The sequence below is a fragment of the Triticum aestivum genome, chromosome 3B (assembly GCF_018294505.1).
Source record: "Triticum aestivum cultivar Chinese Spring chromosome 3B, IWGSC CS RefSeq v2.1, whole genome shotgun sequence".
Lineage (NCBI taxonomy): Eukaryota > Viridiplantae > Streptophyta > Magnoliopsida > Poales > Poaceae > Triticum > Triticum aestivum.
This window is the reverse complement of record NC_057801.1, coordinates 156,547,684-156,613,440: the sequence shown is the minus strand read 5'-3', so window position 1 is coordinate 156,613,440 and position 65,757 is coordinate 156,547,684. Positions and strand designations below refer to the sequence as shown.

At 46.3% G+C, this 65,757-nt stretch overlaps 4 protein-coding genes across 6 annotated transcripts; 2 read left to right on the top strand and 2 right to left on the bottom strand.

Moving 5' to 3' along the window:
• Window positions 1-33,076: 33,076 nt before the first annotated feature.
• LOC123069131 (mitochondrial import inner membrane translocase subunit TIM14-3) lies at window positions 33,077-36,931 on the top strand. The gene is made up of 3 exons (XM_044491901.1): window positions 33,077-33,354; window positions 34,147-34,325; window positions 36,518-36,931. The coding sequence occupies exons 1-3, from the start codon at window positions 33,352-33,354 to the stop codon at window positions 36,672-36,674; spliced, it is 339 nt and encodes a 112-aa protein (XP_044347836.1). The 5' UTR covers window positions 33,077-33,351; the 3' UTR covers window positions 36,675-36,931.
• Window positions 36,932-36,989: 58 nt separating this feature from the next.
• LOC123069130 (probable glucuronosyltransferase Os01g0157700) lies at window positions 36,990-38,587 on the bottom strand. Its single transcript, XM_044491899.1, has 2 exons — window positions 37,595-38,587; window positions 36,990-37,479 (listed from the first exon to the last, which is right to left on the bottom strand). Exons 1-2 carry the CDS (start codon window positions 38,503-38,505, stop codon window positions 36,990-36,992), a joined length of 1,401 nt encoding a protein of 466 aa, XP_044347834.1. The 5' UTR covers window positions 38,506-38,587.
• Window positions 38,588-50,707: 12,120 nt separating this feature from the next.
• Window positions 50,708-61,799, bottom strand: LOC123069129 (pumilio homolog 24). 3 transcript variants are annotated; one of them, XR_006432284.1, is made up of 10 exons: window positions 61,287-61,789; window positions 61,157-61,198; window positions 60,917-60,978; window positions 60,635-60,838; window positions 60,297-60,368; window positions 59,927-59,976; window positions 59,300-59,414; window positions 52,723-52,794; window positions 51,850-52,042; window positions 50,708-51,207 (listed from the first exon to the last, which is right to left on the bottom strand). XR_006432284.1 is itself a non-coding variant. In XM_044491898.1 (8 exons), the coding sequence occupies exons 1-8, from the start codon at window positions 61,392-61,394 to the stop codon at window positions 59,384-59,386; spliced, it is 465 nt and encodes a 154-aa protein (XP_044347833.1). In that variant the 5' UTR covers window positions 61,395-61,791; the 3' UTR covers window positions 59,300-59,383. The 3 variants fall into 3 exon arrangements, 2 of the variants coding, with proteins under 2 accessions (XP_044347833.1, XP_044347832.1); XM_044491898.1 differs by lacking the exons at window positions 50,708-51,207; window positions 51,850-52,042; window positions 52,723-52,794 and having other exon boundaries at window positions 60,635-60,674; window positions 60,779-60,838; window positions 61,287-61,791; XM_044491897.1 differs by lacking the exons at window positions 50,708-51,207; window positions 51,850-52,042; window positions 52,723-52,794; window positions 59,300-59,414 and adding an exon at window positions 59,432-59,834 and having other exon boundaries at window positions 60,635-60,674; window positions 60,779-60,838; window positions 61,287-61,799.
• On the top strand, window positions 52,801-53,753 carry LOC123067416 (uncharacterized). Its single transcript, XM_044490218.1, has 3 exons — window positions 52,801-53,055; window positions 53,134-53,346; window positions 53,416-53,753. Exons 1-3 carry the CDS (start codon window positions 53,013-53,015, stop codon window positions 53,751-53,753), a joined length of 594 nt encoding a protein of 197 aa, XP_044346153.1. The 5' UTR covers window positions 52,801-53,012.
• Window positions 61,800-65,757: the final 3,958 nt, after the last annotated feature.

The following is a 65,757-nucleotide window of genomic DNA, read 5'->3' as shown; positions in this document are numbered from 1 at the left end:
GGGGGGAGGATTTTCGCGTGGTGGGCGGGGGGAGTTTGGCGCATGGTCGGTTTCTCCAAGTGCAGTACCACGTGTCAGTGAAGAGGCAAGCTGAAGCGTGTTCCGTTTGCCTGAGCCGTGTGCAGGACCGAACATGTGTGGGGTGCAATGCGACCGTGACAGGAGTGCTGTGAGTGTACCGCCTTTTTCCTTTTAAATTAGGTGCTTCGCCCCCTCAAAAAAATGTTGCTTCGCGCGATCCATCGATACTACTACTAGTAATCCGGTAATCCCGACTAAAACGGCGCGGCCGGGTCTTTTCCCGCGCGATATGCTAGGAGGTTGGCTTAGTTGGGTTTTTTAGGACGAGTAATGCTACACCTACGTAATCCCAGTTACGTAATTAACGTAATGTGAAACGTTTGAGCTGTTGATTGTAGATTGGGGGAGGGAGGGGCCCACCACCATGAAAATCAGGGGAGGAGAGAGAGGAAATTTATGTTAACCCTTTCATAGGTTCCCGAAGATGTAGAAAGATGTGAAATGCGTGAATGTGTAGTGGACATACTATTGGAGTGCCTAAGGCCCTTCCTAGCGCTCCAAGGTGTACAGGTGCTAAGGACGCCACATAGGTAAAAAAATGATGTGGCAAAACAATTAAAGAGGAGAGAGAGCATTATGCGAACCTATGTAAAAAGACTGCCAACCAATACATGAGTGAGTTTAATTATTAAACAATTTCATGAGGGAAGCTTAGCTCCCAAAGCTAAGCATCTATGCATTGTGGAGACTAGTTGCTAAGATTTTAAATGCACTTAGCACCACATCTAAGCACTCATGCATTGGAAGAGGCCTAAGATAATTTGTGTATGTATAGACCCTATGTGTTTATTTTACTTTGCATGTTAGATTTGTCTCGGTTCAATAAAAAGCAGAGTTGGTGATGATGGTGTGCCTGTCATCCTACAATATAGGCCGTCCGATCTATATCTAATGGATAGGAAGCAAACTATGACAATTTACCCGCACTCCTCTCCACATTTGCAGATAAGGCTTTCCCTCGTTCATCCTTTTCTCCCACAAGATCTTGATCTTCCGTGCAACGCATGGGCATCTTGCTAGTACTCCTACAATATGTATACTATTGTGAAAGTTCATATACACCGGCCGAGATTAATGCAAACACGGCAGATTTTCATTACATTTCGAACTTTTATAGGACAGAAAAATAAAAGAAACCCGACCCTAAACATATTCTACAGCGGCGACCGACGTCCTCCATCTATGATCTCTATGTACGAGGGCGGGGTTCAAGACCTGTGAAGTGAAGGTGCGGTCTCCGGCGAGGAAGAGTAGAACATGGGATACAGACCAGCCAGTTGGCACACCATGCCCTGTCGCCTCCCATGTCCTACTCATCCTCGGAGGAGTCCCCGACCTCGGCGGTGCCGGACGTTGGATGGCGGCAAGTAGGACGCGTGGCTGATGTGCTCCCGTCGTCGGCCGCCAGCATGGCCACCGCTTGTGCGGTCGCGTCCGTGTCCGGCTACACCGCTATTGCATCGCGAGAGGCGACTTGAGCGAGGGCGGCGACCTCGAGCTTCATCCCCAAAGACAAGCTCTCTCGCAGAGCGTTCGCACTTGCGGTCATGGCGGATGTGGTGCCAGGTAGGAGGACGATGCGCTATGGTGTGGAGGTTAGTTGGGCGTTGCCGCTTTAAGTAGCGCATTCTGGTGAGGCCAAGCGTTCGGGTGTGTCATTAAGTCGCCGGAGTTGGTTCCTCAGGCATCGAGCCTCTTGACAACGACATATGAACGGACGGCATGAATGTGGGCAGCTGGCGCCGGCTGGGAACGCACCGCGCGACAGCGCGAGGGACGAGGGTTTTGGTGTGCCAGGGTAGTCAGTTGCGGTCGTGGCAATGTTGGAGATGCCCTTTGCTCACATGCGATCCCCGCATGTCATTGAAAAAGCAAGACGACCCGGCATGGTTTCAGGTCCAGAGGATGCAGTTGGCCGCGCTACACCACTCCGCGGACGCGTCACGGCGCCCCGTGCATCCTCGATGAGCCAGGTGTTGGGGTGTGTTTGGATTGTGGCCAAAGTGCACCTTACCAAAATTTTGGTCATGACCCAAAGATTGGTCTTTGTTTGGATGGTTGCCATTTTTTTGGCATGCCAATGAACTCTAGCCAACTCTAGTTCATTTTTCTTGCCAATGTCGGCCAAATCATGGGCAACCAATACCTCAACCAAAATTTTGGTCATGACCCAAAGATTGGTCTTTGTTTGGATGGTTGCCATTTTTTCGCATGCTAGTGAACTCTAGCCAACTCTAGTTCATTTTTCTTGCCAATGTCAGCCAAATCATGGGCAACCAATACCTCAACCAAAATTTTGGCTACCCAATGCTTTAATGGGGCAACCTTGGGCACAAACCAAACATACCGTTGGTCATGCCACAGCACTAACACCACCCTCGGCACACTGAAACCGACCATGTCTAGCGATGATATGAGTGTGTCGCTCACTGCGGTCGTCGTGTCTAGAGGCGATGCTGGAGCTGCGCCCCGTTGTTGGCCCCAACGACCCACATGAACGGTTGTCGGTGGCGAGGAGGTCATGGGCCAGCTCCTCCATTGGACTAGTCTGCACTACTCGTCCCGACGGGTGTGCCCCACATGTCGGTTTCCCTGTTTTCCTGGCCATATTCGAGCGTTAGTGCTCCGCGTTGTGCATTACTCCTTTCACTATGTAGGCCAAGCGAGACAACTTATTGTTTATTTGAGCCGTTCAAGTATAATCATGTGGCGTTTGCTTATTTCTCATTCCTCTCCAACCCTCTTCTCCATCGATCATGTCGCCCTCCAGTTGAGTCCATCCTCTCGCATGCCTCATTTGAACATTCCGTCGAGTATCATTCACATGTACCCACCCTAGTCCTCTTTCAATAGATCTCCGGACCCCGAGATGAAATTGAGAGGGAACGAGTGGGGGCACGTGATACCCAAGGCGGATTCAAAATTTTGAACAGGTGATCATAACATCGGCAAATCATATATAAAGGGTATTCAATGTTCGTTTCATTTTTGAACGTACAATATACTCCCTCCTATCCTTTCTAGTTTACATATAGGTTTTATGTGTAGTCAAAGTATCTCTACTTTGATCAAGAAGGTATCAACATTCAACAACGCCCAATCAATATTGTTAGATTCGTACGTACTCCTAGATTTGTACTCGAGATGGTTTCCAATTTGACTATTGACAAGATTAATAGTACATGAAATGTATAATGTGAAAATTATATCATTGGAAACTCCTTTCACATACGAATTTGACCGTATGCTTTGTGTAAGTTGCATGTCATATATTATTACTCTAACATTTGGTCAAAGTTAGCCTCAAAAAACGCATTAGGCCCTGTATAGTAAATGGAAGGAGGGAGTAGTAGTGGAAGTGGATCCTCTGACGTAAGTATCCCTGCCTTACCCTCCCTTTCGGTCACTTACTGGTGGACCCCATGCTTGCTAGGCCCCGCATGTCACTTACTCAACGGGTTCGGCCATGTCAGGGGATCCTCATCCATAGTATACTCCCTCTGTTTTTATTTACTCCGCATAAAACGGAGGGAGTGGTATTACAATAAATGACATGGGCGGGGGAGGGGGAGGGACGTCGGTTTTCTCTCAACTACGGTCCCACAAGCGAGCGAAAATGCAAGACAAAGTGCGTTCCATTCGGTGAGCGACGTGGAGGGTCCAGCATGCCGGGTTGCAACGCGAACGCGACAAGAGCGATGTACAGTCAAAACCGATTGACCGCTCATCATCGGAACCACTATTCACACTAGAACCTTCGCTGCTCGGCCTATGCCAGCCACTGCCCTAAAACCACACCAAATCTCCAGCCCATTCCCCCACCTTTCGATCCCCTAGACCGCATCAAGCATCCCCTAGTTCGCCGGAAAGCCATGGTGCGCCGCAAGATCACTTACTACAAGATGCTGACGCCGGAGCGCTGCGCAGAAATCGTGGCGGCGGTCGGTGCCATAGACCTCCGTTCCCAAGCTCGCTTTGCGACGGGTCAATCCCCGAGTTCTCTGGAGCCAAGCTACGAGGAGGAGGAAGCCGATCCAATGTTCATGGCGGAGGTTGCGGGGCAGAAGGCCCCTGATGGGTATGAGACGATGGATGTCGACATGACGCCGTGCGTCTGAGTCCCCCATGGTGCAGGCGGACCAGCGGTTCAACATGGCGATACTAAAGGAGGACCGGGAGGCAGAGGCTCAACTCGACGCGGAGCACGCGCATGCCGCTGCCATCGAGGCTCTCCTATAGGCGGAACCGGATGTCGTGCATGTGAACCAGGCGACGGGATCAACTTGAGGCGGAGAGCGTGGATGCCGCTGCCATCGAGGCCCTCCTGCAGGCGGAACCGGACGTCCTGGACTTGAACCGGGCGGCAGAGGCTCGACTCGATGCAGAGCGCGCGGATGCCGCTCTCATCGACGCCCTCCTGCAGGCGGAATCTGGACTTGAACCGGGCGGCGGAGGCTCGACTCGACGCGGAGCGCGCGGATGCCGCTGCCATCGAGGCCCTCCTGCAGGCAGAACCGGACATCCTCGACTTGAACCGGGTTGTGCTCTCGTCCATGCAGAGCACCCACATGCTACGCTTGAACGAGTAGCTGGAGGCCGAGGAAAACCACGGTGCAGAGACACACATCGGCAGCTACGGCTGGTTCACGCCGGCAGCCAAAGACGACGAGGCTGTCTCTTTCCGCGAGCAGTGATAGTTTTTCTTTATGTTGTTGTTTTTATGGATCTTTTGCTGTGTAAAAACATATATTTGTTATGCAAGTCGCCTGACTTGGGTCAGTCTACCATTTCAGGTGGTTGGATGAATATCGTACGTCTCCTAACCCTTCTTTCCTTCTTCCTCACCTCTTCTTCTTCCCCAACAGACCACGGCACAGGCCGTACGGATACTCCCCAACATGCGGTTGGATAAACATACTCTATGAATGAAAATTATGTGTCAGCGATAGGATGGCTGAGTTTGGTTTGTTCACATGCGACAGCACGTGTCAGTGAGGGTGCGTTCCCTTGGTTGGGTTTGCGGCGTGCAGGAGCGACTGTGTGAGGATGCGGTGCAACCGCGGCGTGCAGGAGCGACCGTGTGAGGGTGCGGTGCGACCGCGACAGCCGTGCGCAAGTGTACCTCCTTTTCATTTTGAAAACTTTAGGCAAGCTTGGCAAAAACGTGTGGTGAAGTTTGGCAATGCAAGGCCTAGACCCAAACAGGATAAGTACGTACGTACTAGGAGTACTAGTGTTAAAAAAGAAAGGCGGGGTTTTCCTTCGCGGGATTTAATCGATACAAATCCTTGTTTCACGTGTCAATTAATGCGTATTTTTTTCTCCAAAGACCAAAGAGCTAACCATCTCACTCCTCGTCGCTTGATTAATGCAGCGCCATGGAAACCAACCTTCTCACTTCCGCATGCATGCAGGGGATATTAATGTCCTTGGTTGCTAACCCCATCAATTTTGCCTCGATTAGTGTTAGTGGCCCTTTGCAAATTGTAATTTTGATATATTGGCCTTGTGTACAAAAAAATGGAGGTAGTAACTATATTTGACTTCCTTCCGCATTGCGGTGACGTCGACGATATCTTTTTCTTTTTTGTGGTTTGGCGAAGTGCGTTCGACGGAGAACACCATTGAGGGAGACCACGGTAAGTCGTTCGCAAGTGCCGCCTGCAAGCCGAGACAACCGCCTTATTTGCATCCAGGAAGTCCGTTGAACCAAAGGACTAGTACTACTAGGAGTACTAGTGCGGTGAGATGGTTTATCGAAGAAGATGATGGAGAAGCGGAGTCAGCGAAGAGTGAAATGATGGTTGCTTCATCCGTGCTTTTGTGATTTGACGCCTCACTGCTTTGTGATTTGTGATAGAAGGGACAGGGGAGTAGACTCTGTGCTCTATATTGTACTACATGCGTCCAAGCATGGGAGAAAGAGGAGAGATGTTGCATTTTTCTATCCTTCAATCAATCAATCAATCAGGGAGCTTCGGCTCCATCTTTTTGGCTTTGGCAACACTGTCCACAATGGTTCCCATGATGCCAAAAGCTATTTTCACATTTGGCTACACATTGTGGATGCCCTTAACCATACCACTTGGTTTTGCTCCTATGTGCTATCTATACAAATCTCAATTATATTGATCTATAAAATTATAGAATCAAGATTAGTAAAAACGAGGTGATTTTGTCGCGCGGATGGCGGGGGAGGTTTCTTATTTTCGGAGGACGTTGTCCTGGCGGTTTGCTAACATGCGGTCACAAGTGTCAGTGATTTACCAAGCCGATCCGCGTCCCACATGAGCCAGAACAACAGCAGAAGCAACACGTGGTTAAGTTGAAGAAGATGAGGGAGAAGCGGATTCAGCAACGAGTGAAATGATGGTTGCTTCGTCCCTCCAACTTCTTTTTTAGCATTATTACTTCGTCCCTCCAACTTAACTGCATCAAAGGTGCAACTTTGTGATTTGATGGCTCATTGCTCATTACTACCGGCGCCATGACTGGGGTGCTTCACCCCGGCTGCTCTGCACTGTATTCCGGTATGGCACGTGGACCCGGTAGCTTGATGCCCCACATGTCGGCAAAAGGGACTAGAAGATTTATGAAAGCGAGCGCTCCACTCTTTCGACAGAGGAGTACATGACATGTGTCCCAGTGAACTGTCACTTGTACTGTATATAGTACTATAGTTTTGCTGTTTCACACGATCCATCAATACAAACCCGATTAAATAGGAAAGGGCGGGATTTTTCCCGCGCGGTTAGATGATACTGGCCATACATTTCAAAGGCAATTTTAATGTATGCAAACTGAATAATTATAAGTAACAATATGATATATAGTAAAACTAAAAACACATATGATTTATTGTGTTAGAGTGTAGTAGTAGTGTTGTAACATGCGAGAACATGTAGAGATGTAGTTTTGGAGGGCATATAGAGAGAAAAGTGTAATACGGTCACCGAACTTCAGAATAAGATGATTACGGTCACTATATACGTTTTGCGGTGATTATACGGTCACTTGCTCATGGTTCAACATCGGATTGCACTCTGTTGACCAGCCAAATAGTCTGTGTGGCGCCATGTTGACTAGTTAAATTGACCACGTTCCTTGTGGGTCCCACTTGTCAGTTCGCATAGGGAAAAGGTCAGATAAACACAAATTTATGCAGGCGCGACAAGGCTCCAACCCGTGCGCGGGAATCACCTGGTTGTGTATGTGTCTGTTAGGGCCTGATGTGTGCGCATGCACGTGTAGGTTGAGCACTTGAGTGCGAGAGTGTGTGTTGGTCGTGTGGTGTACTGGTGTGTGCATGCATGCGTGCGTGTGTGTGTGAGAGAGTGTTGCGTGCGTGCGTGGCTGCGTGTGTATGTGCGAGTGTTGCGTGCGTGTGTGAGTGCATGTGTTTGTGTGAGTGTTGCGTGGATGCAGTTCGTGTGCATGCGTGCGTGTGTGTATAATCACCACACCAGCTCCTGTGTGTTAAAACAGATGGCTCATCATACCAATACAAGGCCACCTTGTCCGTTGTGCCCGCGGTCATGACTTCGAACCACCGTCCAAATATATTTTTGTCGTTTGTTTTCATTCTTACTAGCAAGATGCCCGTGCGTTGCACGTAACATCAAGATGCATTTGTATGACTTCTTTATCTTGTGAGAGAAAAGGATGAACGAGGGAAGGCCTTATTTGCAAATGTGGAGAGGTGTGTGGGTACCTTTTTGCAAAATTGCCATCGTTTCTTTCCTATCCGTCAGATATAAATCGGACGGCCTATATTGCAGGATGGCAGGCACACCATCATCACCAACTCTGTTTTTTATAAGAGTGTATATAATTTTATGTATTTTATAAGAGTGAAGATGTAGAGTAGATACAAGTCGACAGGTGGGCACGATGGTAGTGAGATAATGTGATGCAACACTAGAGGTGCCCCGTGGAGCGTTTAACTCGTCAACTAGTCATGTCATGAGCAAATACAGAGTTGTACGGTGAGCCCGTGACTGTATAATAACCACTAAACATAAATGGTGACCATAATGAGTGGATTCTGAAGTCCAATATACGTATCATGCTTTCGCTTCAAATACAATGATCGTCATTGCATATATCGCGAGAGAAAGATGAAACATGTGTGAATTTTCTGGGGGCTTACTTTTAGAGGACCTGGAGATTGTTTTGTGTGCATACGTGAAAGGGGGGTATGCGATGGAGAGAGAGATGCTCTTCGTTTCTCTTTATTATGACTAACTTTGTATATAGTATAAAAATATACAAATTCACAGTGTGGAATAAATATCATTGTGGGCACCATGCAATGCAAATTAGCGTTCATACTCCTCCATATAACTTTATAATGTTGTATATATGTAGAAACTCTAAAATAATTTTTTGGCCACACTTCATTCAAAAGGAATGTTGTATGCGAAATAAACGTGAAGAGAGGGCTTTTTAGATCAATGGGGTACGTGATGTAACATGTGTGAATGTGTAGTTGGTGCATTTGGCGGGGCCTAGAGAGGTATGTGTGTGTATTATGTATTCGAGAGAGGCATGGATAGAGGGGCCGATGGGGGGCGTGGGAGAGATAGCACGAGAAATGAGAGTGGTCTAGAGAGAGAGACGAATATGACGTCACGACGAGAAATTCCATTCCCTTGAGTGTGTATATGCAAGGGGGGAGGGAATAGAGGCACCAGGAGAAATTTTCTGTGTGTGTGGTGTTTGTGTTGGTATGTGTGGGTGTGAGAAGATAATGAGACGTGGGGGCAGAGGGTGTGTCACCGTGTGAGGTCCGGTGGGTCGAGGTGAGGCCCTTCGTTCGGTTTCGTCCTGCACCACATTGGTCGGCCCGTGACGCATTTAGGAAGACCCATGGATGACTAGTCGTACAAGACAAAGATATCAGAATTGTGAAGGACTCTGTGTCCACTGACAAAGCCGGCTAGGATTTGTAACCCTAGGTTCTCAGACTAAGGTAACCCCTTTATCTCTGATATTACTATTCATCCAACCTAACTTTAAGCGGCATCCTACAGAATGCTCTGCTAGAATCATACTCGTCAATTAGGAAGAGAGGTGTGAGACCATGCGTGAGAGACAGGCCTAAAGATAATGTGCGTACATGAGACACATAGGCAGGTCCATGTATATAGAAAGGGTCGATGGGAATTGTGTGTGTGTATGTTTGCGAGAGGAAGAGTGCTTGTGATAAAGATTAGTGAAAATAGTTGTAAATGGTTATGAGAGGGAGGGAGGGTTATATCTATAGCATGTGTGCGAGAAAGACACCTCGGGAGAGAGTGTGTGAGCATGTGTGAGAGACCACCGATGGAGAGTGAAACTACACGTAAAAGACTGTTGTACACATTGATTAAAGATATAAATTGTATCCAAATATTAGGATGGGATCATGGTATTTGCAATTCGCGTAAGGAGCGGTCATTGATCCATCAGACATCTAGATTCTATCGAATTTGAGCATGTCTATGTTATCATTCGACACAATTGATCCACACAGTTAGTGTTTTGAACTCCAGACAATGCATCGCTTTAGCAATCGAATATAAACGTGAGTATAGTTCATGTTGTGTGTGTAAAGCACATTATACATACGAAAGTTACACAATGAACATTATAAATAGCTACCTATGAACTAGCATACATTTGAATTCAACTTAAGGTGGTCTAAAAAAATCGAATTCAACATGAAGTCCATTCAATTATTTGAATTTGATATCATGGCATTTGTAAACCATACCTAAATTATGGGGGCACCAATATTTTCTCTTATTTTGTACATAATAGCATATGTAGTCGTGTACAAAATAGATTCAAATTTAGCTCCTCCATTCCAAAATAATCGTAGTTATAGGATTTTCAAGTGTCAAAATTTCAAAAAGAAGCGGATAATTTAATGAGGTTTTCAAACATACAAGGTCAAATATAACATTGTCTATTTAGGTCAATCCTCATAGTTCAAGAGTACTCTAAACGTGAATGCTTGTGTTTCAAAATTTCGAACGAAGCGCCAAAAGAGCCTCTACTCGCCCGAAACCGCGTGAGACCAATGTTTGGTAGTACAAGGAAATTACTTATCTAATAACTCTGACCCGTGAAACCTACCGGCCCGACGTCCAAAGGTCTGAACTGGGGTAGGTTTGTAGCTTCATCTAGATGCCACACAACCGCCTCCAAAAAACATTCATACACAATGGCCGCCTAAGCATACATGCGTGCGGCCGAAATCGCTCCCGCCCACTATTTGGGACACCTGGGATTACCATCCTACCCCCGACCCGCAGTAGGTCCGAAATTTAAGAGGGGGGCAAAGTTTGTACTTTCCCCAAATTTCAAACAAGCGCGTCCCATCTTCTGTTCAAAAAAGCCAAAAACAAGCGCGTCCCAGACCGAAACATGGTTCCCCCCACCCGTATGATTCCCCATTCGTACTCCGTGGGCGCCAAAACTACCTATCCACCAGCCGCAAAACCCCGGCGTCCTCTGTCCGCCACCTCATCCCACCCATCAACCGCCGCCCTCCTCCATCATGCCGGAGCCGATACCCCGACGTCGTCGTCCACCGCAACCTCAACCGCAACGCCCTCCACGGCTAGTTGTTGAAGCCGAGCCCGCGCCATCCGTACTCGAGCCAGTTCAACCACGCCATCCTGTGCCTCACCGCTGCCGCTCCAACTTCGCCGCCCTCCACCGCACCGGAGTTGTTCCTGCTACGCCGTCCTTCGCCGCCTCGGATCTGCTTCCCCTCCGCCGACATACGGCCACGGCAACACAGTCAACAATTTGGCCATGGGTTCGTCCAAGCCTGCACCCTCTAGAACATCGGTTTCCCCGGTAAAGAGAAGAAGATCGTTGCGACATGTGGAGGTGACCACACCGGCAACCGAAAAAGGTACTCCTCTTCCCTTATTCATGCAAATCTTACGTCTCTGCTTGCACGGTATTCATCCCACAGAAGACACTAGTTGACCGCTTCTTCTTGATACTAGATGTTCCTAGTAACTCGCGATGCACAAGGTTTCTCCTCATATAATATTTCACCTTAGCTAGAGGTCTGTTACCCCCCTGAATTTCAATTTCTGGCGAGTTGATTCCTAATTAATGGAAGCAGTCCCCAGCGTAACAGGCGCTAGTACGCCTATTACGCCGGGGAAGCAGCGCCTTGGTGTTTATCTTAGGTACGTGTGCGGCCTAGATCTATTGGCGCCCGATCTGGAGGTCGGCCGGGATTAAAGGGATGGCCTGGGGGCGCTGCCAAGCACGGCGGTGGTGTGAGGTCGATGGTAGGGCGGGGCGGCGGAGGCAGGGCTCTGGGCCGGTGGTCGCTGGCGGTTCGAGAAAGATCGTCAACAGTGACTGGCGGGAGGTAGACGAAGGCCATCTGTCCGTTCCTTATAGATCGGACAGTTCATTAAAAAATCGACTGACCTATTTATTTTCAGTCGACTGTTATCTTAGATATGACCACATGTGGTGGTGTGCTAGAGGAGTACCTGCATTTCCTGTGCTCATATATTACAAAATCATATGGAGTAGAATCTAATTTTGTTTGTCATGCAATGTTGTAGAGCTATCATATATCTCCTGTCATTTATTTTTCAGCCACCTACTTTCAGCTACTTTTATAGTGCACTAGTTCTGCACACACTTCACCCATACTCTCACTATTGTGTTTTTATGCAAGGGTATTTCAGAGTCTGCCGAAAGAGAAGCAGCAAAGAAAAGAGAGAAGTCATGCCAGCTTTCTTCGCGGGTATGCACGACATGTTATAGTGCTATAAAGGGTGCAGTGTCAGCAGATGGAGACGGTAAATGTAGCTCTGGAGTTGATGACCTCGCTCGCAATGAACCACCATCCCAGGTGCTTGCTTTAACTTTGCGGTGTCATATGTGGTTTCATATTCCATATGGTGTCTATCTTGTATTCGAAAGGCCGAAGTCGGTCTGATAAGGAAAGATATTTTTTTACATGAACCACCATCCCATGAGCACCAGAAGACAAATAGCTAGTCAGGGCACTGGCCGAGCCAGTGACAAGCCCAGAAGATAGGCATCACCTGGAAGCCAACTAAAAAGCTGCGATAGTGGCGAAGCAGCCCGCCTCCCACCAGGCTCTCAGGTCCTAGATGATCATGCTCACCACTCCAGCCGGATGTCTAGCTTGTATTGCTTCCAATTTGGTTAAATTGCATCTGCTTAGCTTACACATTATACCTTTGAATATGACATTCCTTTCTGTTTTTGGTACATACTAGTACATCTGTGTATTGACCATGTTCTTACATCAAACTAATGTTCTTGTGTATCCCTCATCAATCACTTATGACGAGGCAGGCAGGCAAGGGGAATACTCCTCATTTAAAGAATGCAGCGTCAGCCTCCCGACATGATTCTCAAGAAACAGAAATGCTAGATGAAGATAGTGAATGTAGCTCTGTAGTTGATTACAACATTTCCCCTACACTAGCATCGCAGGTGCTTACTCTAACTTGGCAGCATAATATGTGGTTGCATGTTGCATATGGTGTCTAGATTGTAATTCTTCCAATCTGGTTAAACTGCATGTGCTAGTCTGCTTAGCTTATACATTATACCTGTTAATGTGACATGCCTTCCTGTATTTAGTACATAGTACATCTCACTATTAAGCATGTCCTTACATAAAACTATTGTTTTTTTGTATCCCGCATCAATCAATATGACGAGACACCTTTAGTATATGCAGTGGGATATTAGTTGCATCTTTCATATGATTTATAGCATGCGCTGCTTCTAATTTGTTGAAATTCCATTTATGATGGGACGCTTTTAACTTGGCAGAGTCATATTGGTTGCATCTTTCATGTGGTGTCTAGCTTGCATTGCTTCTTATTTGCTGGAATGGTTTCTGCTTAGTTTACACAAACAGTTGTGAACATGCCATACCGTCCTGTTTTTCGTACATACTCCATCCTGGTATCATGTGTTTGCCTTACATCAAAGTATTGATTGTCAGTATCATGCATGAATTAGTTCTGAAGAGAGAATTTAATTGCTTTTTCTTGTCGGTTTTACTTGACAATTCAAAATCAATAAAGCGGAAGGAAGTTAGAAAGGCAGCGGATAAAGGTGCTCCTTCCGAACGTAGGGCCTCTAGAGTTTCTACTCCTCCACACCCCCAAGATGATTTCCAAGACAACACATGCATAGACACTCAACAAAGTTGTGTTTATGATGAGCACGTCTCCCCTATTGCAGCATCACCGGTGCTCCCTCTAACTTGGCACTGTTATATGTGGTTGCATGTTATGTGTGATGTCTAGCTTGTATTGCTTCTAATTTTGTTGAATTCCATCTGCTTACTTTACACATTATACTTGAATAAGACACATGTTCCTATTTCTAGAACATACAATATATGTCTATCACACCATGTTCTTACATCAAATTACTATTGTTGTGTAACCTGCAACAATCACTTATCATAAGACACATTTGACTTCGGAGTGTGATATAGGTTACATCTCACATTCTTTTCTAGCTTGTACTACTAATTTGTTGAAATGGCACTTATGACGAGACAGTTTTAACTTGGTAGAGTGATATTCGTTGCATCTTTCATATGGTGTCTAGATTTCATTGCTTCTAATTTGTTGAAATGTCTTCTCCTTAGTTTACACATCATAAGCTGTGAATATGCAATGCTGTGAATATGCAATGGCACTAATGACGAGAGACCTCTAACATGGTAGTGTGATGTTGTTTGCATCTTGCATATGATTTATTTCTTGTACTGCTTCACATTTGTTTAAACGCCATTTATGATGAGACATTGTTAACTTGGCAGAGCGATTTGTAGCATCTTTCATATGGTGTCTACCTTCCATTGCATTGCTTCTAATTTGGTGAAATGTCTTCTTCTTAGTTTACACATCATAGTTCTGGTTATCTCTTCCGTCCTATTTTTCATACATATTACATCCTCCTGTCATGTGGTTGTCTAACATCAAAGTTCAGTTCGTCTGCATCACGCATCAATTTGTTCTGAAGAACTAAATTGTTTTTCGTTTTTCTTGTCGGCTTGACTTAACATGTCACAGAGAAAGAGGAAGAAACACAGAATGGCAGGGAATGAGAAGCAGATGAATCCTGCAGATTCTGCTGGTACTGATGGTGCAATAGAAGGTCAACGTCTAACGGAAAATTCTACAAACATGGCATCCCATGCTACACGAGCTACAAAAAAAGCCAAACAGAAACAAATAACTGCCACCAAACAAGCAGAGACAACCCTAGTTCTTGCAACACCTACCACAGTACTACCAGCTGCACAACTTACCCGTGCGTCAACTGAGCTAGCAGCATGTTCCCAAGCTCCCTTGCCACCTGACACTACTTCCCAAGCACTCTTGACACAAGACGAGTTGGCAATATCAGATGAACCTTGTGAGCTTCAACAGCAAGAAGGTAGTTGCTGGAATCAATTTACAATTGCATGCTTCTTTATATGTAGTCTCACAGTTTGATGTACACTAACACTTCCTATGTTCATTGTTGGACTAGCACCTACGCGCAAGAGGAAAAAAACATCAGGGATATTGCTCGATAGGTTAACTAAATCTAGAGGAGGAAGAATGGGGATCTGTTTTGAGGCAGGTTTAAAAAGGCCACGTGATGCTACAGAGTCAGCCGAGTTAGTATCAGAGGTAGCGGTTGCCGTTAGGTGTCATGTACGTATCCTCCCAACATGGATTCAGTACAGGAATGACAAAGACGAAACCCAGTTCAACACTTTCCTCGACCATTTATCTGTAAGTATGGTTATGTATGGAAACTAGTAATATCGTCTTGCTCTATCACATACTTTCTAGGTTGCTGATAATGAGACTCCCATAATTTTCAACAGATGAGGTTCAAGTTGGATAGCCAAGATGATGCAACCAGACAAGCTTGCACCCATGTTTTCAAGTCTGCTCTGCGACAATATAGGTATAACTTGAGGAAAACTCACTTGAAGGCAAGGCTAACAGTGAACTTTCCCAAACATCTCTAGTGGAAAATATATCGGATGAAGACTGGAGGGGCCTTGTTAAACACTGGTCTGATCCGAAGTATCAGGTACATTATATATATGTGATTAGATCACATGTTGAAGTCCTATTTACGCATGTGCCACACAAATCTATCTTCTTCTAGGTGAACTGTTCAAAGAACAAGGCCAACCGTACGAAAGTGAAATTCCAACAGACGATAGGATCTCGTAGCTATATTGCACACTGCGAGGCTCATGTAATTAGCTGTTGTTTCACTCTTTTTGTTGTACCATATTATCAGATCTATATTGACTTGTTCGAAATGCATAGGAAAGCCCGCAAGGACCAAAAAGTACCTGAACCAAATGTTGTGGAAATCTTCAAGGACTGTCACACCAGCAAGAAGAAGGGCATGACTACAGCAGTCAAAGCCGCTGTTGTAAGTCCTTAATCCTCATGCCTTTTAACTACTACTTACTCTGACTTGTGCCTTGAACTGCATGGTTTGCAGCCAATGTCTATTACTCTTTTCAATTTTATACACAATTGTCTTAGCGTATCATTGCACCTTACAAGGTTTAAAAGAGAGGAGTGATGTTCCTTTGATCTTGATCCGTAATCTAGTTCCATGTTGGACTTGCCCACACAACATTACAATTGCCTGTTTGTCTATTCTTAGTTGTTTTGTGATATGAATGATGTCATACTATGCTTAACGTATTATAAACTTCGTCTCTTTATCCTTAGCCCTCAATACAATGTGAAGAAATAGACAATACATTAGCGATGGTACATGGTCATATGTTTGGAACCTGGTTTTATTATGTACTTTGCAATAAAATACAACTGATATTTTACATGGGTTCACCAGAATAAGTTCTGTATATAGACCAAAGCTATTTTGTTTGGTTTTGCTGCCTCCTTAATATCTTCTGTTCTGGTACTACTAATGTAAAACCTCAACTTTTTAGCGAGCTATGGAAAAAATGGTGGAACTGCCACCTTTTGAAGGTGGCGAGGCAACTATAACCGCAATGTCAGCTCTTGCTGCAATGGGTCAGTACATGTCCACTAACAGTGCCAAAAGCACGTTCCTGCGTAATACTTGGTTGGTTGTTAAGGCAATATTGTCCAAACTGCCTCATGATCAAGATATGCAAGCTTAAAGCAATGTTGTATCTGCGCTCCAGACACAAGTCCATCCCCTAACATAGACCCTTTGTGAAACAAGGACAGACATTGTTCGATGTTGTCAAGATATGCATGGTTTTGAAACCAGACTATCAGACATTTGCTATGTTGTTCAGGAGCCTAGGGGAAATGAAGGCGAGGGTTATGGTGCTCCATCGGACAATACAGCATGAAAACGTAACAGTCAGGTCAAATGAACGGAGCTTCTGAACTTCTGGTGGTTCTGCTAGACTATTAAGTTTTATGCCAACCTTCCTTTTGTTATATAGTTGTAATTTGTTTTGGTGCGATACTAATTTTATTCTTAATGTGCAGCCATCGGCTGAAGAAAATAGCAAGCCATTTTTGTATAGTGTAGGGTGTTCCCTATATTTGCACTGGTGGCGATCTTTGACGTCGAGTGGATGTAATATGTGCAATCGCCTTAATAGCCTAGCATTAGTTTTGGCCTTATTTATTTCCTAGTCTTCTTTTTCCCTGGTTTGCTAGTGGCCACAACTACCATGGGCCATATACGGGCCGTAGGATCCATGGGTCTCCTACGGGCCGTCGATAAATGGGCCTCCAACAGGGCCGTAAAATTGGTGGGCCTCGGGCCATCGGATAAATGGGTCTACATGGGCCATAAACGGGCGTAATTGGTATCGGTCCAGCACGGTAATGGGCCATTAACAGGCCATAGGACAGCAAAGGCTTAATTATGTCACAAGCATAACGGGTCCTTAATGGGCCAGAATATAGGACGGGCTGGAAACGGCGCAATGGGTTAACAGGCCAGAAACGGGCCGACTCTTGCCATGGGCCGAATTTGGCCCATTAGGGTAACAGGCCAGTAACAGGCCGACTCTTGCCATGGGCCGAATTTGGCCCATTAGGGGAACAGGCCAGTAACGGGCCGGAAGTAACCAAGGGCCGAAAAGGAGCCCAAGAACGTATGGGCCGTCAATAGGCCGAAAGCTAACACGGGCTGGAAACGGCCCATGTAAATCACGGGCCGTTAACGGGTACAAAGAAAATTACTGTTCATTATGGGCTAGAGTCACCGTGGGCCTGTAAAGGGCCGAAAGGTACGAAGGCCTCATATGGGCCGAAAGACATCGTGGGTCATACATGGGCCGAAAGTGAAATGGGCTGGTGTTATATTCGACGGCCCACATGACGTTGTTGGGCCAATTTCATTTAGGGCCTAATGGGTCGTGAGTTAACGGGCCGTAAAATGGGCTATTTGCGAAGAGATCGTTAACAGGCTTTTCATGGGCCAGCCCGTTAACTTTTGACCAAGTCAAACGGGCCGGCTTTGTAAGCTAAATGGGCCAGTGGTGGGCCGTGGCACGTGTCCACATATCATAGGCGCCTACCTGACCCACTGACAAGGTGACACGTGTTTCGTCCGGCCAATAAGAATTTTACACGTGGAAATTTCCCATTTGTCGGGGCTGTTAACGGGTTATCGGATCCAAAACCCGACCCGATAGCTTAACGGTGTTCCGTTACGGTGGATGCCACGTGTCGGTCACCCTTGATGAAAGCACTTCTGTGACGCGCGATTTATCGTCATCGAAGTGGACACTTCCGTGATGATAATTTTGGTAATGTCATGGAACACTTCTACGACAGCACATGTATGACTATCTTAATTCTATCATAAAATCATCATGGATGTACATGCATGACAAAAAACGCGACCTATTGTGACAAACACGTATCATCACGGAAGTGTATTTTTTTGTAGTGACTTGTGTTGAGGCCAAGATATTCCATTCCTACCATATGAATCTTGATCTCTAGCCTTCCCCAAGTTGCTTTCCACTCAAATATTCTTTCCACCAAATCTAAATCCTGTGAGAGAGAGTTGAGTGTTGGGGAGACTATTATTTGAAGCACAAGAGCAAGGAGTTCATCATCAACACACCATTTGTTACTTCTTGGAGAGTGGTGTCTCCTAGATTGGCTAGGTGTCACTTGGGAGCCTCCGACAAGATTGTGGAGTTGAACCGAGGAGTTTGTAGGGGCAAGGAGATCGCCTACTTCGTGAAGATCTACCGCTAGTGAGGCAAGTCCTTCGTGGGAGACGACCATGGTGGGATAGACAAGGTTGCTTCTTCATGGACCCTTCTTGGGTGGAGCCCTCCGTGGACTCGCGCAGCCGTTACCCATTGTGGGTTGAAGTCTCCATCAACGTGGATGTACGATAGCACCTCCTATCGGAACCACGACAAAAACATCCGTGTCTCCTATTGAAGGAAATATGCCCTAGAGGCAATAATAAAGTTATTATTTATCTCCTTATATCATGATAAATGTTTATTATTCATGCTAGAATTGTATTAACCGGAAACATAATACATGTGTGAATACATAGACAAACAGAGTGTCACTAGTATGCCTCTACTTGACTAGCTCGTTAATCAAAGATGGTTATGTTTCCTAACCATGGACAAAGAGTTGTTATTTGATTAACGGGATCACATCATTAGGTGAATGATCTGATTGACATGACCCATTCCATTAGCTTAGCACCCGATCGTTTAGTATGTTGCTATTGCTTTCTTCATGAATTATACATGTTCCTATGACTATGAGATTATGCAACTCCCGTTTGCCGGAGGAACACTTTGTGTGCTACCAAACATCACAACGTAACTGGGTGATTATAAAGGTGCTCTACATGTGTCTCCAAAGGTACATGTTGGGTTGGCGTATTTCGAGATTAGGATTTGTCACTCCGATTGTCGGAAAGGTATCTCTGGGCCCTCTCGGTAATGCACATCACATAAAGCCTTGCAAGCATTGCAACTAATGAGTTAGTTGTGAGATGATGTATTACGGAACGAGTAAAGAGACTTGCCGGTAACGAGATTGAACTAGGTATTGAGATACCGACGATCGAATCTCGGGCAAGTAACATACCGATGACAAAGGGAACAACGTATGTTGTTATGCGGTCTGACCGATAAAGATCTTCGTAGAATATGTAGGAGCCAATATGAGCATCCAGTTTCCGCTGTTGGTTATTGACCGGAGACGTGTCTCAGTCATGTCTACATTGTTCTCGAACCCGTAGGGTCCGCACGCTTAAGGTTTCGATGACAGTTATATTATGAGTTTATGAGTTTTGATGTACCAAAGTTAGTTCGGAGTCCCGGATGTGATCACGGACATGACGAGGAGTCTCGAAATGGTCAAGACATAAAGATTGATATATTGGACGGCTATATTTGGACACCGGAAGTGTTCTGGGTGATTTCGGAGAAAACCGGAGAGCCGGAGGGTTACCGGAACCCCCCCGGGAGAAGTAATGGGCCATATGGGCCTTAGTGGAGAGAGAGAGGGGCAGCCAAAGGTGGGCCGCGCGCCTCCTCCCCCCTGGTCCGAATTGGACTAGGAGAGGGGGGGCGGCGCCCCCCTTTCCTTCTCCCTCCCCACTTCTTTCCCCCTCCTTGGCGCGCCATAGAGGCCGGCCGGCCTCCTCCCCTTGATCCTTTATATACGGGGGCAGGGGGCACCCCTTGACACACAAGTTGATCCACGTGATCATATTCTTAGTCGTGTGCGGTGCCCCCTTCCACCATAGTCCTCGATAATATTGTAGCGGTGCTTAGGCGAAGCCCTGCGACGGTAGTACATCAATATCGTCACCACGCCATCGTGCTGACGGAACTCTTCCCCGAAACTTTGTTGGATCGGAGTCCAGGGATCGTCATCGAGCTGAACGTGTGCTAGAACTCGGAGGTGCCGTAGTTTCGGTGCTTGATCGGTCGGGCCGTGAAGACGTACGACTACATCAACCACGTTGTGCTAACGCTTCCGTTGTCGATCTACAAGGGTACGTAGATCACACTCTCCCCTCTCGTTGCTATGCATCACCATGATCTTGCGTGTGCGTAGGAAATTTTTTGAAAATACTATGTTACCCAACAGTGGCATCCGAGCCTAGGTTTTATATGTTGATGTTATATGCATGAGTAGAACACAAGTGAGTTGTGGGTGATATAAGTCATACTACTTACCAGCATGTCATACTTTGGTTCGGCGGTATTGTTGGATGAAGCGGCCCGGACCGACATTACGCGTACGCTTACGCGAGACCGGTTCTCCCGACGTGCTTTGCACAAAGGTGGCTAGCGGGTGACAGTTTCTCCAACTTTAGTTGAACCGAGTGTGGCTACGCCCGGTCCTTGCGAAGGTTAAAACAGCACCAACTTGACAAACTATCGTTGTGGTTTTGATGCGTAGGTAAGATTGGTTCTTGCTTAAGCCCGTAGCAGCCACGTAAAACTTGCAACAACAAAGTAGAGGACGTCTAACTTGTTTTTGCAGGGCATGTTGTGATGTGATATGGTCAAGACATGATGCTAAATTTTATTGTATGAGATGATCATGTTTTGTAACCGAGTTATCGGCAACTGGCAGGAGCCATATGGTTGTCGCTTTATTGTATGCAATGCAATCGCGCTGTAATGCTTTATTTTATCACTAAGCGGTAGCGATAGTCGTGGAAGCATAAGATTGGCGAGACGACAACGATGCTACGATGGAGATCAAGGTGTCGCGCCGGTGATGATGGTGATCATGACGGTGCTTCGAAGATGGAGATCACAAGCACAAGATGATGGTGGCCATATCATATCACTTATATTGATTGCATGTGATGTTTATCTTTTATGCATCTTATCTTGCTTTGATTGACGGTAGCATTATAAGATGATCTCTCACTAATTATCAAGAAGTGTTCTCCCTGAGTATGCACCGTCGTGAAAGTTCTTCGTGCTGAGACACCACGTGATGATCGGGTGTGATAGGCTCTACGTTCAAATACAACGGGTGCAAAACAGTTGTACACGTAGAATACTCAGGTTATACTTGACGAGCCAAGCATATACAGATATGGCCTCGGAACACGGAGACCGAAAGGTCGAGCGTGAATCATATAGTAGATATGATCAACATAGCGATGTTCACCAATGAAACTACTCCATCTCACGTGATGATCGGACATGGTTTAGTTGATTTGGATCATGTAATCACTTAGAGGATTAGAGGGATGTCTATCTAAGTGGGAGTTCTTAAGTAATATGATTAATTGAACTTAAATTTATCATGAACTTAGTCCTGGTAGTATTTTGCAGATCAATAGCTCGCGTTGTTGCTTCCCTGTGTTTATTTTGATATGTTCCTAGAGAAAATTGTGTTGAAAGATGTTAGTAGCAATGATGCGGATTGGATTCGTGATCTGAGGTTTATCCTCATTGCTGCATAGAATAATTATGTCCTTGATGCACCGCTAGGTGACGGACCTATTGCAGGAGCAGATGCGGACGTTATGAACGTTTGGCTAGCTCAATATGATGACTACTTGATAGTTTAGTGCACCATGCTTAATGGCTTAGAATCGGGACTTCAAAGACGTTTTGAACGTCATGGAGCATATGAGATGTTCCAGGAGTTGAAGTTAATATTTCAAGCAAATACCCGAGTTGAGAGATATGAAGTCTCCAACAAGTTCTATAGCTAAAAGATGGAGGAGAATCGCTCAACTAGTGATCATGTGTCCAGATTGTCTGAGTACTACAATCGCTTGAATCAAGTGGGAGTTAGTCTTCCAGATAAGATAGTGATTGACAGAATTCTCTAGTCACCATCACCAAGTTAGTAGAACTTCGTGATGAACTATGATATGCAAGGGATAACGGAAACGATTCCCAAGCTCTTCGTAATGAGGAAATTGACGAAGGTAGAAATCGAGAAAAACATCAAATGTTGATGGTAGACAAGACCACTAGTTTCAAGAAAAGGGCAGAGGGAAGAAGGAGAACTTCAAGAAGAACAGCAAGCAAGTTGCTGCTCAAGTGAAGAAGCCCAAGTCTGGTCCTAAGCCTGAGACTAAGTGTTTCTACTGCAAAGGGACTGGTCACTGGAAGCGGAACTACCCCAAGTGATTGGCAGATAAGAAGGATGGTAAAGTGAACATAAGTATATTTGATATACATGTTATTGATGTGTACTTTACTAGTGTTTATAGCAACCCCTCAGTATTTGATACTAGTTCAGTTTCTAAGATTAGTAACTCGAAAAGGGAGTTGCATAATAAACAGACACTAGTTAAGGGTGAAGTGACGATGTGTGTTGGAAGTGGTTCCAAGATTGATGTGATCATCATCGCACACTCCCTATACTTTCGGGATTAGTGTTGAACCTGAATAAGTGTTATTTGGTTTTTTCGTTGAGCATGAATATGATTTGATCATGTTTATTGTAATACGGTTATTCATTTAAGTAAGAGAATAAATTGTTGTTCTGTTTACATGAAGAAAACCTTATATGGTTACACACCCAATGAAAATAGTTCGTTGGATCTCGATCGTAGTGATACACATAATCATAATGTTGAAACCAAAAGATGCAAAGTTAATAATGATAGTGCAACTTAGTTGTAGCACTGCCGTTTAGGTTATATTGGTGTAAAGCGCATGAAGAAACTCCATGCTGATGGGATTTTGGAATCACTTGATTATGAATCACTTGATGCTTGCGAACCATGCCTCATGGGCAAGATGACTAAGACTCCGTTCTCCGGAGCGAGCAACTGACTTATTGGAAATAATACATACTGATGTATGCGGTCTGATGAGTGTTAAGGCTCACGGCAAGTATCGTTATTTTCTGAACTTCACAGATGATTTGAGCAGATATGGGTATATCTACTTGATGAAACATAAGTCTGAAACATTTGAAAAGTTCAAAGAATTTCAGAGTGAAGTGGAAAATCATCGTGACAAGAAAATAAAGTTTCTACGATCTGATCGCGGAGACAAATATTTGAGTTACGAGTTTGGTCTTCAATTAAAACAATGTGGAATAGTTTCACAAACTCATGCCACATGGAACACCACAGCATAATGGTGTGTCCGAACATCATAACCGTACTTTATTGGATATAGTGCAATCTATGATGTCTCTTACCGATCTACCACTATCGTTTTGGGGTTATGCATTAGAGACAGCTGCATTCACGTTAAAAGGGCACCATCTAAATCTGTTAAGATGACACCGTATGAACTGTGGTTTGGCAAGAAACCAAAGTTGTCGTTTCTCAAAGTTTGGGGTTGCAATGCTTATGTGAAAAAGTTTCATCCTGATAAGCTCAAACCCAAATCGGAAAAGTGTGTCTTCATAGGATACCCAAAAAGTTACTGTTGGGTACACCTTCTATCACAGATCCAAAGGCAAGACATTCGTTGCTAAGAATGGATCCTTTCTAGAGAAGGAGGTTCTCTCGAAAGAAGTGAGTGGGAGGAAAGTAGAACTTGATAAGGTAATTGTACCTTCTCCCTTATTGAAAAGTAGCTCATCACAGAAATCTGTTCCTGTGACTACTACACCAACTAGTGAGGAAGCTAATGATGATGATCATGTAACTTCAGATCAAGTTACTACCGAATCTCGTAGGTAAACCAGAGTGAGATCCGCACCAGAGTGGTACGGTAATCCTGTTCTGGAGGTCATGCTACTTGACCATGACGAACCTACGAACTATGAAGAAGCGATGGTGAGCCCAGATTCTGCAAAATGGCTTGAGGCCATGAAATCTGAGATGGGATCCATGTATGAGAACAAAGTATGGACTTTGGTTGACTTGCCCGATGATCGGCAAGCAATTGAGAATAAATGGATCTTCAAGAGGAAGATGGACGCTGATAGTAGTGTTACTAACTACAAAGCTAGAATTATCGCAGAAGGTTTTTGACAAGTTCAAGGTGTTGACTACGATGAGAGTTTCTCACTCGTATCTATGCTTAAGTCTGTCCGAATCATGTTAGCAATTGCCGCATTTTTTGAAATCTGGCAAATGGATAAACAAAATTGTATTCCTTAATAGATTTATTAAAGAAGAGTTGTATATGATACAACCAGAAGGTTTTGTCAATCCTAAAGGTGCTAACAAAATATGCAAGCTCCAGCGATCCATCTATGGACTGGTGCAAGCATCTCGGAGTTGGAATATACGCTTTGATAAGTTGATCAAAGCATATAGTTTTATACAGACTTGCGATGAAGTCTGTATTTACAAGAAAGTGAGTGGGAGCACTACAACATTTCTGATAAGTATATGTGAATGACATATTGTTGATCGGAAATAATGTAGAATTATTCTGCAAAGCATAAAGGAGTGTTTGAAAGGAATTTTCCAAAGAAAGACCTCGGTGAAGCTGCTGACATATTGAACATCAAGATCTATAGAGATAGATCAAGACGCTTGATAAGTTTTTTTCAATGAGTACATACCTTGACAAGATTTTGAAGTAGTTCAAAATAGAACAGTCAAAGAAAGAGTTCTTGTCTGTGTTACAAGGTGTGAAATTGAGTAAGACTCAAAACCCGACCACGACAGAAGATAGAAAGAGAATGAAAGTCATTCCCTATGCCTCAGCCATAGGTTCTATAAAGTATGCCATGCTATGTACTAGATCTATTGTATACCCTACACTGATTTTGGCAAGGTAGTACAATAGTGATATAGGAGTAGATCACTAGACAACAGTCAAAATTATCCTTAGTGGAATAAGGATATGTTTCTCGATTATGGAGGTGACAAAAAGGTTCGTCGTAAAGGGTTACGTCGATGCAAGTTTTGACACTAATCCAGATGACTCTAAGTCTCAATCTGGATACATATTGAAAGTGGGAGAAATTAGCTAGAGTAGCTCTGTGCAGAGCATTGTTGACATAGAAAATTGCAAAATACATACGGATCTGAATGTGGCAGACCTGTTGACTAAACTTCTCTCACAAGCACAACATGATCACACCTTAGTACTCTTTGGGTGTTAATCGCATAGCGATGTGAACTAGATTACTGAATCTAGTAAACCCTTTGGGTGTTGGTCACATGAAGATGTGAACTAATCACATAAAGATGTGAACTATTAGTGTTAAATCACATGGTGATGTGAACTAGATTATTGACTCTAGTGCAAGTGGGAGACTGAAGGAAATATGCCCTAGAGGCAATAATAAAGTTATTATTTATTTCCTTATATCATGATAAATGTTTATTATTCATGCTAGAATTGTATTAACCGGAAACATAATACATGTGTGAATACATAGACAAACAGAGTGTCACTAGTATGCCTCTACTTGACTAGCTCGTTAATCAAAGATGGTTATGTTTCCTAACCATGGACAAAGAGTTGTTATTTGATTAACGGGATCACATCATTAGGTGAATGATCTGATTGACATGACCCATTCCATTAGCTTAGCACCCGATCGTTTAGTATGTTGCTATTGCTTTCTTCATGAATTATACATGTTCCTATGACTATGAGATTATGCAACTCCCGTTTGCCGGAGGAACACTTTGTGTGCTACCAAACATCACAACGTAACTGGGTGATTATAAAGGTGCTCTACAGGTGTCTCCAAAGGTACATGTTGGGTTGGCGTATTTCGAGATTAGGATTTGTCACTCCGATTGTCGGAAAGGTATCTCTGGGCCCTCTCGGTAATGCACATCACATAAAGCCTTGCAAGCATTGCAACTAATGAGTTAGTTGTGAGATGATGTATTACGGAACGAGTAAAGAGACTTGCCAGTAACGAGATTGAACTAGGTATTGAGATACCGACGATCGAATCTCGGGCAAGTAACATACCGATGATAAAGGGAACAACGTATGTTGTTATGCGGTCTGACCGATAAAGATCTTCGTAGAATATGTAGGAGCCAATATGAGCATCCAGTTTCCGCTATTGGTTATTGACCGGAGACGTGTCTCGGTCATGTCTACATTGTTCTCGAACCCGTAGGGTCCGCACGCTTAAGGTTTCGATGACAGTTATATTATGAGTTTATGAGTTTTGATGTACCAAAGTTAGTTTGGAGTCCCGGATGTGATCACGGACATGACGAGGAGTCTCGAAATGGTCAAGACATAAAGATTGATATATTGGACGGCTATATTCGGACACCGGAAGTGTTTCGGGTGATTTCGGAGAAAACCGAAGAGCTGGAGGGTTACCGGAACCCCCCCGGGAGAAGTAATGGGCCATATGGGTCTTAGTGGAGAGAGAGAGAGGGGCAGCCAAATCCCTCCCCACTTCTTTCCCCCTCCTTGGCGCGCCATAGAGGTCGGCCGGCCTCCTCCCCTTGATCCTTTATATACGGGGGCAGGGGGCACCCCTTGACACACAAGTTGATCCACGTGATCATATTCTTAGTCGTGTGCGGTGTCCCCTTCCACCATAGTCCTCGATAATATTGTAGCGGTGCTTAGGCGAAGCCCTGCGACGGTAGTACATCAATATCGTCACCACGCCATCGTGCTGACGGAACTCTTCCCCGACACTTTGCTGGATCGGAGTCCGGGGATCGTCATCGAGCTGAACGTGTGCTAGAACTCGGAGGTGCCGTAGTTTCGGTGCTTGATCGGTCGGGCCGTGAAGACGTACGACTACATCAACCATGTTGTGCTAACGCTTCCGTTGTCGATCTACAAGGGTACGTAGATCACACTCTCCCCTCTCATTGCTATGCATCACCATGATCTTGCGTGTGCGTAGGAAATTTTTTGAAATACTATGTTACCCAACACCTATTGTATTTGCACTCTCCAAACCCTTCCCTTTACATTCTTGCAAGTTGCATGCTTTACTTTCCTTTGCTCATATACTCTTTGCATGCTTGCTTGAATTGTGTTAAGATTGCTTGTCTTGTCCATAATTGCTAAAATCTGCCAAGAACTAAAATTGGGAAAAGGATAAGTTTTTATTTGGTCAAGTAGTCTAATCACCCCCCCCCCTCTAGACATACTTTTGATCCTACACATGGACATGGATAGAAACTTATGTTGGCTTGAATACATTTATAGGTGTGGGAGGACAAGACTACATTAGAAAATGTTGACAAAAGGGTTGTTGTTGGTGGTCGTGATGTGTGCATGTGTGTGTTGGGGGAGGGGGCGGGGGGATAGCAAGGCTCAGAAATGGTAGGGCAGTGATATTTTTAAACTGGAGTGATTTTGATCTAGGCAAAATTATCTTCTCTCCATTTCTCTTATTTAAAATGACGAAGCATGATGAATGCTCAAAACTTCGTCAAGTACAGTCAACTTTTCGACATTTTCCTATTTAACCTCGAAGTAATCATGTCGAAGATGACTTTTTCTTCATTTGTTCTATAATTTTATTCATTTGGGTGAATAGTGTGAGCATCTTTCTGTACGAAAAATTATAATGTGTTCAATGCATGGTTTCCGAGAAATGTTTAGTTTATTGCAAGGCTAATGCTTTGGTTTCAAAAATGGGGATGACCCGGTTTCGAACCCAGGTCCCCTGGATGGTGGAGAAACGCCTAGGCCAGTAGGCTGCTTTGTCCAGGAGGATTTAAATACAAGCTGGGACGGATCCCGAGGAGTTTCAGAGCAGCTTCTCTCACAGGAGGATACCGATAGGGCACGTGGGGGCATGCAATTGGATGTGCATGGCCTGCCATGCAGGACGGATGTGACCATGTTCTGGGTCACTTTATCGGCAGATTCTATGGAGGTTGGTCAGGCATGTGAGTAGGAGGAAGAGGTTACGAGCACGCCTCCACCCAGCCCCGTGGACGCTGACACGCGCCGACTGGTGGACCAGTTTTGCGCACAGGTGCAAAAACCGTTGGCCCCAATCCTTGCTAGGCCAAGCGATCATGTACCACCCGTATCTACAAGAAGGCCAAGGCAGAAACGGCCGCCTATCTCCAGCCCGCGGCGTAGTGTGTGGCTCGCTAAGGGCCCGGGTAGACGGTCGGGAAGGACCAAGCAGCAGCAGATGCTCATATGCAAGCTTTGCTTGGCGAATGAGGCAGAAGTGATCACGGACGAGGCTATGCAAGCGTATGTTGACTTGTTCTCAAAACCGCTCACGGATGGACATGTGGCTGTGATACTTACCCTGTTCGGTTGGGAGGCACCGATCGATCCTCTGCAGGACGAGGGGATGGAAGGAGAGGCGCAGTAGGAGGGGATGGTGCACGTGGAGGTAGGAATGTGACATGGATACACAACCATACAAGCTTCTAGTGTGGAATGTGCGTGGTCTCAATTCGCCCGCAAGACGGAGTGCGGTCTACCAGGTGGTTGTGGCGGCCGATCCTACCATTGTATGTTTCCAGGAGACAAAAGTGGAGATGATGACACTTGACATTGTAAGGCACTGTCTCGGGAATAAATTTGAGAATTTCTTCTACTTGCCGACTGCGGGGACTAGGGGAGGAATCCTTATTGCTTGGGATGAATCGGTTGTCAGGCTTTCGAACCCGCATTACACCACCAACACGGTAACGACACTTGTATCCCAGCTGAAAGGGAGCCCTTGGTTGATCACGGGGGTATATGGACCCCAATCGGATATGGAGAAGGCAGAGTTCATGCAAGAACTTGTCGACATCAGAGAGCTACATGCTGGCCCATGGATTATTGCGGGTGACTTCAACCTGCTCGTCAACCCACATGACAAAAACAACGACGCGGTGAACAGGCGCATGCTGGCTAAGTTTCGGAGGAAAACGAACTTGCTCGAACTTAAGGAAATGTACCTAAATGGGCGCAGCTACACGTGGTCGAATGAGAGAAGACGACCAACTATGGAGAAAATAGATCACATCTTCACCACTAATTGCTGGGATGATTTGCACCCGGCGGCCCTGCTCACAGCCTTGGGATCGGCGATCTTCGACCATTGTCTCCTACTCTTGGATCTTAAGGCGGATTTCACATATGGGAGACGCTTCCGTTTTGAGCAATTTTGGCCCAAGGCCGATGGGTTCTTTGAGACGGTGGAGGGGGCTTGGAACTCGGTAGCCCCAGATGGGAATGCCTATGTCGTGCTGGACAAGAAACTGCGGGCCACTGCTAAGGCCTTGCAACGGTGGAGAGATAGGTGGATCAAAAACGTGAGGCTGCAAATTGCAATTGCTCTGGAAGTGATTGCCCGGCTCGATACGGCAATGGACAACAAAACACTTTCGGGTGCAGAATTTGAGCTACGTAAGACTCTGAAGAGAAAGCTGTTGGGATTATGCTCGTTGCAGAGATCGATAGCCCACCAGAGATCAAGAATTCTACAGCTGAAGGAAGGGGAGGCCAACACAGTGTATTTCCAACGGCATGCCAGGCATCGCCAGACGAAAAACCTTATCCTGTCCCTTACCTCAGAGGAGCATATATACACAGGGCAGGACAACGTTGCGACTGCAGTGGATGAATACTATGGGAACCTGTTGGGATTAGCCGATGAAAGGAGTAGCACTCTCAACTTGGGTGTGTTGGGGTTGCCGGCGAGAGATTTAGCGCATTTGGATGCCCCCTTTTGCGCACAGGAGGTGGAGAGGGTCATCAAGGCAATGCCCTTGGACAAAGCACCAGGGCCAGATGGGTTCATAGGCCGGTTTTATGCAACTTGTTGGATGATCATCAAGGATGATTTCATGAGAGCACTTGGAGAATTTCATGCGGGCAACATGGTGGGTATGCAGGCAATCAACAAAGCTACGGTCTCCCTGCTGCCAAAGAAAGTAGGAGCGGTGGACATCAAAGATTACAGGCCAGTCAGTCTGAACCATGGCGTAGTGAAGATTTTCGACAAGATTCTTGCTGCCCGATTGGCAGATGATCTCCCATTGCAGGTGGGCAATCATCAAAGCACCTTCGTACGTGGTAAATCCTTGCATGATAATTTCATGCTTGTGCAAGGGACGGCACGCATATTGCACGCTCTAAAAGACCCTACGGTGCTCATCAAACTAGACATTTCTAAAGCTTTTGATTCAGTCCAGTGGCCGTTCTTGCTGGAGGTCTTAACGCACATGGGTTTCGGTACAAAGTGGATATCGTGGATATGCGGTTTGCTAGCGACCTCGTCCACGAAAATTTCGGTCAATGGTATACCCGGAGAAACAATCTTCAACTGTCAGCGGCTAAGACAAGGAAGCCCACTCTCACCCATGCTGTTTATACTTTGCATGGAATCGTTGCAGAGGCTGTTTGCACATGCGACGGAAAGGGATTTGCTGGCCCCCTAGCAAGAGCCGATTTGAAACATCAGATCTCGATGTATGCGGATGATGTGATGATCTTTCTGAAACCCAAGGAAAAGGATATTCTGACCTGCTCGGTGATTCTGGACATGTTCGGCCATGCCCCAGGCCTCAAAGTCAACAGGTAGGAGAGCTCAGCACTGCCTATCAGATGCGCACATGAGGAAATGCAGTTACTGTCAGAGAGGCTAGGATGTACACTCGCCACTTTTCCTTGCCGGTACTTGGGCTTGCCTCTCTCTATCCGTAAGCAAGGCGTTGCGCAGTTTCAGGATTTGGTGGAGCAAATTGCAAAGCGGCTGCCGTTCTAGAAGGTGGCCTCACTACCCAAGAGCAGCAGGATGATCTTAGTTCAGTCAATACTGTCAGCCATTCCGGTACACTCCATGCTTGCTATGGGGCTGCCTGCAAAAACGATCAAGGCACTTGTGAAAATCTGCATAAGCTTCCTATGGTGTGGGAAAGAGGAGGCAGGTGGAGGAAAGTGTGCGGTAGCATGGGACTTGGTTTGGCGGCCGAGATGGGCAGGTGGACTGGGAGTGACCAACCTCAAGTGGATGAATACTGCGCTGCAAGCGAAGTGGCTGTGGCTTCAACGTGCAGATGCCACCAGGCCATGGGCGAAGTTCAAGTTCAACATTCCAGAGGAAGCCAGAGCCCTGTTCTAGGCAGCGGCAAGAGTGGATCTTGGAGATGGCAGGACGGCTCTGTTCTGGGAGGACAGGTGGTGCAATGGCTATCGGCTTCAGGAGTTGGCCCCAGGGATATATGCCAAGGTAGCCAGGAGGGTGAGAGGCACAAGGACAATGCAGGAGGCATTGCTTCGCGCAGCATGGGCAAGAGATGTTGGGATGAACATGAACGAGGATGAGTTTGGCCAATTCATGCAACTATGGGCGCAAGTGGAAGGAATGAATTTGGAGGCACAATGGCTGGATCAACTCTTGTGGTCATGGGATAAGAATGGCCAATTCTCCGTCCGATCAGCATATGCGGCTAAGTTTGCCACACAACATGTCTCTCCCACTGCTGGCTTCACTTGGGCATCACGGGCACCCTTGCGGTGCCGCTTTTTCGTGTGGCTTGCGATTATGGGCAGAGTGTGGACTTCGGACAGGCTTGCACGACGAGGGCTTCCGCACCAAGACACCTGTCCGTTATGTGATCAGGACAAGGAGACCGTCAATCACCTCTTGACTGGCGGCGTCTTCGCGCGCAAAGTGTGGGCGAAGGTAGGCCTCATCGTGGGCATGGTTGGCCTGGCACCAGCGCAAGGAGAAGACTTACGGACATGGAGTACGCGGGTGACACGGCTTGGGAGATACACAAAGCCGACGCTCGCCATTCAGACTCTCGTCCTATGGGAGATATGGAAACATCGCAACTCGATCGTGTTTGATGGTAAGACCCTGTACGTGAGGCATGTACTACGAAGAATACATGCCGAGGGTGTAGTGTGGAAGCAGGCAGGCATCCTGCATGCAGATCTTAACATTCTACCAGTAGACGTAGAGGTAGAGGGGTGGGTGTATGGCGAATAATCCACCTCTAGCTAGCACGGTGGATCGCGTTGTGTAAGCGCCATGTAAATACTGTGGATGGGGCTCTTCCCCCTCTTCTTCTATCAATATATGATACACACACTCGTGCATATTCAAGAAAAAAAATGCTCTGGTTTTCTTTGGATCTGGTAGCTGTTGTAAGAGCATCTCTAGCAGACCCTGCATAAGTGGTCAAACCCGTAAAATTTTTGATGACAAGTATTTTAGTTCGGAAATACTTGTCGTCAAAATGAATAAAAGGGGGTGTATCTAGACGTATTTTAGTTCAAGTTACATCTCTTTTTATACATTTTGATGATAAGTATTTTCGGACGAAGGGAGTACTTGTTTACAATAATGAAAGAGGGTAAATCCGTCTTTAACAAGAAAAATAAAAAAATGGATCTACTATTCTTAGATAGTTGATCCCTACTAACTATAATTCTCTAAATATGCGGCCTTTTACCTCACAAAATAGTGTAAGTATGAAACGTCTCTACATTAATATTAGCTTTTGATTTAGATCATTTCTTCATACACAATTCATCTGAAATTAAACTTTAAATTCTCGCCACAAAGAGGGAAATCATCTACTCCCTCCGTAAAGAAATATAAGAGCTTATAGATCATCCTCCGTAAAGAAATATAAGAGCGTATAGATCTATTTTTGGTGGATTTGCCCGGATCTCTTCGTTGTTTGTCTACGTTCGTGTGTCTTTGGGTTGGATCCTTCCGGTCTACGTTATTCTTCATCGGCGGCGGTTGCTGTTCTGGTCCTATGAGGCCTTAACACGACGACTTTCTGACTGTCTACTACAACGAGTTGTGTCCGACTCCGGCGATGGAGGGGTGGCGGCGCGTCTTCGGCTCGCTTCAGTTCTTGTAGATGTAGTCGTTGCTAGGTGGTCTATGAATCTGGTGTTCATTGTACTATCATGATTGAAAATTAATAGATTGAAAGTTTTCTCGAAAAAAATAAAAATAAGAGCGATGATGGAGTAGTTTTTAAAAAGTGGAAACAAATCATCCAAGACAGAATTTCTTTTTGAGGGAACCCAAGAGAATTTCAACTCAACCTGAGTACGCTTTCGGAACTGGAACACGATATCCGAAAGGTGCATATCCCATTTTCAGTGGCAACTGACAAGTGGGTCCCATGTACCTGCTTCCCTCTTCGGCTCAGTTCGTGGGCGCTCCCAAAGGCCCAGCCCAAGTAGGGTTCCGTCTTCCACGATCCACCCATCCCTCCCTCCGCCGCGAAGCTTCCAGTACCCTCCACGCGACGCGACTCCGCCGACGCCGTTCTCATCTCCGGCGATCTCTCGGGCCCTAGCGCCGCCCGCGTCCGCACCTGCGTGCAGCCACTCATCGGCCGCGTCTTCTGCGCCCTCCCGCCTTGAACAACTCGCCGGAGTTACTGGTCGTGGAGATGGTGAGCTCTATTCAAACACGAGAGATCATGCTTCTTCTTGTTAATAGTTTTTTATCGCTGCACGCTTGTTCGTTTTAGATTGAATCGATTCTATCGAAGCAACGTGTAATTTAATCTGGAGGTTGCAGCCAAATTATGTGACATTTCAGAGCGTAGTGATGCCAATGTGCGGCTAGGGGGATCAGATGTTGCTTAAATATTGGCCTTAGGGAGGAGCATGGTTGTTCTGTTAAAGCTGGGGGCGATTTAGACAGATTCTTCTGGTTTTCGCGACATTTTGTGTCCCAACTTTATATCCTTCTGGTAGCTACTGCCTTTGGAAGTGGCTTTTAGTAGCTGGCCGAGAATCAGACCAGATTAGTGTAAATCACAATTTCCAGTTCACATGTTTTTTCACCTGCTCAATGTTTATCATTCTGAATTTCAGATGTATTTTGGGATGAAATGATGTTTCAGACTTTACCCCACTGGATAGTCCTAGATCTATTTTTGATGGTTAAATATTGATTATAACTCAACAGTGGTTGTCGATTACTAACAAGTAACAACACATGGATGTTTAGTTATGTACCTTGAGCTATGTTGCAATCTGCAAGCGATTTCCTACTGTCCCACTCTCCCTTCGAGCATCTCATCAGCAGATGCTTATTTATTAATCATCTTTTGGATTATTTGACCAGCTGATAGTTCAATTCCACTTTGATGCATGAATGTAGAAAAAATAGGTAAAGATGGGTATGCAACACGGTAAAGCTACAATTGTTCGTACTTACTTTTATCCAATTTCTGCAGGCCACACCACTCATAGCTGGACTTGCTGTGGCAGCCACTGCTCTTGCGGGTAGATATGGCATCCAGGCTTGGCAAGCTTACAAGGCAAGGCCCATAGTTCCAAGGATGCGTAAATTCTATGAAGGTGGCTTTCAAGCTACAATGACCCGACGGGAAGCTGGTCTAATCTTGGGTATCAGGTCTGTGTTGCATAAAAGCATAACACCCATACCATAGTCAAGTATTCTTATATGTAGCATATATGTATTCATATGTAGGACTCTAGTTCAATCTCATGCCATTGAAATTATGTTTACTTCTGTACAGAACAGGAATAGCACGGAAAGATATAATTTATGCAGCACAGCACATGTAGGAAACTTACTTTGACCCCTTCCCCCGCCCATCAGACTCGTGGGAAGAATTTGTTTTTACCGGTACCATTCTCAAATGGACACTAGAAATCCCCTAAAAGTGATGTAAAAGGATAACAGCCATCATTAGCTTCCTTTATGTATGCTGCAACTGTTATGCTTTCTGAGAAGTCTACTGAGATAGCTAATTGTAATATTTTGTAGTTGTCCTAGCTTCATTTCGTTCCCTGCAGTACGTAGAAGATACTTGGAACCTTGCAGAAAGTCATGTGGCGATACTGTACAATTTCATACTAAAAACAGATTCACTTTTAGTCCAAACTCCATTCTGACATTAACACACTAGCATACACATGTACAGATTGATAGCTATACTTAACAAAGTAATTATACCATAAGCTGTAAATGTGGTTTTAAGCTGCTTCATTAATTTACAGCTGAACATCTTGCAATTAAGGCAAAGGGAACTCTCTCACTTCCAACTACAGAATACTTTACAAATGCCATTTAAGATGAAAAGCAATAGCTAGCTTTCAGTGGTTTTAAATTGTGGTGTAAGATTTGACCATTTAGTGTCATAATGGAGTGGAGAACCTAGTCAACCTTTGTCGACCACTGCTTGCATCTCAGCCACTCAAGTCACGAACTATAGAACTGGCTTGCCGTCTGACAAAGTCTAAACTTTAACCAAGCTGAGCTCCTGTGTTCCCCTTCACCCTTCTGCGGATTGGTGTTAATAAGGAGACAGATGTTGGGTTGTAAAGGCTCAAGCCATCATAGTGGCTAAAGTGGAACAAGATTTAAGAGTGAGATTAAGTAGGCCACAGGCCCACAGCTGAAGTGATATTTGGGCTTGGCGTGAGAATATAGGGCTCAAGTTTGTTGCGAACAGTCTGTTGGATCAATTTATCACGCCACAACCCCACTAGATTTGATTTGGATTAAAATGCTTGGTTCCTGACCGAATTCACATGGATCTTAGTTCTGAAATCTGAACCTATCCAAAGGAGCCTTTTGAGTAATTACCTGTGTATAAAAGGATAGAATTGCCATCTCAAACTAGGTGCAATCTTGTATATATATTTCTAGTTTGGCCTGGAGGTCAGTTGAATGCATCAGTAAATAATTCCCTGCAAATTGATCTCCTGCTTGCAATGATATGTCTCGACTTTTCTCTACATATAAAAAAGAAAAGACAGACCCATTGCTAGAAGCTCCCACACCAGATAGGGCCTGGGGAAGGATTAGGCTGCGTCGAACCCAGGACCATACTCCTGCAAAGTTCAATGCAGAGAGGCTGCGTCGAACTCAGGACCTCTTGGCACAAGTGGGGAGTACTTCTTCACCACTGCCTCAGGCCTGTCCTTCTGAATTTTCTGCACATCGCCAGAAAGATATTTACTCAGTTGATTAAAAACAAACTGTTGAGCTCATGAAGGAGGAGTTATCAATTATTGACCTGCTATCTTTTTTCGTTCATAGTGCCCCCTGTACTTACTAGTAAATGTGTACGTGCAATGCACGTTGATATTTGGTAATATATTAATTACACGTAAACATTAGGTAGGATATTATTTGCATATTAAGTATGTGATTAGCATTGGCATTAATATTTGGTATGATATTAACTGCACACTAAACGTGTTGAGCGCTCACCATTGGAGCAGCCTGAGTCGTTGGATTGACCTGATTTGACGGCCGGGATTCGTTGGATCTGCCCCTTTGGGTCTTTTTATTGGTATATATATATATATATATATATATATATATATATATATATATATATATATAGATAGATAGATATAGATATAGATGTGACCAACATGTAGAATTAGGTCTTCATCTTTTTCCTTCTAAATTTATATGCATCTTGGCATGCCAGACTGGTCATTCTGACATTTGAATAAGTGCCAGTTACTTGTGATTCAACAATTTTATTTGTGATTTATGATTTGAGACGTGTTTTGTGTGTCTTATCATCATTGTTAAGTTGCCATGTTTCCTTTTGATTCCTCCAGGGAAAACGTCCGTCCTGATAAGGTGAAAGAGGCACACAAGAGGGTCATGGTTGCCAATCACCCGGATGCAGGAGGAAGCCATTACCTTGCGTCGAAGATCAACGAGGCAAAAGATGTTTTGCTGGGGAAAACTAAAGGAGGTGGTTCAGCCTTTTGATCATATATCATGCAAAATGTGCTCACCCAATGAAGATACTATTATTTTTGCACCTCCAGACTCTGCACCTAGAACTAGAAGGCAGACAAAAGCCTTGGTGTATCACTGAAATTTCTGGAGAAAGAACATTAGATGTCTTAGACGTAGCAGGTTCTTTGACTGTTTGACACTTCCAAGACCAAAGTTGTGCTGGTTAAGGAATAAATGATGTACTACATGAGGTTGGCCTGTGTTGAGTTTTGCATAACATTTGTTCATCTATCTACTCTATCGATATAGCTGTACTGCAATATGGTTCTTCTCTAGCTCGCAATATCAAGTCATATAGTCCTCTTCGTCTTCCTCCAATAGACTTTGCTCCCGCGGAGTCTCCTGTTCTTTAACTTCTGGAGTGTACTTTGGCATGTCAAGGTGCCACATCATTATCCGTGACTTGGAGCAGTCAGAAGGGATGCCCTTCCGCATGTCCTCGTCGCCGACCGCCATTCGTCGTACAAGCTGGATGTAGTCCTGAGAGCCGCCTCCTGAAGAGCTGTTGCTGTCGGCGAACCATTCTGATTCCCACAGTATGGAGCTCCTGAACCCAAGTCCAGATATGCCTATTTCAGGAGGTAAACTGGAGCTGTTGCGGATGGCGCCTGTATCTTGTGCAGCAACCGCATCTGCTGTATGTGTTGCTGTTGCATTGGTGCTCGAGTCCTTGGAGTACCAGCCTGTTATCTGTGATGAGTTGCAGGTTGGTCCTTGTAGTGTTACTGTCTGGTCTGCTGATGACACAGTTGCGGTTGGCCATGCTGCAACGCCCCTGGATCAAGGATTGCATGAGTGTTGTTATTATGTTGCTCCTGTGTTGGTACTTTTTTGGCAAAGGCAAAGAAAGATGTTGCAAAGCTGCAAGAGAAGGAAGAAGCACGACGCACCGAGTCTGCCTGAGCTCTTCAAAGAACTCGAGGTCGTATATGGCAGAGGCGGCAGCGAAGTGGACGACCCCGGCCAGCCGGTGCCGCTCGATGTGGCTCAGCGCCACGTTCTTCTGCAGGTCCGCTTCGTCACTGGCATTCCCGGTGTTGTTCTCAACAATGGTGTTGTTGGTGCCGTTCTTCTCGGCGGCGGTGGTGGTGTTGCTGGCGCTGCCTTCCACGGTGGTGTTCTCGACGATGGTGTTGTTGGTGCCGTTCTTCTCGGCGGCGGTGGTTGTGTTGTTGGCGCTGGCTTCCATGGTGCTGTTGGTGGTGGCATTGTTCACGGCCGTGGAGGCGCTGGCTTCCACGGTGCTGTTGTTGGTGGCGTTGTTCACGGCGGTGGTGGCGCTGGCTTCCATGGTGCTGTTGTTGGTGGCGTTGTTCACGGCGGTGCTGGCGCTGGCTTCCACGGTGCTGTTGTTGGTGGCATTGTTCACGGCGGTGGTGATATTGGTGGCGTATGTGAGATGCCGGAACATGACGCCGGTGCTGCGCAGCACCTGGACCGTCGACGCCGACCTGTTCTCGGCACCAACCACGATCCATACCAGGGGTGGCGGGACGTGCCGCAGCGTGTGCCCGAGCCTCGTCACCGACGCCTCCTGCGACATGCCGTCCTCGTCCGGCCTTGTGACGGTGACGATCAGCAGGAGGCCGATGTCAGGGACAGCAGGGGGCGACGGCGGAGCCACTCGCTGAACACCGCCAAACGGAAGGACCGAGGCGCGGATGCCGTCGATGAACGGGCCGCCGGTGGCGGCCAGTGGCGCCAAGGCGCCGACGACGAAGCAGACGGCGAGGTGGATGACGACGGCTTTGCGCTTGCTCCATCTCTGCGCCCTCTTCCTGGACCTCTCCGCGGAGTCCATCCCCAGCTACCGCTGCTTCTTCTCTTCTCCCTACCTGCTCTCGCCTGAACTTCTTCAGATAGATGGAAGCAGGGGAGCTCTGAGATCGCCGGACTGAATCTGGTTGAACGGAGGAGACGCTGAGCTTGGCTTATAAAGGGGAGAGGAGGAATTCGGTGCTGGCATGGTTGACTTGCCAACTGCTGTTGCGACTTGCTAGCACGACTGTATTTGACAATTCCGATATTTTTTTGGAACGTCAACCCTCTCAAAGTGCAACGCAAGAAGACTGTCGGTGCATTTCTAAGTTCCTCTGTCTGAGCTGCCAAATTAGCAGCGTGCCCCTAAAGCACATTGCTTTGTGCCTTAGTGGCAGTCAACGGAAATTGCACAAACGGTATTGCAACGAAAGAACAATATACTACTACAGTACTTGCATCAGATGTCCCTCCTCGTGACAATGTTTCTAGAAACTGCTGTATTTCCGTTCATTTGCAATGAAAATGGGTTCAGCCCGGTTCAAAAAAAAAAAATACTTGCATCAGAGTTGAGAAGCAGAACAACAGAAATGTGCCATCTGTCCCCCTAAAAAAAAGTGCCATCTGTTGCACTGTCTCTGAAGCACATCTGGCAGTTCTGTAGAGGTACTGGTGTTGCAAGTTCGCAACGCAGTTTATTGGAAGCGCTACGGTTGGATTGGTCCGGGGTCTGGAGTAGGAGTAGTGGCGTGCAGGGGGAGTAGGACGCGGCCGCGGTGCGACTAGGGCGCGCCACGCTTCAGGAGCATCATCCAGGTGTGGAAGAACTCGTTGCCGACGCCGCGACGAGCCACAGAGCCCAACTCGTTGCCGACGCCGCGGAGCGCAGGCGCAGCGGCGTTGAGGAGGTACGCGGCCCTGTGCTCGCCCAGGCCGGGTCGTCGTCGTCGCGGCGAAAGGCCGAGGGGCGCGGCGCGGTGGGCCAGGACGTTTTTGCCCGGCCTCGCCGTGGAGCGCGATGAGGCCGGCGGTCTAGCGGTGCGCGTCGGCGAGGGCCGAGCGCGCTGGCTAGGAGGTTGGTCCAGCCAGTGGTCGAAGCCGGCGTGGATCAGCGTGTCGTCGTAGGCGGTCACGCTCGCGTCGCCCCGGGCGATCTCGATCTCGTCGCTGTCGCGGGTGTCCGAGGGGGCCTCGGAACGCTCGCCGTTGAGGGTGGGGTGGAAGGGGGACCCAAGGCGGTAGCTCTGCTCGACATTGACGTTGGTGAACAGGGGGGAGCCGACGGTGTGCTGGACGCCGCATGGTGGGGTGGAAGGGGAACCCAGAGTCGTGCTGGTGCTCGGACGCCTAGGTGAGGTGATGGAGCCGCGCGAAAGTTTCAGGTGATATGCTTAGGTGATACGAGCCGTTGGATCTCGATTCAACGATATGTGAGGAGCTCTTGTACTTGTCTTGGATAACCTTTTTGCAAAATGTTTAAGGGGTGTTTGGTTCAGAAGTCTTAGGACTTTTTCTAGTCCCAGGAACTAATCAAAAAAGACTCTCTAGTAGAGTCTTTTTTTAGTCCCTGTAGAAAAAGTCCCTTCCATTTGATTCCTAGGGACTTTTTAGGGACTTTTTCTAGTTTCTGGGACTAAAAAGTCCCTGAACCAAACACCCCCTAAAAGCTCCCATGAGCCGTCAGATCTGAGATCCAATGGCTGTCATGAGCCTGCATCACGGTATTACCTAAACCTCGGTATCATCTGATATTTGCCTGCCTCCAACGCTGACCCATACACCGGGCACCATATACGTTTGTGGGCTAGTATGTGTGTGAATCACTTGGCCTCGGTCCTGTAGTACATCATGACAGCACGTGCAAGCTATACAATGTGTACATCAACATTGAGTAAATGAATGAATTAACCAACATGTAGAGTAACAGAACGCAACACTAACGAGGCGCGAGGTCGCCGCGGATGCGCAGGGCGTCGTCCACCCCATGGAGGTGCTCCGAGGCCGCCGCCTCTGGGCGCGTGTCGGGGTGGACGCTGCGGTGCAGGGGGCGAAGGGGAGGCGCGAGGTCGTCGCGGATGCGCAGGGCGTCGTCCACCCCGCGGAGGTGCTCCGAGGCCGCCGCCGCGGCTCTGGTGGCGGCGAGAAACTCGGCGCCGAAGTGGATGTCGGGGAGGTCGCCGCAGGCAACCAGACGTGCCGCGGCTCCCAGGTGGCCGCGAGAGAGAGCCACGTCGTCGTAGGCGGCGCCGGCCCGTGCCCTGGCCTCGCGCGCCCTCGGTCGGGCCTGCTGCTCTAGTGAGTCGTCGCCGCGGATCCGTCGGCGCGCGAGGAGCTCGACGGTCCCAAGGCCGGAAAGCAGGATGGCAAGATGCTTGCTCGCCATGGCAAGCTTGTCCGCCGACTCTCCAATCAGCGAGAGAGCGCGGTCGACGTCACCACCGCGCAGAGGCGATGCGAGTGCGATGCCGATGGTGGCGGTGGCAGCGGCGAGGTCGCCGCGGGCGGCGGCGGCGAGGGCACGCGAATCCTCGAAGCGCTCCCAGAAAAGAGGCTTCCACGGCAGCGCAGAAGCCGCCATCTCTCTCTCTCTCTCTGGCGCGCGCGGTGGTTCTTCTGTTGCGAAAACTTTCCGGCGGCGTCTCCCGTGCTATTGGGTTAACCGAAGTAGCCGGCTGCCAGGTACCAGGCTGGCTGGGTGGACCCCATGGCCGTAACCGACTATCCATCCCGGCGTCCAGGTGAAAACCTGCGCGCGGTAGAAAAATTAGGTGGGAGTTGGTGAAATTATTTGGAGAGTGGAGTTTTACTGTTTCAGGAGCAAGTGGAGATCAACGGAAGTCAGGAGCAAGCGCATAATTCCAGGCTTTTTTTCGCCAATACCTAGAGCCTGTGTATTTTTCATTGAAGAAAAGAGGAAATAGAATTACATTTTTTTTGAGGGGTGAAAAACAATTTATTGATCACCAAAAACCACATGGTGTGGTATACATAGAAGGTCATGGGGGTTTCCAAGCCACAGGTGGCGTCCCGGACCCTGCGAAAGAGCAAATTTAGCTAATCTATGTGCCTCATAGTTCACGGCACGACCCTCTCAAACAAAATTACAATTAAAAGTAGACGCACTTAGTTTTATTTCGCTAATAATAGTACCATATCGTCCTCTGATCCCCTTCTAAATGTCCGAGACAACTTCTTTGCAATCTGAGGAAATAATGAATTGTTGTAAGTTGAGGTCCTCTGCCAAAGCTAATGCCTCCCGGCACGCAATTGCCTCCAAAGCAGTTGGATCGTGTACACCATAAATGACGAGTGCTGAGCTTCCAAGATAAGAACCTTGGTCATCCCTGCAGATAGCAACGGCGGAACCTCCCCGCTCAAATCTTACTCCTGCATCCACATGGATTTTTGCATATCCCGTGGGAGGAGCCTTGGGTCTGGCAGCAGGCGCCACATGCGATACTGTACCCATGCCGACGCGTGAATTGCCCGTACCAACAATTTCCAGCTCTGATATGTAACTGTTTACAAACGCATGTGTGGATTGAGGGCTCTGGAAAATACCTTCATGTATCGCTTTTCGCCGTGCCGACCAGATAGCCCACATAGTTACCGCAAGCAACGTTAACTTCTGCTGCGACAGAGTTTCTATAAGGGTAAACAACCATTGTTTGGCGGAGGGTTCAGTGATTTCCATCATTTGCTGCACAAGATCACTATCACTGAGAGCCCAAGTGCACCTGGAGGCGGTGCATTCAATGAGGGAGTGTCTCCAGGAGTCAAGCGCGCCACAAAGCCCACAGCTGGCTGAGTCTGTCATGTGGCGATGCTGTCAAACATCATGCGTTGGCAGCGAGTGTTTGGACAGGCGCCACAAGAACATCCTGACTTTGCCCGGAACACTCGTCCTCCACAGACTTTTCCAACTACTCTTCTCTGCATTTGAGCTCGAAGGGCCTGCAGTTCCCTCCAACCATGCTTCTCTTCGCTGCTTCGTTGCTACGAGCATATTATAAGCGGATTTCACAGTGAACAGGCCATGCTTATCGTAGTGCCAACTCCAGAAATCAGGGATATTTCGGGTGCAGAGGGGGATCCCAAGAATGACAGTGGCATCCATTGGCATGAAAGTTGCCTCCACTACCGTTCTATTCCAAGTTGCAGATGTATGATCAATTAGCTCCGAAACCAACGACGGTGGGTTCTGTACTCGACTACCATAAGGGCGAAGCATCTCATCCCTCGGCAGCCAATTGTCACTCCAGATATGTGTCGTGCCGCCGTTACCCACCCTCCTTATTAAACCCTGTTTTAAGGTATCTCTTCCCTCGATAATTGCCTTCCATATCTGACTAGGGTGACTCCCAAGGCTAGCCTACAAGATATTTGAGTCTGGAAAGTAAATGCTTTTCAACAGCCTTGCACTCAGTGTCTCGGGGTTCTGTAACAATCTCCATGCCTGTCTTGCCAACATAGCCAGGTTGAACAGCTCGAAGTCTTTAAAACCCAGACCACCCATGCCTTTCGGTTGCGTCATAGTTTCCTACGATACCCAATGAGGTTTGCGCTTGCCCTCTTTGCTTCCCCACCAGAATTTCCTTATAAGCATATTAAGGTGTTCACACAGTCCTCTAAGTAGCTTGAAGCAAGACATAGAGAAGACTGGCACTGCTTGGGCTACAGATTTAACAAGGACTTCCTTACCCGTTGCTGACATTGTGTTTGCAATCCATCCTTGGACTTTGCTCCACAACCGATCCTTTAGATATTTGAAGGCACCATTCTTAGAGTTACCAATGTCAGACGCCATTCCCAAGTACTTCTCGTTTAATGTCTCATTTGGAATATTGAGCAACTCCTTGATCTCATCCCTCACTGACTCAGGCACTCCTTTACTGAAGAAAACTGATGATTTTGCAAAATTTATACGCTGACCAGTTGCCTGACAGTATGTGTCCAGAACCTGGTTGACCTCATTAGCACCCACACTGTTAGCCTTGAAGAACAGCAGGCTGTCATCAGCAAATAACAGGTGATTCACTGGTGGAGCCGAGGGGGCTACCTGCAAACCACTTAGGTTGGATGACTCATTTTTGGATTTAAGGAGGCATGAAAGGCCCTCTGCTGCCAACAAGAACAAGTATGGAGAAATAGGATCCCCCTGTCTGATTCCGCAGGTTGGTGTGAACTCCTGTAATTTGTTTCCATTGAACATTACTGAGAACTTAACTGTGGTGACAAGATTCATCACTATGTCCACCCACCGACTTGTGAAGCCCAGCTTTAGCATGATAGCTCTCAAATATTCCCACTCAACCCTGTCATATGCCTTCATCATGTCAAGCTTCAGTGCACACGATTGATGCTTCTTCGCCTTATTACACTTCATAAAATGCAAGCATTCATAAGCAGTTATAATATTGTCAGTGATAAGTCTGCCTGGGACAAACGCTGACTGCTCCTCAGAAATAATGTCAGGTAAGACTACCTTTAGGCGGTTGGATATTACCTTCGATGCAATCTTGTACAGTACATTGCATAGGCCGATCGGTCGGGACTGTGTTAAAAGTGTGGGATTTTTTACCTTCGGTATTAGGACTAACACAGTCTCATTAATACTTGCCGCTGTCTCAGTACCCTCGACAATTTTCAGGACCACATTGGTGACTTCTTCTCCACATATCTCCCAGTGGCGTTGAAAAAAATGCGCAGGATATCCATCCGGTCCAGGTGCTTTTAGTGGGAACATTTGGAATAATGCCACCTTAACCTCCTCTTGGGTGTACGGCGCATTAAGCGATTCATTCATTGCCTGGGTCACCTTCTGAGGCACCGTGTCCAGAACTTGATTCATGTTGTGGACCCCTTCCGAAGTATACAACTCCTCATAGAAAGTTGTAGCCAGAGACTCCATCTCGCTTTTGTCACTAGTTAGTTGCCCATCCGGTCTCTGTAAGGACTTGATCTGATTTTTCCTCCTTCTTCTACTAGCTCTAAGATGGAAAAATACGTGTTTTTGTCTCCATGAGCCAGCCATTCCAACCTTGCCCTTTGCCTCCATAGCATTTCTTCTCTATGGTACAACTCCGTAAGGCGGTCGACAAGTTTAATCTCCAAATGATTGGGACCAGATCTACCTTGGGAATCTCGCAACTCCTGTAGCTGTCTCCTTAACCGAGAGATCTCCTGTTGGATGTTGCCAAAGTGAGTGCGATCCCACCTTGATAGATCCCCTGCCAATCCATGCAGTTTGTCCTTTAGCTCTTGGACCGAGGCAGCTCCCGTCGCTGTCCATGCAGACTCAACCACCGCCGGCAACTCTGGGTCCCTCTCCCAGCAGGTTTCGTATTTAAAAGGCCTGGGCCCCTTGTTGCATGCATGCATGTCGCTGTAGCGTACGTAGACTGGTACGTGATCAGATGTAGCTGCTGTTTTGTGCTCCAACACCGCTCCCGGATAAGCAATTGACCAGGCAGGGTTTGCAACGCCTCTGTCTAGCCGCACTCTAGTAAAAGTTCCTCCAGTGACCTTCTTCTCAAAAGTCCAGTTGCTCCCACTGTATCCTATGTCTGAGAGGCCACATGTATCCAACGCGTCTCGGAACAGATCCATCTATGCCTGACTCCTCTTGCCTATGCCGTCGTGCTCGTGCGCATGCAGGACCTCATTAAAATCCCCCACGACTAGCCAAGGCAAATCACTTGTTCCGACAATACCCCTCAACATATCCCAGTTTTTGTATCGTTCATTAACTTGTGCCTCTCCATACACAAATGTAACTCTTGTTCTGTGATCAACCATTGCATCAACAATTGCATCAATGTGGTAATCAGAGTAACCGACAACTTCTAGCTTTATTTCATCATTCCAAAAAATACATAGTCCTCCACTTCTCCCACGACTACTAGCAACAAAACTTTTATTGAAACCTAAGGTGCAAGCTAGATTCTCTACTCGAGAGCCCTCTAATTGAGTTTCGACGATGCATGCGATAGAGGGGGCAAGTTGCCTCGTGAGATCATGAAGCTCACGAACTGTCGCGGGTTTGCCAACCCCGCGACAGTTCCAGCATAGGAGACTCATTGCGCTCGGCGCAACTCCTCGAGGGAGCCCGCCAAACGCGCATCAGAAGGGTTGTTGCTGCTTGTTGCATTCAAGGTTCCTTTTTCAAATATCATCACGGTAGCTTTCGTCCTTTTTGATTCTTGCTTAGATGTTGGGCTAGGGGGTACCACCGCTGGGGGGTAAAGCCAGAGGGGCTTGACCCGGGCTATTTTTTGCAGCCAGTTCTGTCCCAACTGGCGCCCCCGAATTGACTTGTGCTGCTCCACGCTTTCTATTACCTTGAGCCCCCACCATGTCTATATCATCATCAAGACTGGGATCAAAGCGTCCCATGTATTCTGTGCTTGCATTCTGGTCTGCACCCCTTTGATTTGCACCCCTGCCTGCTCCCCGGCCGGCTCTGCCTCTGCCTCTACCACCGCCTGACGCACTGTCGGATCCCGGTCCACGCCCCGGCCCCTTAAACCAATCAGCTCGAAGATTCTTGAAAACTAGGGCAGATGGGGGATGAATCCCATTGCCACATTCTTTATACAAGTGACCTAGCATACCACAAACTGCGCACCAATCGGGCAGTCGCTCGTATTTGACCCTGAAGATCTCCCTCTTCTTCTTTACCACCAGCGACACAGCGTTCCTCAAAGGTTTTGTGACATCCACCTTGACCCGCACCCTGAAAAAATTGCCCTCAAAATCTTGGGATTTGGGTTCAGCATAGATGAAGTCTCCGACCATGCCAGCAAGGGATTTGATCAGACCAAAAAACAGTTCCGGGAGGTCGTGGATCTGAATCCACATCTCAATCTTGTTCAAGCTAATCGATGACGGTCTGGTGATTCCATCATATGGTTCGATGACGACGGCCTTGCCTTTGAAGGACCAAGGCCCGTCCTCCATTACTCGTTCCCAATCCCCGAGGCAAGAGAACTGCAGGGTGTAAAGGTTATCCTCCAAAGGACGAAATTTAACTTCTTGTGCAAGATCCCATGCAACTCTCATCTGGCGGAAAACCAGTACTGACTATATGATCTGTCGATATGCACACGAGCAATTGCCATCCAGCGAGCCGCTTCCTCCGGTATATCACCGTCCTCTACAACTATGTCTACCAAGTCATCCTCATTCAACCCAAGTTCCTTCATCATTGCTTCCATGTCGCTCATCACCGCTCCAGAGGCAGACGTCGAGCCCTCCATCGTATCTCTTGCCCGAGAAACTGCGGATTCCGCGGGCGGGATGTTCCCAAGACCAACTTCCAATCTGCCACAGCACCAGCCACCCGTGGGCGTCGGCGATCGGCGGTAGGGAAGCGATGGGGATCGCGATCTCCACGTCGGGCGAGCGCCGCCGGGAGGAAGAGAAAACCCTAACTAGAGGGGAGAGTACCTGCAGTTCAGGTGTCTGGTTAGAATTACATGGGCCAGTGCATCTTGCAGCATGTACGTGACATGGCATGCCCTAGTTTTTTTTAACTGGGCTATCCCCTTTCCATTACTTAGAACGGAAATACAAATATCCAGTACAGAGAACGAGTTCAAGAACAGAGAGAAGGGAAGAGCGAGTTCAACACACTGCTAGAAAACCCACTGCACTCGCCCGTCGTCGGCACAAGTACCATGGGGCAAAAATCTAAGCAGCACCATTAAAGTACTAGTCCTACTCCTATTACAAACCAGGATTGACAACCATCAAAAAGCAGGAGCAACAGTTTTTCAGAGAGTGAGGAGTGAAGCCACCCAACGAACAACTACCAAAAGGAACGTCACACAACGAGAATTGCAACTTCACTTTTCGCCCTTGGACGCATCACATGCCCTCATCAGCAGCAATGTCCCGCTGCGGATCATCTCTGCACCCGCTCGAAGTTGCTTGACGTCGTCTCCCGTTTGCAGACCTGCCCAATATAAGAGGAAAGAAACCACCGTAAAGACAATCTCAACAGGAGTTTTGATGATTTTCTTCTCAAAGGTGGCTTTGTTACGAGCGAGCCAGATAGCCCAAGTGACTGCTCCCAGTGCCACGGTATAAAAGGATTCATAACCTGGCAAGAAAGAGTGACACCAAATAAAAAACTGCGTCTGTTCCGAGGGTGACCTCAATCGATCGCCACACAACTTTAGCAACATGACAATCAAAGAACAAGTGGCAGGATGTTTCAATTTGTTTGCAAAAGGAACACACAGGGTTCCCAGGCCATTTATGTTGGCGCATCACCTGCCTAGTGAGCACCGCATCTTGAGACAGTTGCCAAAGAAAGATCTGGATCTTTAGAGGGAGCCTGGCTTTCCAAATCCATTTGTAATTGCACCCACTCAGGGTTTTTTCTAGCCACTTGTACATGGATTTAGTAGTGAACTTACCAGTTTTGTTCAGACTCCAGTAAACAGAGTCTCTGTCACCTGACAGATTCATATTATGAATACTAGCTCTCATCTTAGACCATTGCTCTTTAAGTTCGTCGTCAAGTCTCCTACGAAAGAAATTAGTACAGATCACAGATTCTACTTTGTCTAAAGTGCAGTCTTGATTCACACAAATGTTGAACAGGCATGGGAATTGGTCCATGAATGGAGGCATCCCATTGATAGGATCTTTACAGAGGAAAAGGGGTTGCTCAGCTCCAAGAATAAGAGGCTGCATCTCGGGAAGTAGGTTCTTCATCGCCGTGGCTCCGGCTTTGGCCCATAACCACGCCTCATCCTTGAGCTCGTAGACGAGCAAGGAGACGGAAGGTTGTTGGTTGTCGAAGATGCACCTGCTACTGTGCTTCCGAGTGGACCAGGACGTTAGCATGATGTTTTTTTGAGTAGTTTGGATTGCTTACCATATGTGTCACATAGTTGTGAGCATGATGTTGGAGGAAAGCACTCGGTGATGCGTGGGGGCATGCAAGCAGGTAGACTATCCACAATTCAGAAAACATCGTCGGGAGAATGGCCATGGAGCGGCACCATGAGAGCACCTCATGCCACACCTGGAGGGAGAAGGGACAGTCAACGAGCAGATGTTGCATGTCCAAGAGCGCCATGGATATCCTGCACCCATGCACGACAAGACAACCCCTGTCATAAAGCGCGATCTCGGCGCCTGCGCTTAGGAACGTGCTTGTACATACAAGATGAAATGACGACATCAAGGGCCATTGGCTATAGTACAAGCGAGGAAAGGGGACAGGAGGCGATCGTATGTAAACGATGAGTCGCTGGGGAAAGATGCATGTTTAGTTAATGCACACATGAAACTACTAATGACAGTTGCTAATCCTAATGACTATTCATTAATTAACATCAGGTCTATGCTCGACTCGGGTGTCCTAGGTTCCTCGTGGTGGCACGGGTGAGCTGCCGAACGAAAGCTCCGCACTTTGCCGTGTACGTCGGCGGTGCCCGTGGGTGTCACTCTCCTCTTGAGGACATCGTTGTGTGGTTCGAGTGAGGGTTTCGGGTGAAGACCCTAATCCGTCTCGTACTCGGCATCGGTGACACTTTGCGCCCTTTCCCCTTCCGAGGGCATTGTCTTGGAGCTTAGGTATCCTAGTGTGTGTCGTGGCATTGTATTGAGACCTTCCTGCGTTAGTACTTGACATCATAGTCACGCGTGGTTATGGTGTCCGGTTATCCTGAGATTTGTTTTATAAGAGGGCTGCAAATCTACCTTGTATTGCCCGTCCATGTACTTTGGTTTGTGTTTTGTTTATATCTAGGGTGCAATTGCTGAGATAGTTGATTTCCCTGTACCTTGTTCATTTTCTGACCTTGCTACCTTTTGGAAGCAACGAAAAAATGATGAAGTAATTAATATATTATCTACTGATACCTTGTGGGGCTTATGGCTTTTGCGAAATGACATTGTCTTCCATGGGTGAAAGTGATGAAGCTTGAATGCATTATGGCTTTAGTAGATTCTCTGGTTCGTTCCTAAAAGGTGTTGTGCGTCGGTACTCAAGCTCCGTGGCTGCTCGAATGTCTTCTGCCTTGATCGTCGACATGGGGAGCTCCTTAGGATAGCTTGACATTGATGCTATTCACTTGTATTGATCAGGTTGAAACGCTGTTAGAAGTGCTTACCTGTAATAATTCTGCTGCAGAGCTGTTTAAGTGTTTTTGTGGGTTGGATGTTGTGGCCTTGACTTTTTCAATAAAAAGTTGGGGCGGGAAACCCCTTTGATTTTTCTAAAAGGAAAGTAATGATGAAAGCCAGTTTTGAGAGAAAACTAGAAAAGACAAACCATTCCAGTGCATGCGAAATCACGCGCCATAGTTTGAACTGAACTGTTTGTTTTGACAAATATAATTGCAGAGTTCTTTACAATCTCTTGTTCATTTTTTATAGAAAAAGGACGCTTGCCCGGCTATAACAAATGGATATGCGGACTATATATGTTTATATTTCTTTGATAGAGAGAATATTCATATGAACAAATATATGAAACTCTTACTAATGTTTTTGTATGTACATCCACAATAAGTACATCCGATAGTCTAAAAAAAAGTACAAAAATCGTTGCATGTGTTGTCGACATTGTCTCATCATCCAACAAAAGTCTCCTCCCTGTATTGTCTAAAATAGTTAGTACGATTTGAAAGAGGAGAGTTGTCTTCCAATTCCATCGCCAAAAATATGAGGGGGCTACGATATCGAACATCTGGTTTTGCAGGAGCACGTGGTTGTTGAAGCTGTCGCCGACACATGGGGCAACTTCCCTTCGTCTGGAGCCACCTCTCCACGCATCGCCCATGGAAGATGTGCCCCCACACTGTCTCCTTCCACACGGCCGTTGCCCCCTCTTGATCCAAGCATATGGGGCATCCTTCACCGTCCGATGGCGCCTCCACCGGCTTTAGCACCTCGTCCACGGTGGCAGCGCTGGACTTCTCGAGCTCGGGCTGACGTGGTTCCATGGCAGAAGCACTCTCCACGCTACCAAAACACGGCGCTACGGCAAGTTCCCAGACGGCTGATCGATCGCTGACTTGTGTTTTCAGTGTTACCGGAGAATCTAAGTTCCGACGGCGAAAAGTGAAGCTGGCTCCTGTGGTTCTTCGGTTGTGTTGGGAGGGCGTTTGTGTTGCATATATCTCTACTATTAAAGGGGGATCGAACGTCGTGATGGTTCGACCTCGTTCGATCCCCCTCCCTTCGAACTCCCACACGCACGCAGCAGCCCACCAACATAGCCCACGTACGAAAAAACACCAACTCAGCGCCCGCAAAAAAAAATACAACAACTCAGCCCACGTACGAGATCCACAGTTCAACACACGAACGATAAGTCCATGGAACCCCACGATCGCGCCCAGTCAACAAAAAAACAGCTCCGCAACCCACGAACGAGGACGAGGTCCATCGACCAAAAATCAAACTTCTTCGACCCGCCAACGAACGCCAGTTCTTCCTGGCGTACGAGCTCCATCAAGACGCCAGTTCTTCCTGGCGTACGAGCTCCATCCACACGCGAAAGCACGCCGCCAAAACAGAAACGCCGCTTCAATCGTCGTCCGGCCACATCGTTCGCACGCGAGCTGTGGGAGCTGCAGCCTCTGCTGGTCGCCTCCAAACACAACCTCCGCTCGACGGTTGTTGCTGCGTCATCTCCTGAGCGCGCCTACCGTCTTCTTTCTCTCCGATGGCAAAGGAAGTTATGTTTCATGGTGCCTGAACTCCCTAGGTTTGCCATCCTGACCTGTTCAAAACTTCATAATGTTAATACTCAGATTGCATCTTTAACTTATTTGAACATATCACTTATTCCCCAAAGTTGCAAAATCTAATCAGTCTATAATTCTGCCCAGTAAATTTTAACACCATTTGGTAGATCATGCAGGAGAAAGATTGCAAGTGTACAGTGAAGTTAGGCCATAATTCTGCCCAGTAAAGTTAGGCCGTAATTTTGCACAACAGTAAGGCACCCCATAACTAAACAGAAAACACAGAACAAAGCAGAAAGAGGCAACTAAAGAGGCACATACCTAGCATAATGTACTGACATTGTAGTTAGAGAAGCAAATTGTATAAACTTGGGCTTTGGCAAGATAACAGCAGGTATGCCCATTGAGAAAAACATGTAGCAAGCTTCCAATCTACCACCAAGGATAATGACGTCTCTATCTAGCATCTACCCAGTTTCAGTAAATTAAAACAGGCTGATTGTTACGGTCTTGTATGTTGTCACCTGGACCAAATCCCACCATGTTTTTGTATGGAGGACGATGCAAAAAATGCAGGAGAGAGAAACAAATAAATCTAATTTTGGCAATCCAGTACAGACAATATGTATTATATCACGTAGTATGAAGAAACAAAGTCAAGCACTTACGAGACTTACGAGAGCCTTTGGTGCAGTGAAATTTTGAGTGGGAGTCTGTATTATTACAGTTTGGTACCATCCAAATGACAGCCCCGTAAATCAGCTCCAGCCGACACACACCTTTGCTTCCACAGCTCATGCATAACCAGCCGACACACACCTTTGCTTCCACAGCTCATGCATAACCACATACCCGGGGATTCAAATCAACCTACAAGAATATTAATCCATTAGTCAGATCCAAGATGACACCAAACCAAATTGGTTAGGATGTGTGTCGATGCTTGGTGGCTTCGCCCGCCATCACCGAGCTATCAAAATCACAAGGCTACTGCTCGCATTTCACAAACACATCATATTACAATCACATGCCTCATTTGGACGTCATATGCCCGAACTCCCTAGGTTTGCCATCCTGACCTGTTTCAGCAAGCAAAGTAGTTATACTAGACTCCTGTTCAAAACTTCATAATGTTAGTACTCAGATTGCATCTTTAACTTTTACTCCAACTACATTGAACAAGTTCTGGCATCTCAAATGTGTCTTTTCAGCAACTACATTTGAACATAGCACTTATTCCCCAATTTACAAAATCTAATCAGTTATGCCACCTGTTCTGTTCCCACAGTTAAGTTCCTATAGTATGTCATATCATTTTTATAATGCAAAAAGACTGTAGGTTTATTTTAGTAAGAAGAACATGTGTTGAAACTGTCAAAATAGTCTAGGAAATTCTGAAATTGCAGTATAAGATTAGGTAACCTCAGACCATGTTTACTTTTACTGGATTCTAGAAGAATCGTAAATGAAAATGAAACATTACATCATGGGAACAAACATGCCTCGCGACAGGAATAGTGATAGAAGGAAATACTTTCATTTAAGCTCACCTCCAGAATACTTTCTCTCCACTCCTTTCCCTCCACCTTCATTCTTGTCGCCATGTCTGAGCCCTCTTTTTACTGAAATATACAAACTTCATCCGTCAACATATAATAGCACAATCATTTTACTTTGGAAGAAACCATATGCGAAGAACATGTCTATGAAAATGAACAAGTGAGTCCTAAAAGCATGTTAAATGAGTCACCATAGGTCATATCATTTTTGTAATTCAATTCATATCATTTTTTAATGCAAAAAGACTGCAGGTTTATTTAAGCTTCTATAGGACAGAAAGATGTCACAGCACAGAGAGCGTCTCTATGATAAAGGAAAAAAAGGTATGTGTATGCCAATCACATGTCTGCACATAAGGTATTCAATAAGCTTCACAACTTAACTTACATTAATCTTATCAGTTGTCGAATATGAGAGGACACCCAGATCACAACTCACCAATACACACCGACCACCATCTGGTTTTTTCATACGCAAACAAACACGCACTACTAACTACAGTGTTTTGTCTTCCGATGATGATGACAATGTGCCCACGCAACTGCCTATGATGATTCCTATAGCCGGCAATCTCAAGGCCTTTCAGCCAGTGCCGCATGTGGAAACATCAATCGGTATCGCCCTTACACACGACTTTTTTTAGTTTGCATTTATACATTTGTTAAAACAAAATGGTTCTTCAGGAAATCATTCTCGTGAAGGCACTTACTATGATCACCATGCATCACTGCGAGTAACAGAGAGAAGCATTGATCATAATATTGGTTCAGACATAGCACTTGGACTCGACACTGAAGACAATGTCCCCGAGCACATTGCTTCAAATGATATCATTAAATCAGATAGAAAACAGAAAAGGCGAGATCAATATATAGCACGGCGAAATAGATTAACACTTGAACAGAAGGAGGAAATCAATGCACGTCGCAGAGAAGCTAGGAAAAAAAACAGAGGAGGAGAGGACTGCCCGTCAAAGAGAAGCCAGGCAACGCATGACACCAGAGGAGAAGCAACAGAGTAACACCCTTAGAAGGGCGGCGTACCAAAATATGTCAGTCCATGACAAGCAAGAGACAAACGCCCGCCGAAGAACACGTCTACAAAACATATCACCTAAGGAGAAGCAGAACATGCTAGCTCACCGCAAGAAGAGACTCGCGGCTAGGTGCAACACCCCTTGCGCTGAATCCATCGCCATGCCGCGCCCTGATGCAGATACCTTAGCTACACCCAACCTGATGTCGAGCACTCATGCATTGGCATTCAGAGAATCTGAAGCTTCAGCTCCTGCCCCTGCCCCCCGGTTTGCGAGTAAGGCTGGGAACAACTTCGAATCAGACGGTAACCCTTCCATCTTTACTTTACTTGTTGTGTCCATGTGCATTGAACCAGGATTTAACGGCTCCACAATGGTGCAGGCGAGTACCTTAGTCGTACCCTGGATGATAATGATGCCCCCAGCGAACTCATAAATCCCTCGCAGCAAACCAATGAACACCAAATAGACGACCAGCAGAATCAAGCCCGTGAGAAGAGGCAGGAGAGCAGAGCACAGCGTAGGGCTCGGGAGCGAGCTCAGAAACAAAGTATTGGAGCAAAGAACATTCAAGGGAGTGCCTTAAAACGAAGAGTGCGCGGGAAAAGCATACCAGAAGGTGAGAAGTCAGCGTTGCTAGATCGTCGTAATGCAAGCTTTCAAAAAAAGCGGAGGCCTCCAGGCCCAGATGCAAGTACCTTAGATGTGAACAGAGCAGCAGCAAGTTCAGAAGCACCGCCCACAGGAGTTGCTTCACCAGCTTCCTCCCCTTCATCAAACATGCCATCGTACACTATCGGAACCAATGGTAACCCTCTCATGTTTACTCCCCTCTTGGTGTGCACTCACAATTAAAACCATTACTTACCGGCTCAACAATGTTATAGTTGACATGGAGGCCTTCCTTAGCGGCATCATGGACGAGAATGCACTCTCTGGTGACCTCATGGATGATGAGTACTACCTATTTGCCGGTGAAGGTACTCCGAGGCGCCTTTCGCTGCTCATCCCTCTATATTATTGGTTTATGATGTGCATCCCATTATGACTTGTTATATCTCCACAATGCTTGCAGCATCCGACACTGATAGCTCGGACCTCGATGAGCCCGTAGAATCCTCCAACACGGGATCTATCAACCTAGATCCTTTCGACTATGTCTACTCGAACATCCCAGACAGCACGCACATCCTGAAGCACGCGGCAAACTGCAAGCATTGCAAGGCCAAGAAGTTCCAGTACGAGACTGACGGCTTTTGCTGTCGGAACGGGGAGATTGAGCTAGCTGAACCAGAGCCTATCCCAGAGCTGATGAGGTTATGGTCAAGCGCGGATGCAGACTCTCGGCATTTCCGAGAGAGCATTCGGTTCTTCAACGGGCACTTTGCCTTCACTACCCTTGGCGTCAGCCTAGACAACAACTACACAAACATGAAGTCCGGGGTGTACACGTTTCGGGCACATGGCACTATGTACCACAAGGTGCACTCGTTCGGTCCAAGATCTCGCCCTGAACATCTGCAGTTGTACTTCTACGATGACGATCCCAGCTTAAGCCATCGCAAGGAGGCCACCAAGCAATTGGACCAGCACGTTGTCAGCAAGTTAGTGGGCGTCCTTAGGGAAAACCCCTACTCCCAACAGTTTAGGAGTTTGGGTGCCCACAAGGAAAACCTCGAGGAGTACCGGATAGACCTCAACATTGACCAGAAACTAGACCAACGAAGATATAATAGACCCGTGTCATCCGAGGTGGCTGCGATTTGGGTCGAGGGAAGCGATCTAGCAAACAGGTTCAACCGCAGCATTACACTCTATGGGGACAACAACGAGAAGTATAGTATACATGCCACAGATGGCTGTTATGACCCGCTCTCGTATCCCCTCTTTTTTCCAAGGGGGGAGCTTGGTTGGCATCCAAATATCCCTAAGCACAATGTCCCTTGGGAGGTTGCACAACAACCAAGAGGAAACCGTGATAACGATTCAGGTGCACCTGGTTGTTATGCTTATATGCCAGAAAAAGTTCTCTATCCTTCCATATGGTACCTAACCTTCTTCTTTCACGTCTTTCCACAGAGGGGAACATCCGGTTGTGTGTCTCTGTTAGGGACTACTACTGTTACCGGCTACAGACGCGCCCTGCGATATTCAACCCCATACTACATGGAGCACGCCTGTTTCAGCAGTGGGGTGTCGACATGTTCATCAAGATTGAGGGATGTAGGCTAAAGTGGATCAGGGACCACCAGAGAGAGATACGTGCCGATCTATACCAAGGCCTTGTGGATAGCATCGCGGTTGGGGAGATGCGGGCGAGCGCTGTTGGGAAGAGGATCGTGCTGCCAGGGACGCATCAAGGAAGCAACCGAGACATGAAGCGGAGGCAGATGGACGCCATGGCACTGGTGCAGACATATGGGAAGCCTGACATCTTTTTGACTATGACATGCAATCCTAGCTGGGAGGAGATACTGAATGAGCTGCTTCCTGGCCAGACACCGCAGGACCGACCAGATCTTGTCGCACGCGTGTTCAAGGCCAAGCTAGAGACCATGAAAGAGATGTTGTTCAAAAAGCACATCCTTGGTGTTGTGGTAGCGCATGTGTATGTCGTCGAGTTCCAGAAGAGGGGCCTCCCCCATGCACACTTCCTGTTGATCATGAATTCAAATTATAAACTCGTGGTGCCAGAGCAGTATGACCGCATCATATCTGCAGAGCTCCCAAACAGGCATAAGTATCCAGAGCTCTATGCCATGGTCGTGAAGCATATGATGCACGGCCCATGTGGCAATCTTAATCCCAAAAATGTGTGCATGCAAGACTTGAAGTGCAAGAGCAAGTACCCACGACCGTTCAACCAAAACACCTTACAAGGGAAGGATTCATACCTGGTTTATCGACGGCGAGACGATGGTCGTCAGGCTAAGGTCCGTCGTCAAATGTTGGATAACAGATGGGTCGTGCCTTACAACCCTTATCTGTTGCGGATGTTCAACTGCCACATAAATGTCGAGGTGTGCTCCAGCATCAAGGCCGTCAAGTACCTTTACAAATACGTATACAAGGGTCACGATCGAGCTTCATTCAGCATTGACCAGCCTGACAGCAACGGGGTTGTAGACGAGATTAAAAGGTACGTTGATGCGAGATGGGTTACTCCACCAGAGGCAATGTGGAGGATATTCGGCTTCAACCTTTCTGGGAGTTTCCCGTCGGTCCTACAGTTGCCGCTTCATCTCCCTAATATGAATAGTGTCACGTTCAAAGCAGGAGAGGACCTGACTGATGTCGTCGCCCGTGATACTGCATCTAAGTCAATGCTGACAGAGTATTTCCTCGCTAATCAGCAGCATGTGTGGGCTCGGGATATCCTGTACAAGGACTTTCCGGGAAGTTTCACATGGCAGAGACAGAAATACTGGAGGCCGAGAGAAAAGCAGCACCAAGTAGGTCGAATCGTGTCGGCCCATCCAGCCGAGGGGGAGCGGTACTTTCTGCGAGTGCTGCTCAACCATGTACCAGGCAAGACATCCTTCGAGGACCTACGGACCGTGGGCGGTGTGCTCTGTCATAGCTTCCGTGAGGCTGCCGAGAGATTGGGCCTCATCGAGGCCGACAACACGCTTGACGAGTGTCTTATAGAGTCAACACAGTTCGCGATGCCAGCCTCACTCAGGAGGCTCTTTGCAACAATCTTGGTATTCTGCGAGCCAGGTGACGTGCGCGGTCTATGGGATAGGCACCTAGAGGCAATGTCTGATGACTACCGCCGATCACACACGTGCTCAAAGGCAGTGGAGCAGATGGTGTTGCTTGACATAAGGGGCATGCTACAATCCATGGGCAAAGACATAGTGTTGTTCCCTCTTCCGGACATCGATGAGACCTATGACACTACTGGAGGCGAGGCCAGAGAAGTCACCGACGAGTCCTCCATCGAGGTTGACGCGAACGATGCTGGTTTAGCGTCCTCGCTAAACCCTGAGCAGAGGCTTGCATACGACGAGATACTGGCAACAGTCGATGCTGGTGATGGGGGTGTATTCTTTGTCGATGGCCCGGGAGGCACTGGGAAGACCTTCCTATACAAGGCACTGCTCGCAAAGGTTCGAGGCGAGGGCAAGATCGTGGTGGCTACGGCGACGTCGGGCGTCGCGGCTTCCATCATGCCTGGAGGAAGGACAGCCCACTCGAGGTTCAAGATCCCACTCAGCATTGAAGATGGGGGGTCGTGCAACTTCACCAAGCAAAGTGGAACGGCCAAGCTCCTGCACATGGCTTCACTCATCCTATGGGACGAGGCCACCATGACGAAGCGACAAGCGGTTGAGGCACTGGACAATAGCATGCGGGACATCATGGGACGACGGGACCGACTATTCGGGGGAAAGACTGTCGTGTTCGGTGGGGACTTCAGGCAGGTGCTTCCGGTCGTCAGGAAGGGGTCACGGGGTCAGATAATTGATGCGACCTTGCGGAGTTCGTACATATGGAAGGGCATGCGCCACCTAAGGCTCCTCACCAACATGAGGGCGCATAACGACCCGTGGTTCGCAGATTACTTGCTAAGGGTAGGCAACGGCACCGAGGAAACCGACGAGGAAGGCAACATAAGGCTCCCAGAAGATATTTGTGTGCAGCCAACAGAAGACGGCGTTGACCTAGAGAAGCTAATCGACCATGTATTTCCTGCTCTAGACAACAACATGGCTGATCCAAATTACATGACATCTCGAGCGATCCTCTCCACCAAGAACGACAACATTGATAAGGTAAACACACGCATGATAGAGCGCTTCCAGGGCGAAGAGAAGATCTACCACAGTTTTGATATTGCAGAGGATGATCCACATGGCTACTATGCCCCCGAGTTCCTGAACAACCTAACTCCCAACGGGCTGCCTCCGCATGCGCTCAAACTGAAGTTAAATTGCCCCGTTATACTGTTGAGAAACATTGATCCAGCTAATGGGTTGTGTAACGGCACAAGGCTTGTGGTCCGGGGTTTCCAAAGGAACGCCATCGACGCAGAAATCGTGCTAGGACAACATGCTGGTAGGAGGGTGTTCCTTCCTCGGATACCTCTCTGCCCATCCGATGACGATATATTCCCTTTCAAGTTCAAGAGGAAGCAGTTCCCTATTAGGCTCAGTTTTGCCATGACAATCAACAAGGCACAAGGGCAGACCATCCCGATTGTCGGGGTGTACCTACCAGACCCGATATTCTCTCACGGTCAGCTCTACGTCGCATTGTCTAGAGCCACTGCGAAGAGGAACATTAAGATTCTCGCCATCAAGGACAACGACAATGGTAAGGGCAAGGGCAAGGGCAAGGGCAAGGAACAAATCAATAATTCAAATAAGCGAAAAAGATCTGAGCCCTTATTAACGACCATGAAGAACATAGTCTACAAGGAAGTCCTTAGCACATGAAGTCGCCGGATCAAATTATAGCAACTCAAGGTAAAGTATTCAATTCTGCATTACAACCACATACTATTGTAGATCTTAATGCACACTGACCTGAGTTTGTTGCTGCGTAGTACTCGAGGGAGCATGGTCAGTCTTCAGAAACCATGAGTATTCCTTTCGCGACATCTGCCCGTCCTATACTTGGTCAAAGATGGACCTGTTTAAGCTGGAAATAACAAGAGACAACGTGAAGTTTCCAACATATGCAGGAGGAAGATGCTTGGACAGTGACTTGGTAAAGAAGAACAACATTACTAAGGTTTCATATTTCTTTCTAATTCATCTGCTTCTCAATATGGTAAAAACCTGAGGCATCTAATATCATATAGAAATAAAAATAATGACTTAAACTTCAGTTGCATAGAATCTCTTGTTAGAAATACATGGATAAGGAACTACGTATCTCTACTCCTAATGGAGCAGTTCGTACGTCATTCGTTGGTACTATTAGGTGGTGTTATATATACTGATATTTTTTTAGTGAAATAAGGGAAGGCACATTGAAATTCAGACAAACTGAATCAGCCGGAGTCAGATAATGTGAGCAAAGTGTGTGCAATAGCTGCAGCAATTGGCGTCTCCCGGTCTGTTCCAGCAAGGAGCTCTATCATAAATAGTCTCATGTGCATATAACTAACAAGTAAAATAAGCACATTATAAGCTTGGAATTCCTCTTACCTTATCAATATGATTTCCTTTAACTGCTTTGTCAGCTCTTCAAATAGAACCTACAAATATTGAAAGTAAGCTATAAGCATTGTCTCTTCAGATTGCTTGTAATGGTAGCATAATGCTTGCTTCAAGCAAACAATTGGTGTCGGTTAGAATTAGTAACAAGTTTTCTGTCATCGACAATGGAGAGAAGACAAACAAAGAACTGGAGGATAAAAGACATGTTAGTTCAGCTGATGATTAATCTCTTGGAAGCATAAAACCATCTGAAGTTACTGTGCACTGGGAGAATGTTTGTATAGGTTAAAGCATAGAAGCCACACAGTATGATCCTATTTGAACACTAAAATATATTACATATATAGACATCACTTACAAGGCATCCATAATCACTGACATCAAGCTTCATAATCTGCTTCTTCAAGATTCTGATAATATGCGTCCTAACCTGAAAATCATTACTGTGTTAAATTGCAAAAGCACACTGGAAATAAGCGAGAAGGAAAATAATACTGAATATGCAGTGTGAGGCACTAACTATTGTACAGTTCAATTTGCATGACTATTTAGTGTCTCTAGAATCTGCAGAAGTTAATAAATAAATATCGGATAAAACAAATGAGTGGGCAAAGTTAAACCAAGTGATCACTCTGAAATATGTCTCTTAAGATATAATAAGAAAATGGAAAGAGAAAAAAATAACAGAAAATGTACCTTGCCACTCTCTTGAGTGTGAGAACCACTACACACATGTCTGACAAAAAATGGTGGCTATCAGAATAAGTACCAAAACACCATATGCAACGCATTCATAAAGAATGAGTGTCAGCAACTTAGTTGAAGAACAGATGCGTTTACATGGGATCCAGAAATTCCAAATATTTCCAATCCATTTTACGGAGGGCCTCGGTAACTAGCCTGTAGAGATGAGAAATCCATGTACATAAGAAGTTGAACATATGTCGCAACTCACAAGGCTTTGATAGTGACACTTACTTGATTATATCCTCCTTGCTCAAATGACGACCTATCATCTTTCCCCATAGTACTTCGATGTCCTGTTAATATTTAGGTGCCGCGAGCAAACAAAATTAGAGTTGCCCAAAATATGGTACTGAATCATCATAAACAGAGGTGGCGATTCAGGCACAAATTGCAACTTGTCTACTGGAATAAAATTATGGCATCACATACAGAAACTGATACTACTGGAAACATGATGAAAGTAACAATTACTTTCTTAAGGTTGTAGTCGGGCTTCCTCGACTCCGACACTTCCTGCCATGCAGTCAAGAACATTCCGGTTTCAGCTCAAACTCAAGCAGCCCATACTCTAAATCAACACCCATGCTCCAACGATGCGTACCTTAGCTGTGACCCGCTTTTCCTTGGCAGTGACGGGCTGCGGCTTCCCCTTGGTGCCGCCGCCGCCGCCTCGCGATTCCTCTTGTTGGTGGTCGCGGCCACCGACCATGGCGACGCTAGGTGGTGCTGGCAAAGGGAGGAAGACGGACGGAGAGCGAGGGTTTCTTGGTAGAGCTGGAGGAAGGCTCTGTCATCGCGCTAAGCTTTGCCGCCGCCCCATCGTCGGAATAACCTGTCGGGCGTGGATGGCGGTGGATCGAACCAATCGAGCCACCGTGGCAGTCGGAGGAGGATGCGGACGAAGCCATCGAGGGAAGGGAGGACGGGCTCGGCGCGCGACATGGAGGAGAGATGGCTGGGAGAGGAGGGGCCGGCCGACGCCGTGGAGGGGAGACAAGAATGCGGCGACGCCGTCTATGGACGGGAAGCGGCAGGGACGGGATCAGGCTCGAGCTGAGAGAGTTAGAGGACTGTGTGATGCCGTGAGGATAAGATGTATAGTATTTCTTTGAGAACTGGATAAGATGTATAGTAGGTGGAAAAGAAAACACAGAAGAAATCTATCAGTCTCTAGCTCGGCCCGTCCACTCTTGGGCTGGCCCATCCGCTGCTCAAAGAGTTTTGGGCCCTGGATGAACGCCTCAGGCTGTCTAAAAAAATCTAATTAGGGGTACTCAGTTAGTTTTATTTCCTCGTCAAATAAAAGTTAGTTTTTTTTGCAAATTTGTCTAAAAAACATTTTTGCAAATATAAAAAGTTGTGTTAGTCTCACTTTTATTTTAATTTATTATAAATGTTTATATAATGTAGTATAAAATATTTCTTATATTTTTATATGTTTATATGTTTAAGTTTTCTTCAACGGAGATTAAAAAGTGATGGACTTGGATAGTGTTTTAAAAATAGCAACTGACATAGGCAATGACGTAACAATGATGGGTCGTACTGAAACATCACGAGAAAATAATCCTTCTTTATATGTATGTTATACATAATAATACAAAAGGTACATGTTAAATATGATTATTTGCATATATGTGAGAGATAGAGATGTATTCTGGTGACGTTCACGAAGTATTCATGCTAACTACATAGTGTTTTTGCGCAGGATGGGAATGAGTTGAGAAAGAAGTTTGTATTATATTTGATCAAATATCGTGTGAATGATGTTAAAGACAACAATCCTGATATTATGTGAGAATATTTTAAGCGTATCAAGCAATTCTTAATTTGTAACAAATTGTTAGTTGGATAATCGCTCTATATGTATACATCGTCAAATTGCCTTTTTTAGTCATTTTACATTGCAAGTGAGGTGAACTTCAATTATTACCTGGTTATGGTTGTGCTATCTTTTTTCTATATGTAAAATTTAACATGCATTATGTTCATATAACATCTGTAAAATATTTCAAAAGCCCGTAGCAACGCACGGGCATTCTATTAGTGGAGAGTAAAGTTGCCCAACTGGAGTAAGAGACGGTCTACGATCCACGAGTAGGATTCGGGGACGGTCAACTTTTTTTTTTGAGAATTGTCTTTTTTTTAGAAGAACTTTTTGAGAATTGTTGTCCCTGTACTTGTACGAGCGTGACTCGGTCCCAGCCCATACGGTACAGTCCACGGGATCGACCCCAAGGCGCTCCCGCTTGCATGTCCGTTTCCTTTCCTCAAAAAAGAAAAAAAAAACTCGCCTTGCTGGGCCAACCAAGTAGTACCAGTGTACCACCCCCACTCGCCAAAAAAAAAAAAGTTCTATCCCATTGCACCGATCGGCCGATGCTGCACCGCGACCCGTGACACGCCGGTCAAAAGGACGAGGGCGGCATAGCGCTGGCAGTCAGTTGACTCAGTTCCTCCCGCGCGTTTACAATCCAAGAATTGTGGGGACGTGATCCCAATGGAGGATGGTTCAGTCTGAGGCATGTTCGTGAGGCCCATGACCTCACAGGTTGAGTTGGCCTCCGTCGGATCATGTTGCAAGCTCGGTCACTGAAAATTGCAGAAATCATGACAATTGATTTTGTTTTGCAGAAATCACTAAAAAATTGACAACGTAACTGTTCAACGTGTATTGAAATTATTGTGTAATAATAGTAATTCTAGAAATGTATTAAAACATGCTAAAGGTGTTTGTAGAAATGTAAGAATAAATTGCAAGCTTGGTCACATCATGAATTTGTAGCCTGTGAGGTCATGGGCCTGACGAACAAGTTTTAGTGGATTTTTTAGTGATTTCTGCAATTTATTTTAGGATGCGTTTGGTTGCCCGCATATAGCCTAGCCAGGCCCATGCGGAAAAAAGAGACCCGTTGAGTTACCTGCATTCGCTGTTTGCACTGCATAGTATGAACTTTAAAACACCTTTGGCCCTGCATCCAGAGGAACGCCCAAACCGACCGTTTTTGTGTAGCCAGGCCCGAGCGGTGCAACCCTAGGCACGTGGGTGTGGGCGGTTGCACACATGGATGCGGTCTCGACAAGTCACATTGTTTCCCAAAGCGTCGTCATAAATCATGATTTGGTACTTACCGACGTTCAAGTTGCTGACCCCTGACACCATGAAGGCGATCGTCTTCAACGACGAGGGACCAAGTGCAAGCAGCACGACGACGCCTTCGCCGTGACCGCCTGAGCTCCTGCTGTTCGTTCCTTGTTGCTTGTTGGTTTAAGACTTGGGTTTCGTTTAAAACTTATCGTACTATATTGGTTTAAAACTTGTGATGCATGGTTAAGACTCGTGTTTGTGCCTAACTTTGTTCTATTGCTCTAGTTGGTTGTCCATGTGTGCCTCTGGTAACCTCACCATATCGAGGAGGAGGTTACCACACAACTGTTCTAGATGTAACCAAACAACCAGACTTGTGTTTCCCATGAAACAAGTCCGCAAACAAACAACATGCCTTTCGTTTCAGCACATGCAGGCTAGAGGGGATGCAGTCAACCAATCAACATGCAAATGATGGTTTTTTGCCTGCATATGCTCAGCCAGGCCCAACCGAGACAAGTATGCAAAGGGGGAAAATGATGCAAGTAACCAAACGCATCCTTAGTGATTTCTCGCTCTTTCATACTGACACATGGGGCCCACATCCGAATTTGAGGGGACTTTCTACGTGATTAAACAAAACATGAGGTGTTTTCAGGAAAAACAAAATCAATTGTCCACTTCCATGTGGCAGCCCATACGTAGCATACGGGTGCAGGCGCCGTATATGCATGGAAGGATAAGTTACAACATCACTTTTGTGTGTTTTACAAGTTTGGATACCAAACTGACTGCGACGGCAAGTTAAGGCCTCCACGTTGTATTTAACTCCTCTTGTATCGTATTATCTATTCATTGTGTTTATCTTGTTGTTTAGTACTTAATTAATATACTTAGCAATGAAAGTTTACCAAAAAAATTATGTATGCAAAAGATGCACTGAGGACAAATAGTAAAAATCTTACCATCATTCCTAAATAGATGTGACCGTAGTTCAATACGATCACTATTGGTCTCACGTGTTGAGTGCTAACATTTCTAAGTGCAGGAAGAAAATTTGTCTTGACAGTATGAAGATCCTCAAGCCATAAAACATAATGACTTATCTTCTCGCAGTTTAGTTCAGCTCCGGGACGGTAGTAGGTCCTGTCTACCAAGCGCCGGACATGTTTGTTTGAATGGAAATAAGCTGTCAATAGAAATTAGATGTCAATTATTTTTGAATAAGCAATATCAAAGACAAAAATATAGTTGAGAAGAACTCACATAATGGTAGAACTGGAGGCGTCTGCATATCGACCCATATGTCTCTATTACCTTCAATATCATCTTCCAGACGAATATCAAAGGTGATAACCATATCAGGCTCAAATGCATAAGCCTTGTATAGTGCTTGCCAAGTTTTGCATTCGAAATAGGTGTACGTGTTTGCATTGTATACTTTGACGTTGAAAGTATAACCATGCTCAGTTTTCAGGTAAACTCTCTTTACCTCCATAGTTTCCATAGCATTAAAACCTATCTTATCCAAGACAAAAATTCTTGCATGGCAGGGGATGCGCTAGTAGAATAGTGAAAATTAAAAATTATAAGTCAGGCAAATGAAGCATAAATAAGTCATGCTTAATTACGAAAATAGACTTGTCGTTGTGACTTACTCTATCGAATTCGAATTTCTCATCTAGCTTGATGTTAAATCGCCTATCATCAACAAAGGAAATTTCTGTCGCACAGGCCGCGCTGGTCTTCACAGTATTAGCACATAATAAAAAAAAATCGTCGTCAGACGACATTTCCTATGTTCATATAGGCGAAACATTAAACATTACTAATTCAATTAATTCAACTAATTCAACTAAGCATTTACTAAAAATAAACTAGCTATATTAATTCAAGTAATCTCATATACCTAAATTTTAATTAGTAGAAATAATCTCATATACCTAAATTTTCTTACTAAAAATAAACTAGTTCTATTAATTCA

Bases quoted from the DNA above. Each gene is read 5' to 3' on its own strand.
- LOC123069131 (XM_044491901.1), top strand. The intron at 34,326-36,517 runs GTCTGTGTTGCA...TGATTCCTCCAG, and splicing joins GGTCTAATCTTGGGTATCAG to GGAAAACGTCCGTCCTGATA.
- LOC123067416 (XM_044490218.1), top strand. From the start codon at position 53,013: ATGTCACAGCACAGAGAGCGTCTCTATGATAAAGGAAAAAAAG. The intron at 53,056-53,133 runs GTATGTGTATGC...TAATCTTATCAG, and splicing joins CTATGATAAAGGAAAAAAAG to TTGTCGAATATGAGAGGACA. The intron at 53,347-53,415 runs GTATCGCCCTTA...ATGGTTCTTCAG, and splicing joins GCATGTGGAAACATCAATCG to GAAATCATTCTCGTGAAGGC.
- LOC123069130 (XM_044491899.1), bottom strand. From the start codon at position 38,505: ATGGACTCCGCGGAGAGGTCCAGGAAGAGGGCGCAGAGATGGAGCAAG. The intron at 37,480-37,594 runs GTGCGTCGTGCT...TCCTTGATCCAG, and splicing joins GAAGAGCTCAGGCAGACTCG to GGGCGTTGCAGCATGGCCAA.
- LOC123069129 (XM_044491897.1), bottom strand. From the start codon at position 61,394: ATGGTCGGTGGCCGCGACCACCAACAAGAGGAATCGCGAGGCGGCGGC. The intron at 60,979-61,156 runs GTAATTGTTACT...AAATATTAACAG, and splicing joins CCGACTACAACCTTAAGAAA to GACATCGAAGTACTATGGGG. The intron at 60,839-60,916 runs GTAAGTGTCACT...TCATCTCTACAG, and splicing joins AGCAAGGAGGATATAATCAA to GCTAGTTACCGAGGCCCTCC.